The sequence below is a fragment of the Mobula birostris genome, chromosome 21, assembly GCF_030028105.1.
Source record: "Mobula birostris isolate sMobBir1 chromosome 21, sMobBir1.hap1, whole genome shotgun sequence".
Taxonomy (NCBI): domain Eukaryota; kingdom Metazoa; phylum Chordata; class Chondrichthyes; order Myliobatiformes; family Myliobatidae; genus Mobula; species Mobula birostris.
The window spans coordinates 34,556,509-34,628,597 of record NC_092390.1 but is presented as its reverse complement, the minus strand read 5'-3'; the positions used below and the strand labels follow the sequence as shown (position 1 = coordinate 34,628,597).

The following is a 72,089-nucleotide window of genomic DNA, read 5'->3' as shown; positions in this document are numbered from 1 at the left end:
ATCATCTGGATCAAGCTCCAGTACTCGTCGGAAATACGTCACTGACTGACTCTGATCACGACTCTCTGGGGTTCCAGAAAGTGACTCCAGACGAGACAGTGCAGTCGCATATCCCATTATCCACTCGGTGTTGTCAGGGTCTTGTTCCAGAGCCTTTGCAAAGCATTCCTTTGCCTCCTCATAGTATTCAGCAGCAGAACTCAGCAATGACCATCCCTTCTCCCCGTACACCTCAGGGATCATTGCTGTATAGCGAGGGCCGTCACTGAGCGGTTTACAGATCATCTCCAGCTTGTCCAGGTAGGACTGGGCCTCGGTCAGTTGTCCCATGTGGTAATGCACCCAGGCAAAGTTTCCATAGATGATGATGCTTCTTCTTTCAAATTCATCTTTGTGGTTCTCCCTCAGAATTTTTTCAGCTTCCTTTAAATTTTGAATTGCTTCCCCACAATTGCCCTGCAGACAATTTAAAAAAGCAAGTTGGTTGTAGGACTGATCTTTATACTTCATATTCATATCGATAGAATCTTGCAATCTGTACATCAGATCTTCCAAGTCAATAGTTTCCTTCTGTGGCCTCCATGTGAAGTGACACTGCAGCTGATCGAGCTTCTCTTTCAATAAATCTCCCGGTGTGTTGCTGCAAGAGAGAAAAAACATAATCATGAATTCCATCTCAGATCACTTGATGCAGATCTGACCTGCAATCCCATAAAGAGCAGATTTACTAACTGTATGAAAGCTGCCTTTTGATGAAGTTTTTCTATAATTATGGCATTGAAAACCTGGAAATGCTCAGACTGTCAGTTTGCATCTGAGGAAGGAGAATGTTTCAGATCAATAACCCAATATGAAGAATTGATTCATGTGATGAAGATGGAAATGTGTCTCCTGAACAGCCGAGGCAGCTGATCTGTTGCTTCGCTACACTGATGTTGCACTTGGTTTTATTACCAGACGTTGAGCTCTTCCACTATTATAGACTTCCATATTTTTTTTGCCAGCAGCCTGAGCAAAGCTCCAGATCTAGGGGCAGAGAAGTGCTGCCTTTCCCCAGACAGCCACCAATAGTCAGATACAATGTCTAAAATACCAAGAACATCAATAATGTAAGTGAGATAAAGCTGTTTTGTGAAGTCCACTGAAGTCTGGCAATTTATGAGTTATCAGACCAGTTCACAGTGCAATTACATGAGCAACATCCCCTGAACCTGCTGCATATTTCTGAAAGAACATAGACCAGCATAGAACATAGATCTTCACAGCACGTTACAGCCCTTCAGCCCATCATGATGTGCCGACCTTTAAACCTACTCTAAGATCAACTCTGCTTCATGCTTTCTCCCAAAGGTGATGAATTTGCTGCACCAAGGATGCAGCACCTCCATCCTGTCCTGAAAGTCACTAGGGACTGGAAATTATGACAGTTTAGAGTAGCATGATCCTCTGGTGTATTACCTAAATACTGAATACACCCCATAGGCTCCAATGTGCTCAAATCTACATATATGTAGTGTATGGCAGAACTGAATCACCTGCTACGTTGAAAAATATTTAGATTAAAGATTAGCTTCCTTTGTCACATGTACGTGAAAACATAGTGAAATGCATTGTTTGGCTTCATATCAGATCAAAAAGAATTGAGCAGGGCAGCTGACAAGTGTGTCACCATGTTTCCGGCATCAACATGCTCACTCAGCCTAACCCGTACACCATTGAAATGTAGGAGGAACAGCTCAGAAAATTGCTGCAACCACGCAATTTGCAGCTGATTTCTGTGAACCCAGAGGAAATTCTCACACATGGAGAGAATGTAAAAATTCCTTACAAATACCAGTGGAAATCGATCCGTGGTGAAGCGATTGTGCTGACTGCTCAATTTTTCTCTGACTGCCATTGTTCGCAGTCGTATTCCAACAAAGATCCCTGTTTGAGGAAGACAAGTGCAGATAATCCGACTTGATCAGACACCTTCTCTCATACTCCTCTTGTCTCCCCTGCTAAGCAAGGATTACTTTTGATCACTTGAACTTCCTGCTGGATCTGGCATTCATACAGTATAGAAGCCTCTTCAGAAGTCAAGAATCAGTTACAAATCTAGTAGTCACAGCTGTTTTTTTAAATGTTAATAACAAAAAATAATAGTAAAGCTCTGCAGTTCCCTGCACTGTTTACACCCCAGCAGAGTAACGTAGGGATCACCCTACAGTCCTGTCATTCAACTACCGTGTTAGCCAGTGTGTGTCCACTCTGGGTATTTCAAAGTTAGTGCACTATGACACACTATTTTTCATAAACCACCTGCTCTATAATAGTCTGAACATAAAGATAAACTGCAAGGAAAAGTCCTTTACCTCATGATGTTAGTTGGATGGAAAGCTCTTTGCGCTCCTTTCTCAGTTTGTGCCGTGGTTCTTCTGCTGAGTCTCGATGTTTTGTCCAATGTTACACCTGACAACCCTTTATACTATCAGTTACTTCCGTATTGTGAATAGAAACTGGAATTCAAAGTCTATTAATAACACTGAGATAAAGGAAAGTAATTTGGAAGCATTTCCTGCATGCCAATATAAGCATTGTTTTGCCATAGAAATAGTCTACATCTCACCAAAATGCCAGTGTAGTGAGTCATTCTGAGCATCCTTTTTCAATTATTTATCATTTTCTCTGTTTCTGATTGTAAGCTATCTGCAATCCTGGTCACTATCTTTTTTCACTTCTCCATATTTACTCTCAGTTTAAAGTTCCCTTCCAGTTTACTCTCACACTTCATCTTACTGCTGTTAATCAATCTTTTGGCCTTCCTTGGATGAACTCTAAACTGCTCCCAATCCTCAAACTGCTGCTTTTTTTGGTCTAAATCTGTTCTGAATTTCCCTCACAGGGTTGACCTTTCTTTCCTCCTGTCTTTTTGTGCCAATCAAGAATGAATCAATGTTGTAGTTCATTCTTTAAACATCATACAACGCCCACTCACTATCGACCCATTAAATAGTTTGCCACCAATAGTCAGACACTATGTCTAGAAGACCGAGTACATTGATAACATTAGTGAGATAAAGCTGTTTTGTGAAGTCCACTGAAGTCTGGCAATTTATAAGTTATCAGACCAGTTTACAGTGCAATTGCATGAGCAACATCCCCTGATCCTGTTGCACATTTCTGAAAGAACATAGACCAGCATAGAACATAGATCTTCACAGCACGTTACAAGCCCTTCAGCCCATCATGATGTGCCGACCTTTAAACCTACTCTAAGATCAACTCTGCCTGTTGCTTTCTCCCAAAGGTGATGAATTTGCTGCACCATGGATGCAGTTTCTCCATCCTGTCTTGAAAACCACTAGGGACTGGAAATTATGACAGTTTAGAGTACCATGTTCCTCTGGTGTATTAACTCAGTTCTGAATACACCCCATAAGCTCCAGTGTGGTCAAATCTACATGGCTATACTGTCCAGTATAGCTGTAGCTGTCATCTCGTACTTTTAAAGATATTGGAGATTAAAGATTAGTTCTCCTTGCCACATGTACATCAAAACATACAGTGAAATGCATAGTTTGGCATCATATCAGATCAAAAACGATTGTGTAGACTAACGTGCAAGTGTGTCACCAAGTTTCTGGCACCAACGTGCTCACTAACCCTAACCCATACATCTTTGGAAACCCACACAGTCCCAGAGAGAATGAACACACTGAATGTACACAGTCTTTACAAATTACTGTCGAAATCGATCCATGGTATAGCAATTGCTCTGACTGCTCAGTTTTTCTCTGACTGTCATTGTTCGCAGTCATATTCCAACAAAGATCTCTGTTTGAAGAAGACAAGTGCAGATAAGCTGACTTGATCAGACTCCTATACTCCTACTCCTCTTTCCTCTCCTGTCATGAACAAGGATTATTCATGATCCCTGGAGCTTGCAGTTGGATCTGGCGATCATACAATACAGAAGGTTCTTCAGAAGTCAGGAATCAGATGCAAATCTTGTGGTTACAGCCTTTCTATTGGATGTTAATAACAAAAAATAATAGTAAAGCACTGCAGTTCCCTGCACTGTTTACACCCCAGCAGAGTAATGTAGGGATCACCATACAGTCTTGTCATTCAACTACCGTGTTAGCCAGTGTGTGTCCACTCTGGGTATTTCAAGGTTAGTGCACTATGATCCATTATTTTCCATAAACCACCTCCACTATAATAATCTGTACATAAAGATATACTGCAAGGAAAAGTCCTTTACCTCATGATGTTAATTGGATGGAAAGCAATTTGTGTCTTTCTCAGTTTGTGTGTTTCTTCTTCTGCTGCATTTACGTTGTTGCATCTGATGTTTGACTTGATAACCCTTTATACAATCAGTTACTTCCTTATTATCCGAGAAAGTCAAATTCAAAGTCTATTGATAACACTGAGGCAATTAAAGATAACTTGGAAGCATTTCCTGCATAAGCATTGCTTAACCATAGAAATAATCTACGTGTCAGCAAAATGCTGGTGTAATGGGTTGTTCTGAGCATTCTTTTTCAACTAATTGTAATTTCCCCTGTTTCTGATTGTAAACAATCTACAACTCTGGTCACTATCTTATTTTACTTCTCCATATTTACCATCAATTTTATGTCCCCTGCCAGTTTACTCTCACACTTCATCTTACTGCTGTTAAGCAATCTTTCTGCCCTCCTTGGCTGAACTCTAAACTGCTCCCAATCCTCAAGCTGCTGCCTTTTTTGGTCTAATTCTGTGCCGAATTTCCCTCACAGGGTTGACCCTTCTTTCCTTACATCTTTTTGTGCCAATCAGGAATGAACCATTGTTGTAGTTCATTCTTCAAATATCATACAATGCACATTCACGATCAACCCATTGAAGAGTTTGCCAATCATTTGGGTCCTCGTAATTTCATTTGTTTAGATTCAGACACTTGATTTCATTCTGTGACTTCACCCAGCATATTAATCAAGAATCCTAATCTGTTATGGTCACTCTCTAAATAGCCCATGCAGGACAAAATTGTTAATTATTCTTTCTCATAGCCGCAATACCCACTCCACGATAATCTAGTCTCAATCCAGTCTAGATCCCATCTCATCTGTTATTTGCCTTAAAAATTTGCATCCATGTGTTCCTCTTCCACAGTATTACTGCTTATACGTAACTTGTGATTACAGTTGCATTGTTCTGAAACACTGTTTCCAATTTCTTCCCTTCAAATCATCATTGTTGGTAAAAATGTCATGCTCTCTGCAATTTTCAAGTGGCATTGATATCCTTACACACAATGATTGACGACTATACCAACACAACATTCAGCCAACTGAGGAAAATGTACAAGGGAGCATTCACTTTGTACATTCCTGGTACAATCGTGTTGACGCCACAGTCGAGAAAGCTCATTAATGCAAAAGAAATCTGGCATATCCCTGTGGACTCCGATGGAATTTTATTGATGCACCATTGACATCATTCTATCTGGCCAAACTACAGCCTCGTATGGCAACTGCTCTGCACGAGACCACAAGGAAATGCAGTTGTGGACACAGCTCAGCATATCATGGTAACATGCCTCCGCCCTTTAGACTCAGTCCACACTTCTCACTACCTCAGTAAAGCAGCCAGCATAATCCACTCCAGATGATTTTCCTTCTCCCCTCTGCCAGGCCGCAGACAGATACTGTACCGATTCGCGGAGAATGCAGCGGTAGCCGGGAGGCACACAACATATCTTTAAGAAAAAACCCGAAATATACATGCTAATTAATTAGGTACTGCCCGGCACGTAATTGTCGGCCCAGATCAGTGCCGATTGCCGATTGCATCGCCTTTGATCTGGGCTGACATTTACATGTGGGGCGGCACCTAATTAATTAGCATGTATATTTCGGGTTTTTTCTTAAAGATGTGCTGTGTGCCTCCCGGCTACCGCTGCATTCTCCATGAATCGGTACAGTATCTGCGGTCTGGGTGTTGGGGTGGTTGGACACGGGGGTGTCATCTCGTCATCTGTTTCCATTAGAGCAGGTAGCTCAACTTCTCCTATGACTGCCTGCCTCGATGTCAAAGGTCGAGGTTCGTCGTCTGCTGTGGCTGATGCGGAAGGCTTACTTGACTGCTGAGCCTCGTGCATTTTTCTATCACACAGTTCTTTGTAAGGACTCAAACCATCTTGCAAATATACCTTAAACCTACATACCCTTTCAAAATTAAAGTCGTACTTTATCATTGCAGCGAAAATCTCACATAGTTGTTTCATTTTCGCTACTGCATTCGGTTTCGATTGTTATCCTTTCCTCTTCCATTTTCATCAGCTCTTCATCTATCAGTTCTTGGTCATGGGATGCCAAAACCTCTTCAACATCATCTTCGTCAGCTTCCACAAGCCAAACTCACTTTGTCCTTACTTCGTTCACCACGATCGAAACGCTTAATTATGTCTAATTTTACGTTAAGTGTAACACCCTTACGAGCTCTCTTAGACTTTTCCGACACCATAGAACTCATCTTGCAAACAGCTGCTCAATGCTACGTGTTTAAGCAATGCCGTTCCGAATCTGGGGGAGAGCGTCTGCTCGGGGCACGCTGCCTTCTATCGCGCGCTGCTTTTTTTTGTAACAGTGAAAACACCTTCCGAAAGCGAAAGCAGGGTACTAATGTAGGTCTTTCGTAACAGTGAGGTTTCATAAAGCGAACGTTTGAAAAGCGGGGGGACACCTGTATGTGTTTCACATAATACAGGTCAGTGGATTCCAACCTTTATATGCAATGGACTAACACCATTGAGAAAGGGTGTTTACCTCTTTCTATGTGCCTTCACCATACACACCAGACTGATATCTAATGTAAAAATCAGGGGCACTATTGTTAGACCCCCTAAATAGCAGCATAGCAGTGATGGGTACGAGTCTACGATTACAAAGTATTCATATACTTCTTTCCTGAATCTCTTGCACTTTAAAATGTTGAATCTCTGGAGTTATTTCTTCAAGTTTTGTGAAATAGCATTCCATTAGATTAATTATATAGGAAATGAACTCCCAGTCTTTCCTAAATTTGTAACTAAAAGACTCCAGACACTGATTTGGTCTGGTCTTACTGATTGTTAGATTGATTGAGAATGTATGTATGATACAACTTCTACCAAAAAGGAATGTTAAAGTGCACCTGATGAAACAGCTCTTTCAGAAAGGAAAATGGCCTGGAACAGTGTTACTTCTCGTCGGCAATTTGAATGAGAAAGATTGTTTTCAACCTTGCAGGTTGGCACATGCTTTGTTTCTATGTCTCCATCTCTGCACAGCCGAACACTGTTATCACCATAGATTTTGTCTTTTTATAATTGATAAATTGACCCATTTTTGCACTTTCTTCAACAACTATATCAATTAAGTTTTGTAGTTCTTCCACCGTACTTGCAATTAACACAGTGTCATCTGCATATCTGAAATTATTGATGTTTTCACTGCCAACTTTGATTCCCAAGATGTCTCTTAATTTTTGTAATATTGTTTTCTGTACACATTAAATAATCAGGGGAGAAAACACACCCTTGTCTAACGCCTCTCTTGATTTTCGTAAGCTGACTCACTTCTCAATCTATTCTTACAGTGACAGTTTGCTCCCAGTACAGATTTCTGATTAGATCTATATTCAAAAGACCTCCGCCTAGAGTTTCCTGTAACACTTCAAAAACTTATTGTGCTTCATTTATCAAATGCTTTTGTTTAGTCGATAAAACAAACAAGCAAATTTTTTTCCACTTGTATAGCTCGTTCTGATAGTATCCTTAACGTCAATATTGTGTTTCTTGTACCTTTGTCTTTCACAAAACCACATTGTTCTTTACCCATTTCAGCTTGCATCTTACTTTTAGCTCTTGTCATCAAAACTCTTAGAAGTAACTTGGTGATATGACTCATTAAACTTGTGGTCCGATGTAATTTACATTCTATTGCTCCAGGTTTCTTAGGAAGAAGTAGTGATAAATACTGATTTTTTTTCATCTCTTCTGGTATTATTCCAGTCTTATAAATGTAATTGATTAAATCAGTAAGTTTTATCATTCCATAATCTTCAAGGCCGATAATTTGTTCTATTACTAATTCACCAGGACCTGCTGCCTTTCCTTTCTTCATCTTACTTATTGCATTACAAACTTCAGATTTTAAAATACTTGGACCTTGAATGTTTTTCTTAATTTCTGGTTATCACCTCGATACTCTTCAATCAATTCCTGAATATACTCAGTCTGTCTGTTCATAATCTCATTTTTTCCATGATAATGGCACCGTCCTTTGCCTTTAAACATCCAAATGAAGAACAGAGGAGCTCTTTACCAGTGATATTCTTGATTTGTTGTTATCACTTTTTTGGATCCTTTCTATTTGCTCACATTCCTGGTTTAACCATTCTTCCTTGGCTTTTTGACATAAGCGTTTAACTTTTTTATCTAAGGACTTATATTCTATAGGATTTGCTTCCTTCAGTCTCCTTTCTTCCATTAGATTTTTGATTTCATCTGTCATCCATTTATTCTTTGTGTTTTTTTCTTTTTAAGGAATCACTGACTTTGCTGATTCTACCAAGGCATCCTTTAGAGAGTTAAACTAAAATTCCAATTGATAACGCTTGAAATCAAATTGACTTTAGTACTATAAACCAAAGATACAGAAACTCAGTGACTCAATGCAAAACATATCCAGGTGCAGACAGTAATAGTGACCATAACCCAGTAGTATGCCATCATGGGGTATAGGAGACCAATTCGGCTGTTCAGCCTGTCCAGTCCGCTCTGATGTTTCATCATGGCTGATTTATTATCCCTCTCATCTCTATTCTCCTGCCTTCTTCCTGTAAGTTTTAAAATACTTACTGATCAAGAAACTATGAAACACTGCTTTAAAAGTGTCCAATGACTTGGCCTTTACAGCTGTGGCAATAAATCCCTCAGATTTACCACCTTTGTCTTAATAAATTCCTTTTCATCTCTGTTTTAAAGGGAAATTCTTCTATTCTGAGGCTGTGGTCTCTGGTCCTAGACTGTCCCACTTTTGAAATTATCTTCTCCACATTCACTCCATATAGGCCTGTCAATATTGGATAAATTTCAATGAGAAGCCCGCCACCCCCCCCCACCCACCATACCTCATAACTTCAACGTGTACAGGCCGAGCCATCAAACGCTCCTCATACTTTAACCCGTTCATTCACAGCTTCATTGTTACCCGTTCCAAATGGAAGCATCTTCCAAGTTTATGGAAAGTGGATTATATGCATAAAACACCACATTTTCTATATGTGTTTCAAATTTCCAGCCCCTGATTTTTTTTTTAAATGTTCGTTTGTTTTGAGATTTTGTACTGAGAGTGCTCAGGGTATCAAAAATTGCATTGAGGAAGAAGAGGAGAAGGAGGAGAACAAAACACCAGGCAAATGAGACTGCATCATAACGTCACTCCACAGAGACTATTATCCCTCCAACACCCCACAGGTAGAAGATGACTTGCCTGGGCTTGTCTAATAAATTCAGTGAGTCAAAACATTCAATGACCAGCCAGCTGCCAAAGCTCACCAGGCTCAGTCTTTCAACAGCAGGCCATCTCTCAGGTGCTCCTCAAGACCGTACACAACACAGGGTCTTTTAATCTGTTAGAGGGTGGCCTCGTCCCTCAATATCAGTGCTGACCAGTGAAACCCCTCAACCAGATCCTCAGTTGTGAAATTTTTCACTCAATGTGACCGGGTGTTTTGAATAATAGAAAATGAATTGAAAGACCTTTGGAAAATGAATTTGAGGAATTTGGTAACACCAGCACAACTGCATTCCAGCTTGTTTCACTGCAGAATAGCTATATTTAGATCTCTACAAGGTGTTTTACTTCAACACGGGCAAAATTGCAGCTGGTGCCACATCATTGATAAGGGTAAAATAATGTAAACAAGCTGTCTTTAATTCCTCCAGAAACTCGGTCCAAAATGATTTACCAAACTTTGCAAGAATATATTTCTATGCACCTGTTTTAAATGACTGTCTCCTCAACTTATAACTATGTCACTACTTAGCTTGTGGAAACATCTCATCATGTTCCCCTAGGATCCTGTACTTTTAAATAGGGTCACCACTCATTCTTCTAAGCACCAAAGGATATTTATTTCCAATTTCTGTTGCCTTTCATGATCAAGCAAATCTTGCATTGCATGAATTGGCTTATTGAATCTCTTCTGGGCTCACTTCAATTTTAGTCTAAATTTTCATAAATACTGTTGCCAAGTTGAGCACCACACTCCAGGTGTGACCTCACTTCACTTAAAAGGCAAATGGCATATGCTGTACATCTTTATTGCACTGGCTGGTTACCTTTATTGTTTCATACAAGAAAGGAGTAAATTCTGTCACAGCTTCTAAGGAACTTCCCTGCAGCAGGTCTTCCATCGAAAAGGGCAAACTTGAATATCCCACAGTGTGATAGTCCCCCAACTCATCATTCAAGATATTGAATAATTGAGGACCAAGGACTGATTCTTGGAGCATTGCACTAGTTAGGTCTCTTCAAGCTGATAAAGGACAAATCATTCAAACTCTCTGCCCTCTGTGCAATTACCGTCATATAATCCACATCAACAGCTCCCCAGCATTGTAAGATCTTAATTTGCATACTCGTTGATTAATTTTCAAAATTCAACATCATTTTATTTTCAAAGTACGTATATGTTGTCATGCACTACCCTGAGATTCATTTTCATGCAGGCATTCAAAGTAGCAAAAGAAATACAATAAAATCAATGAAAAACTACACAAAGACAGGGAAAACAACCAATATGCAAAAGAAGGCAATCTGTGCAAATGCTCAATGATTAAATAAATACATACATACTGAGAACGTGAGTTGTAGAGTCATTGACTTTGACTGAGTGAGTCCATAGGTTGTGGAATCAGTTCAGAGTTGAGGTGAATGAAGTTATCCACACTGGTTCAGGAGCCTGATGGTTGAAGCGCAATAACCGTTTTTGAACCTGGTAGTATGGAACCTAAGGCTCCTGTACATCCTTCCCGATGGCAGCAGTGAGGAAACTGCAAGGCCTGGATGGTGGTGGACCTTGATGGTGGATGCTACTTTTCTTTTGGCAGTGGTTTCGGTGGATGTGCTCAATGACGGGGAGGTCTTCTCCTGTGATGAACTGGGTGTTATCTACCACAGTACAGTAAACTACGCAGTATAGTGTGACACTGCATTGAAACCTTCTGGAAATCTAAATCCATTTCCTTTTAATTAACTCTGTTTGTTAATCCTCAAAGAACTTTGAGGTTCAAAGTAAACTATATTATCACAATATATGTATGTCACCACATAGAAACCTGAGATTGTTTTTCTGCTGGCATACTTATCAAATCTATAGAACAATAACTAAACTGTAAACATCAGCAACTATAAACTGTAAACAAACTGTGCAAAGGCAGGTATAAATAAATAGCAATAAATAAAGAGCACGAAACAATAATATAACAGAGTCCTTAAATGAGTGTAGTTATCGCCTTTTGTTCAAAAGCCTGATGGTTGAGGGGCAGTAACTGTTGTTGAACCTGGTGGTGTGAGTCCTGAGGCACTTGTACCTTCTACCTGATGGCAGCAGCAAAAAAAGACATGTCCTGGGTGTGAGGATCTTTGATGAAAGAGGCTGCTTTTTTCCAGCAATGTTTCATGTAGATGTGCTCAATGGGGTGGGAAGATTTTACGCAAGATGCACTGGGCCGAATCCACAACCTTTTGTAGCATTTTCCACTCAAGGGCATTGGTGTTCCCATACCAGGCCATAATGCAGCCAGTCAGCACACTTTCCACCTCACATCGCCAGAAGTTTGCCAAGGATTTCAATGACACGCCAAAGCTCCACAGACTCCTGCGGAAGTAGAGGTACCGTCGTGCTTTCTTTGCAGCAATATTTATATGAAGGGTCCAGGAAAGGTCTCCTGAGATAGTGATACCCAGGAATTTAAAGTTACTGGCTCTCTCCACCTCCGATCTTTTGATGATTTCTAGCTCATGGAGCTCTTGTTTCTCTCTCCTGAAGTCAGCAATCAGTTCCTTGGTCTTATTGACTTTGAGAACTAGAAGCGACATGAAGAGGCTACGGTATGGACTCTGAGCCAGGGACTGGGCAAGTACCTGGGTCTTGCCTCAGGCTCGGACCCCAGAACCAGGCATGGACATGACATGGGCTAGGGAGAGGAGGAACATGGAAAAACAGAGCCTCGGTCTCGGGAGAGCAGGTACATGGAACCATGAACACATGCACAGAACACTGAGTCAGGATTCCTCCTTGGGTACAGGACATAGGGCCGGGACTCACACACAGAACAGAGAGCCAGGTCCCCTCCTTAGGTACAGGACACAGAGCCGGGACTCATGAACCACCCCCCCGCCCCCCGCGGGGCAACGGCAAGACGGCCTGACTAACCCTAAGGAGGCAAGAACAAGACAAGACAAGACATGACCCCCCGCGGGGCAACGGCAAGATGGCCTGACTACCCCACAGAAGGGAGGACAAGACAAGACAAGACATGATCCCCCCATGGATGCCGCCAGGGCCAGGACTTGACTCGGAACTCGGATGCCGCCAGGGCCGGGACTTGGCTCGGTACGTGGATGCCACTAGGGACGGGATTTGACTCAGTACGTGGATGCCGCCAGGACCCGGACGTGACTCGGTACGTGGATGCCCCCGGAGCCAGGACTTGACTTGGAGCCTCCGGGTAGTGGCGAGCTCTCAATCGGCCTGGGACCAGTAGACAGCTGTTCTTGATTCCCTCCAGCAGGTTAACTGACGGACCCACCTCGGTGAGGAAACTTTGGAGGCTCGCTTTGGTAAGGTAACTTGACAGGGTTGCTCCAGTGAGGAAAGGCAAATTACCGGCACTCGCTTCGGGCGGAGACTAGGCTTGCTCCGGCCAGATGACATTGGCATGCTGTACCTTTGGTGACCTTGCAGACGCTCTCGCGCCAAACGGCTCAAAGCCGGAGACTATAAACTACCGGTTCAGCCGAGAATTAATTGCCTCCAATCACCAAGGCTGAGGGACACGGGAAAACAGGGAACCAAAGGGAAACAGGGAGTCAACGGTCCGGATCATAACATAAATAAAGTAAATTTAAAGGGACCCCGATCTGGATCATGACACTTGGGGGTGTGCAATGGTTCCCCTTCTATTGCCAGCATAGAAGGCATTGAGCTCATCTGGAAGCAAAGCTCTGCTGTCCCCCATGCTGCAATATTTAACTTTGTTGGATGTTAAGGCACTCAAACCCTGTCACAGCTGTTGAGCATCCCTCATTGATTCCAGTCTAGTCCGGAATCCCCACTTTGCCCGAGAGATGGCTTTCCAGAGGGCTACTGATTGGGGAAAACCCTGGACAATTTTGTGGGGACACACTCATCCACAGCTGATTTAATAAAGTCTGGAACAACCTTGGTGTAATCACTTAGGTCCTTAGATGAGTTCTTGAAGGCGGCCCAGTCCACTAATTCAAGATATCCTGCAACCATTCCTCAACCACCCCAGACCACCACTTAGTTGTCTTGATATCTGGAGCCTTGCCCTTTAGGCTCTGCTTGTAGGTGGGAAGCAGGAGTACAGCCAAATAGAAACATAGAAGCATTGAAAACCTACAGCACAATACAGGCCCTTCGGGACACAAAGTTGTGCCAAACAGGTCCCTACCTTAGAAATTACTAGGCTTACCTATCGTCCTCTATTTTCCTGAGCTCCATGTACCTATCCAAAAGTCTCTTAAAAGACCTTACTGTATCCACTTCTACCACCGTTGCCAGCAGCCCATTCCATGCACTCACCACTTTCTGAGTAAGAAGCTTACCCCTGACGTCTCCTCTGTACCTGCTCCCCAGCACCTTAAACCTGTGTCCTCTTGTGGCAACCATTTCAGCCCTGGGAAAAAGCCTCTGACTATCCACACGATCAATGCCTCTCATCATTTTATACACCTCTATCAGGTCAGCTCTTATCCTCCGTCATTCCAAGGAGAAAAGGCTGAGTTCACTCAACCTTTTCTCATAGGCATGCTCCCCAATCCAGGTGACATCTTTGTAAATCTCCTCTGCACCCTTTCTATGGCTTCCACATCCTTCCTGTAGTGAGGCAGCCAGAACTGAGCACAGTACTCCAAGTGGGGTCTGACCAAGGTTCTATATAGCTGCAACATTACCTCTCGGCTCCTAAATTCAATTCCATGAGTGATGAAGGCCAATACACTGTACGGCTTCTTAACCTCAGAGTCAACCTGCACAGCTGCTTTGAGTGTCCTATAGACTTGGACCCCAAGATCCCTTTGATCCTCCACACCGCCAAGAGTCTTACCATTAATACTATATTCTGCCATCATACTTGACCTACCAAAATGAACCATCTCGCACTTATCTGGGTTGAACTCCACCTACCACTTCTCAGCCCAGTTTTGCATTCTATCAATGTCCCACTGTAACCACTGACAGCCCTCCACACTATCCACAACACCTCTAACCCTTGTGTCATCAGCAAACTTACTAACCCATCCCTCTAATTCCTCATCCAGGTCATTTATAAAAATCATGAAGAGTAAGGGTCACAGAACAGATCCCTGATGCACTCCACTGGTGACCGACCTCCATGAAGAATATAACCCATCTACAACCACACTTTGCCTTCTGTGGGTAAGCCAGTTCTGGATCCACAAAGTAATGTCCCCTTGGTCCCATGCCTCCTTACTTTCTCAATAAGCCTTGCATGGGGTAATTTCTCAAATGCCTTGCTGAAATCTATATACACTACATCTACTGCTCTTCCTTCATCAATGTGTTTAGTCACGTCCTCAAAAAATTCAATCAGGCTCGTAAGGCACGACCTGACCTCGACAAGGCCATGCTGACTATTCCTAATCATATTATACATTTCCAAATGTTCATAAATCCTATCTCTCAGGATCTTCTCCATCAATTTACCAATCTCTGGGGTAAGACTCATTGGATTATAATTTCCTGGGCTATCTCTACTCCCTTTCTTGAAAAAAGGAACAAGATCCGCAACCCTCCAATCCTCTGGAACCTCTCCTGTTCTCATTGATGATGTAAAGATCTTCTCCAGAGGCTCAGCAACCTCCTCTCTCGCCTCCCACCATAGCCTGGGGTACATCTCATCTGGTCCCGGTGACTAATCCAACTTGATGCTTTCCAAAAGTTCCAGCACATCCTCTTTCATAATATCTACATGCTCAAGCTTTTCAGTCTGCTGTGAGTCATCACTACAATCACCAAGATCGTTTTCCATAGTGAATACTGAAGTAAAGTATTCATTAAGTACCTCTGCTATTTCCTCCAGTTCCATACATACTTTCCCACTGTCACATTTGATCGGTCCTCTTCTTTCATGTCTTATCCTCTTGCTCTTCACATACCTGTAGAATGCCTTGGGTTTTTCCTTAATCCATGGCCCCTTCTTGGTCTGGTAATTTCCTTCTTAAGCTCCTTCCTATTAGCCTTATAATTTTCTAGATCTCTAGCATTCTGAACCTTTTGTAAGCTTTCTTTTCTTCTTGACTAGATTTATTACAGCCTTTGTACACCACGATTCCTATACCCTACCATAACTTCCCTGTCTTATTGGAAAGTACCCATGCAGAACTCCACACAAATATCCCCTGAACATTTGCCACATTTTTTCTGTACTTTTCCCTGAGAACATCTGTTTCCAATTTAAGCTTCCAATTTCCTGCCTGATAGCCTCATAATTCCCCTTACTCTAATTAAACACTTTTCTAACTTGTCTGTTCCTATCTCTCTCCAATGCTGTGGTAAAGGAGAAAGAATTGTGATCACTATCTCCAAAATGCTCTCCCACTGAGAGATCTGACACCTGACAAGGTTAATTTCCCAATACCAAATCAAATACAGCCTCTCCTCTTATAGGCTTATCTACATATTGTGTCAAGAAACCTTCCTGAACACACCTAACAAACTCCACCCCATCTAAACCCCTTGCTCTAGGGAGATGCCAATCGTTATTTGGGAAATTAAAATCTCCCATCATGACAACTCTGTTATTATTACACCTTTCCAGGATCTGTTTCCCTATTTGCTCCTTGATATCCCTGTTGCTTTTGGGCGGCCTATAAAAAACACCCAGTAAAGTTATTGACCCCCTTCCTGTTCCTAACCTCCACTCACAGAGACTCTGTAGACGAACCTTTCACCTTTCCTGCAGCCATGACACTATCTCTGATCAACAGTGCCACGCCCCCACCTCTTTTGCCTCCCTCCTTGTACTTTCTGAAACATCTAAAATCCAGCACTTGAAGTAACCATTCTTGTCCCTGAGCCATCCAAGTCTCTGTAATGACCACCACATCATAGCTCCAAGTACTGATCCATGCTCTAAGCTCATCCGCTTTGTTCACAACACTCCTTGCATTAAAATAGATGCATCTCAAACCATCTGTCTGAGTGCATCCCTTCTCTATCACCTGCCTATCCTCCCTCTCGCACTGTCTACAAGTTTTCTCTATTTGTGAGCCAACCGCCTCTTCCCCAGTCTCTTCGGTTCGGTTCCCATCCCCCAACAATTCTAGTTTAAACTCTCCCTAGTAGCGTTAACAAACCTCCCCGCCAGGATATTGGTCCCCCTGGAATTCAAGTGCGACCCATCCTTTTTGTACAGGTCACACCTGTCCCAAAAGAGGTCCCAATTGATCCAGAAATCTGAATCCCTGCCCCCTGCTCCAATCCCTCAGCCACACATTTATCCTCCACCTCATTCTATTCCTGTTCTCACTGTCGCGTGGCTCAGGCAGTAATCCCGAGATTACTACCTTTGCGGTCCTGCTTCTCAACATCCTTCCTAACTCCCTGTACTCTTTCTTCAGAATCTCTTCCCTTTTCCCACCTATGTCATTGGTACCAATACGTACCACGACCTCTGGCTGTTCTCCCTCACACTGCAGGATATCGTGGATGCGATCTGAAACATCCCGGATCCTGGCACCTGGGTGGCAAACTACCATCCGAGTTTCTCTCCTGCATCCACAGAATCGCCTGTCTGACCCCCTAAGTATAGAGTCCCCTATCACTACTGCCTTCCTCTTCCTTTCCCTACCCTTCTGAGCCACAGGGCCAGACCCTGTGCCAGAGGTACAGCCACTGTCGCTTCCCCCAGGTAGGCTGTCCCCCCGCCCCAACAGTACTTGAACAGGAGTACTTATTGTCAAGGGGTGCAACCACTGGGGTACTCTCTATTACCTGACTCTTCCCCTTCCCCCTCCTGACTGTGAACCACTTGTCGCTCTCCCATGGCGCTGGTGTGACCATCACCTCCTCGCTCTCCCTGACCAGATGAAGGTCATCCAGCTGCATCTCCAGTTCCCTAACTTGGTCCCTTAGGAGCTGCAGCTCAACACACCTGGTGCAGATATGGCCGTCGGAGAGGCTGGGAGACTCCAGGACCTCCCACATCTGACACCGAGCACAAAAAACTGGCCTCACACACATACTTCCTCCTTTCCACAAATAACAATGGTAAACCTACCTTGCCTCGGCCTGTTACCACCTAAGCCCGTTGAGCCAAAGCCCTATTACTCTGCTGCCTCTCACTCTGCCACCCGCTGGATATGGCGGTTTTCTTTTTAAACCTTTCGCGCTCTACTGGCTGGCGTCACGCGCCTGTGCAGTCTTGCCTCTCTTTTACCCCGAGTGGTAAAAACTGCCTTCGCTCTGAAAATCAGCCCTTCACTCGCAGTATCTTGTTCTGAATCCAAATGATCCAATTTATTAAAATGCAGTCTGGGAAGGAACGATCGGCATTCCTTATTATAGTGTAGCAGTATAAATTTATCATAGTACAGCAGTGGTCTGGTGTATTGGGACATCTGGTACAACAGGTTATGCGTGCTGGTGATAATTAGGAAGGTATTTCTTCAAACAGGCCTGGTTAAAGTCGCCAACTGTAATTTGAAATGCATTGGGATGGGCCGTTTCTTGTTTACAGACAACATTGTGCAGTTTCGTGAGTGCTTGCTCATAATCGGCCACTAGTTGTATGGTGGGCAAACTTGCCAAACATACCTTCCCTTTTAACTTGCAGACATCCCACCTCTCCCCGAACTTCTGGGAGTCTCCCGCATATTAATAGTGGCTCCCTGATGCCCGCAAATTATATACAATATCACGGAAATCAATTATTTTGAGAGCGAGCGAGAGAAAAGCAAGAGAGAGCGAGAGAGAAAGTGAGAGCGCGCAAGAGAGGGAGCGTGAGCGAGAGAGAGTGAGCGAGAAAGCGAGAGCGAGCGAGCGAGCGAGAGCAAGCAAGAGAGAGAGCATGCCATTGCAGAGTGTTCCAAAAAAATATAAAACGTACGTCACCCCGGACTACACTAAAGTGTACCCCTGTCTAATAGGGGTCAAAATAATGACAGTGTTGCTCGCTGCACTGTTTGCAACAGTGACTTTTCTATTGCCCATGGTGGGTTAAGACTGTAAAAGACATGTTGAGGTGAGTTTAACAGGTGTCATTCATTCATTAGCATAACTAACGTTATTTAAACTAGCTGGCAAGCTGCTAAGCTGTCCTGACGAAGGGTTCCGGCCTGAAACGTCGACCGATCTTTTCCACGGATGCTGCCTAACCTGCTGAGTTCCTCCAGCGTGTTGTGAGTGTTGCTTTGACCCCAGCATCTGCAGATTGTTTTGTGTTTACAGCTGCTAAGGAGCTACTCTATTGCAGACATCCCACTTCGCCCGGAAGTCTCCCGCAAATTGATGATGCTACCTCCCTGAAATGAGTTTTTGTGGGGTGGGATGTCTGAACTTGGTTTATTTATATTCAAAGCTTCCCAAATGGCTGTTTCTTTGTTGATTTTGTGATTCTGGCAAATTGCCAAAAATAGGTGTTAATCTAACTAGCCTCTGCTTCCTAGTTTCTCTCTCTCACTCTCTTTCTCATTCTCATTCTCTCTCTCTTTGTCTTTCTCTCTCCCTCTCCCTGCTCCTACCCCTCCCTCTCTCTCCCCCTCCCACTCTCTCTCCCCCTCTCTCTCCCCCCTCTCTCTCTGCCTCTCTCTCCCCCCTCTGTCTCCCCCTCTCTCTCTCCCTCTCTCCCTCTCCCACTCTCTCTCCTTCCTTCTCGCTCTCTCTCTCTCCCCCCCTTCTCCCTCTCTCTCTCTCCCTGCCTCTCCCTCTCCCTGCCCCTCCCCCTCCCTCTCTCTCCCCTCCCACTCTCTCTCCCTCCTTCTCCCTCTCTCTCCCCCCCTCTCTCTCTCTCCCTGTCTCTCCCTCTCCCTGCCCCTCCCCCTCCCTTTCTCTCCCCTCCCTCTCTCTCCCCCTCCCACTTTCTCTCCCTCCTTCCTCTCTCTCTCCCCTCTCTCTCCCCCCTTCTCTCTCCCTGAGCAAGGGCTTCATATTTCCTTTTCTGATATATTGGTAGCCTTTTGGAACTCAGTGAGTTTTGAAGTTTCTGATAATGAATTACATTATTTCATCAAAATTGAATCGGAATTGTGACGTCCGTACAATGATTTCTAAAGATTTGTTGCAGGCTTCCTTCCTGGTTCCCACCACTGAGATGTGCAACAGTGCCTTTCATTTGGTCTCACAGCATAACGACAAGTCTGCGCTGCTGAGAAATACAAAAGTTGTGATGAAAACTCACAGAAGCTGGCTTGTTGAAGATGAGAAAAATTGCCAATGTGTACTTACAATTGCATGGTCTTTCATTAGACCTTACCATGTTATACCGATTGCAGGAATGGCGGGTCTTTCTCCACATAACATCAAAATAAAATGCTGTTGAGTCCAATTCACTGTCCCTTCATCAAGGGAGCAGTGGATAGTAGTTTTCCATAATCTGATGCCGTCCACAGCACCGCTGGGGATACATGTCACAAGCTAAGTTTGTGATACAGCGGAGATCAGCGCAGAGTCTGCCACATACACTGCTGGTGCAGACTCCTGTTGGGTAAAACTCAGGCACAGTATAAGAATGCTGTGCAGTACAGGTGGGAACATGTCTGTCGTTACACTGGATAACACTGGTGTGCATGGGTTTGTGTAATTATATAGCAGTAAGACTAACATCTGACACAGTACAGTGCAAATGTATGGCCCAGTCCATGAAGGGTAACGCCCGCCCCACCATTGAGCACATCTGCATGAAATGCTGTTGCAGGAAAGCAGCACCCATCATCAAAGACCCCACCATCCAGAACATGCTGTCTTCTCATTGCTGCCATCAAGAAGAAGGTGTACGAGACTCAGGACTCACACCACCAGGCTCTGGAACAGTTACTATCCCTCAAACATCAGACTCTTGATCAATGGGGAAAACTTGACTCAACTTCACTTGCCCCATTACTGAAATGTACCCACAACCATTAGATTCACTTTCAAAGAGTTTTACTTGTTTTTTTAGCTCTGGAAATAGTTACATTCGGACACATCTCATTAACCTGGCAGCAGGATGGCCGCATTGTTTATTCCAGGGAGCAGCTGATTGCGCTTATGCCCGCCAGCTTAGCGTACAGAGCAGAGACATCCCGGCTGAAATCTGGAAGAAAACACACAGAGGATGCAGAGGGGGATCAAAAAGGCAAGGGAAGAGGACCGTATCGAGACAATGGAGGCTTATGGAGAAGAGAAGTTATAAGCCGTGTCTCCCCTCTCTCATCATGGGAAATGTGAGATCGCTGGGGAATAAAATGGACGAATTGAGGGCGCTTGTCAGGAGTCAGAGAACATTTCGGGAGAGCAGTGTCATGTGTTTTACTGAAACGTGGCTGCACGAGGACATACCCGATCAAAGCGTTTCCATAGAGGGCTTCCAGACCGTGCGAGCTGACCGGAATTGCACTGAGAGCAGTAAGTGTAAAGGAGAGGAGCTTGCGGTTCTGGTAAATAACAGATGGTGCAATCCTGGGCATATTACGATCAAGGAATGTGTTTGTAGCCTGGATATTGAACTTTTTGCTGTTGGACTCCAGCCATATTATCTGCCAAGGGAAATCTCATATGCAATTGTGGTTGTTGTGTACATCCCTTCCTCTGCCAACCCGATGTCGGCATGTAACATCATTTACACCGTCATAGCCAGATTACAAACCCAGCACCCGAGTGCCCTCATTACCATCTCGGGTGACTTCAACCAGGTTACCATGGCTAGAACACCGCCCAACCTCACGCAGTATGTAAGCTGTACAACCAGAGGGAAGAGGACTCTGGATTTGATGTATGTTAACGTTAAGGATGCATACAGCTCCTCTCCGCTCCCCCCATTGGGAAGGTCAGATCACAACCTGGTGCATCTAAAACCCTGCTACATGCCTCTGGTGAAGAGTAAACCGCAACCTCGAGGAATGTGAGAAAATGGTCGGAGGAGGCTTCTGAGGCGCTCTAGGGTTGTTTTGAGGAGACAGACTGGCAGGCTCTCTGTGAGCCACATGGAGAGGATATTGATGGACTCACAGAGTGCATCACTGATTACATCAACTTCTGTGTTGGACTGTAATGTTCTGACAAGAACTGTCCTTTGTTATTCAAATAACAAGCCATGGGTAACAAAGGACATTAAGGACATCCTGAAGGCTAAAAAGAGGGCATTTAGAGATGGAAATAGGGAGGAGCTGAGGGCAATACAGAGAGACCTGAAAGCCAGGATCAGGGAGGCTAAAGACAGGTACAGGAGGAAGTTTGAGTGGAAGCTCCAGCAGAACAACATGAGAGAGGTCTGGAGGGGGATGAGGACCATCACTGGGTTCCGGCAATTCCAACCTCAGAAAGGCACTGCCAAAGTTATACCAACATGTCTCCTGCCCCACTAGAGGCCCGAATATACTTGACCACTGCTATACAGCAGTCAAGGATACCTCCCGTTCCGACCCACGACCTCACTTCAGAAAATCGGACCATCAGGCCGTACTCCTCCTCCCGGCTTACAAACAGAAACTGAAGCGGGAGGTCACGGTTTCAAAAGTAGTGTTGCGTTGGACGGAGAAAACGGATGAGGTCCTCCATGACTGCTTTGAATCGGTGGACTGGTTAGTATTCAAGGACTCAGCAGCTAACCTCGATGAGTAGGCCTCAGCTGTCACAGACTTTAATGGGAAATGCACAGGGGACTGTGTGTCTCACAAGACGATCCGGGTATTCCCTAACTGGAAACCTTGGATGAATTATGAGGTCAAGTCCCTTTTGAAGGCTAGAGCTGCGGCTTTTAGGTCTGGGGATACCAGTCGCTACACGGAATCCAGGCGTGAACTCGGAAAGCCATTAAGGGCGGCAAGCGGCAATATCAAGCCAAGTTGGAAGCCCAAGCTAACCAAAGGGATGCCGGTAGACTATGGCAGGGTCTAAATGAGATCACTGGATGCAAAGAAAATGCTGGGAATATCAATAACTGTGGTGCTTCTCTTCCTGACGAACTTAAAGTATTCTACGCAAGATTTGAACAGAAGAGGAGCGTCCTGCTCCCTTCGGATGAACTGGACTTGGTGACATCGAGATTCATTGTCACCAAGAAGGACGTTAGAAGGGCCTTCCTGAAGATAAATCCAAGGAAGGCGACGGGACCAGATGGCGTCCCGGGACGGGTTCTCCAGGCCTGTGCAAGCGAGCTAGCTGGAGTGTTTGCTGAGATCTTCATCTGCTCCTTGCTTCAGTCTAAGATCCCCTTGTGTTTTAAGAAGGCAACGATAATCCTGGTGCCGAAGAAGAGCAAGGTCGCATGCCTGAATGACTATCGACCTGTGGCTCTGACATCAATTGCTATGAAGTGCTTCAAGCGATTGGTTATGGCACACATCAACCACAGCCTACCAGTCAACCTCGATACTTTGCAATTTGCCTACCGGAGCAACAGGTCAACGGCAGATGCCATCTCTCTGGCCCTACATTCCTCCTTAGAACACGTGGAGAATAAAGACGCATACGTATTGACTACGGCTCTGCCTTTACTACCATCATGCCAAATAAACTGATTCCTAAGCTCCGGAACCTGGGCCTTAGCACTCAGATCTGCAGCTGGATCTTCAACTTCCTCACAGACAGGACCCAGGCTACAAAAACAGGGGACAAGCTCTCCTCTACAATCACTCTGAGCACCGGTGCCCAACAAGGCTTTGTACTCAGCCCCTGCTGTACTCACTGTACACCCATGATTGTGTAGCCAAGTTTCCATCGAACTCAATATACAAGTTTGCTGATGACACAACAATTGTAGGCCGTATCTCGGGTAATGATGACTTTGAGTACAGAGAGGAAATTAAGAACCTGGTGGCATGGTGCGAAGACAATAACCTATCCCTCAACGTCAGCAAGGCGAAGGAATCGGTTGTTGACCTCAGAAGGAGTAGCGGACCGCACGACCCAATTTACATCAGTGGTGCGCAAGTGGAACAGGTCAAAAGCTTTATGTTCCTCGGGGTCAATATCACAATTGACCTGACTTGGTCCAACCAAGCAGAGTCCACTGCCATAAGGCCCACCAGTGCCTTTACTTCCTGAGACAACTAAAGAAATTTGGCCTGTCCCCTAAAACCCTCACTAATTTTTATAGATGCACCGTAGAAAGCATTCTTCTAGGGTGCATCACAACCTGGTATGGAAATTGTCCTGTCCAAGACAGGAAGAAGCTGCAGAAGATCATGAACACAGCACAGCACATCACACAAACCAATCTTCCGTCCTTGGACTCACTTTGCACCGCACGCTATCAGAGCGGGTTGGAAGAATGGACAAAGAAGTAGCAGATGGAATATAGTGTAGGGAAGTTATGGTTACGTATACTATTTTGTAAGTGGGGAGAAAATTCAAAAATCTGAGTAGTAAAGGGATTTGGGAGTCCTTGTGTAGGATTCCCTAAAGGTTAACTTGCAAGTTGAGACAGTGGTGAGGAAGGCAAATGCAATGTTAATATTCATTTCAAGGGGACTAAAATGTTAAAGCAAGTACTGTACGTAATGCTGATGCTTTTATAAAGCATTGGTCTGACCACACTTGGAGAACTGTGAACAGTATTGTGCCTTTTATCTAAGAAAATATATGCTGGCATTGGACAGTCTCCAAAGGAGGTTCATGAGAATGATTCCAGGAATTAAAGGGTTAACATATGTGGAGCTTTTGATGGCCCTGGGCCTCTACCGACTGCAGTTTAGTTGATGAGGTAGGGGGATCTCACTGAAACCTATCGAATACTGAAAGGTCTGGATGGATTGGATGTAGTGCGAAAGCTTCCTATAGTAGGGGAGTCACGGACAAGAGGGCACGACTTACTTTTGACACAAGCATCCTTATCTGCCTTTAATGATGTGTCTATGAATGCACAGTACCAACATTGTGCGCCAAATACAGTTATAGCAATGCATTTCGCATCCTTCCATAATCAAGCTTATGTGCAATAGTTAAAAAATAAATTTAAATACAGGAAAATTTACAGTGTTCTGTAACTCATTATGTTCATTTGAAATAATATTCTTTGAATTTCTTTCACAGCTTCAGATGGACCTTTAATGTAGGTTCGATGGAGAAGGGTGTCCTATGTTTTGATTTCCTGCACTAACAGATGGACAACAATTTCCTGATGGTGAATAGAAACTTATCCTAGAAAACGAAACCAGTTGTTTCTAAAAAAATGATGCCACTGAAACAACAATACAGGCTGACGCAGAGCTGCCTGGATCCAATCGCAAGCCAGGCTTGGATAGCACCAGTAACAAATCACATTGCCCATCAGACCCACCCTGACTGGCTGAACTTTTATCTGCCTACTTAGGATACCTGGCAGTCATCACAGACTGCCTTTTAACTATTCGTGTTTCCCTGTTTTGCCCCTTCACAGAAGGCTGAGGCTTTGGTAACAGTGAGGTTCTCAGAACTAGCAACGCCCTTCGTTTCTTGGATACAGCTTGGCAGGTCTCCAAGTTGAAATCTAGACTGGATGAACAAGATTGTTGTACATTAAAACCCACCCACCCCATCAACAAACAGCAGTTCTGAAAAAAAATGCCCAACTTCTATCATTCATATGCCTAGAAATTCCATTGCATAGCACAATATCTTTCAAGGTATTGAAACTAAATTGATTTAACCTGGAATAAGTCATATTTGTGCTGAAATAACTCTACTCGTAACATTCCACTGCGTGCATGCTGAACACAGTGCAGCTGAATTTTGATGCCTTTGAGGACCAGGGCCTACAGCGTGTGCTGATGCAGATCTGTCTGGATCCAGAGACTTGATTGTGAGGTGAATGTTGCCATTCCCTGTGCAAAACTTCTTCTGCATGGGCAATGCTGCATTTACATGCTTTTTTAAGAGCGTTGTGGTGACCTCATAACAGGAACCTGTTCCCCTGCAGTCAACTCCTGACGGTCCGGGTTGCTTGAAGAGATGGTGATGGTAGTCGTGATGAGAACTGGATTCAAAAATGTTTTTTTTTAGGCACCCAGCACCTTTCCTTGGGTCCAAATTCCTCCCAGTCCATGAGGTATTGCCAAACACCCATTACAGTCCTTAAGTCCAAATTTTTTCTTACCATGAAGATCTGCTCTACTTTCTACTACATCTACTGCTCTACCTTCATCAACCTGTTAGTCACATCCTCAAAAAATTCAATCAGGCTCATAAGGCACGACTTGCCTTTGACAAATACATGCTGACTATTCCTACTCATATTATGCCTCTCCAAATTTTTATAAATCCTGCCTCTCAGGATTTTCTCCATCAACTTAACAACCACTGAAGAAAGACTCATTGGTCTATAATTTCCTGGGCTATCTCTACTCCCTTTTTTGAATAAGGGAACAACATCTGCAACCCTCCAATCCTCCTGAACCTCTCCCGTCCTGATTCATGATGCAAAGATCATCGCAAGAGGCTCAGCAATCTCCTCCCTGGCCTCCCAAGGTAGCCTGGGGTATATATCGTCAGGTCCTGGTGACTTAGAACCATAGAAACCATAGAACCATAGAAACTATGGCACAGAAACAGGCCTTTTGGCCCTTCTTGGCTGTGCCGAACCATTTTCTGCCTAGTCTCACTGACCTGCACACGGACCATATCCCTCCATACACCTCCTATCCATGTATCTGTCCAATTTATTCTTAAATGTTAAAAAAGAACCCACATTTACCACCTCGTCTGGCAGCTCATTCCATACTCCCACCACTCTCTGTGTGAAGAAGCCCCCCCCACAATGTTCCCTTTAAACTTTTCCCCCCTCACCCTTAACCCATGTCCTCTGCTTTTTTTCTCCCCTTGCCTCAGTGGAAAAAGCCTGCTTGCATTCATTCTATCTATACCCATCATAATTTTATATACCTCTATCAAATCTCCCCTCATTCTTTTAAGCTCCAGGGAATAAAGTCCTAACCTATTCAACCTTTCTCTGTAACTGAGTTTCTCAAGTCCCGGCAACATCCTTGTAAACCTTCTCTGCACTCTTTCAACCTTATTTATATCCTTCCTGTAATTTGGTGACCAAAACTGAACACAATACTCCAGATTCGGCTTCACCAATGCCTTATATAACCTCATCATAACATTCCAGCTCTTATACTCAATACTCTGATTAATAAAGGCCAATGTACCAAAAGCTCTCTTTACGACCCTATCTACCTGTGACGCCACTTTTAGGGAACTTTGTATCTCTATTCCCAGATCCCTCTGTTCCGCTGCACTCCTCAGTGCCTTACCATTAACCCTGTATTTTCTACTTTGGTTTGTCCTTCCAAAGTGCAATACCTCACACTTGTCTGTATTAAGCTACATCTGCCATTTTTCAGCCCATTTTTCCAGCTGGTCCAAGTCCCTCTGCAGGCTCTGAAAACCTTCCTCACTGTCTACTACACCTCCAATCTTTGTATCATCAGCAAATTTGCTGATCCAATTTACCACATTATCATCCAGATCATTGATATAGATGACAAATAACAATGGACCCAGCACTGATCCTTCTGGCACACCACTAGTCACAGGCCTCCACTCGGAGAAGCAATTCTCTACTACCACTCTTTGGCTTCTTCCATTGAGCCAATGTCTAATCCAATTTACCACCTCTCCATGTATACCTAGCGACTGAATTTTCCTAACTAACCTCCCATGCGGGACCATGTCAAGGGCCTGACTGAAGTCCATGTAGACAATATCCACTGCCTTCCCTTCATCCACTTTCCTGGTAACCTCCTCAAAAAACTCCAATAGATTGGTCAAACATGACCTACCACGCACAAAGCCCTGTTGACTCTCCCTAATAAGTCCCTGTCTATCCAAATGCTTGTAGATTCTGTCTCTTATCCAACTTGATGCTTTCCAAAAGCTCCAGCTCATCCTCTGTCTTAATGTCTATATGCTCAAGCTTTTCAGTCATCCCTGCAATCACTCACGTCCTTTTCCGTAGTGAATACTGAAGCAAAATATTCATTAAGTCCCTCTGCTACGTCTTCCCGTTCCTTACATACTTTCCCACTATCACACTTGATCTGTTCTATTCTCTCACGTCCTATCCTCTTGTTCTTCACATACCTGTAGAATGCCTTGGGCTTTTCCTTAATCCTGCTCACGAAGGCCTTCTCATGACTCCTTCTGGCTCTCCTAATTTCATTCTTAATTTCCTTCCTACTAGCCTTATAATTTTCTCGATCTCTATCATTACCTAGATTTGAACCTTTTGCAAGCTTTTCTTTTCTTCTTGACTAGATTTTCAATAGCCATCCTGCTCTCCAATGGACATTAAATTGGATTACATCCGACTCCAATGAAATAGTCGGTCGGAGTACACAAACAGACGTGATCCTGGATGCTGCCATTCAGTGTTTATTTATGCAACAGTTTTTTCCTCAAGCCATCGGTTTACCAACCTACTGCCCTCCGCTGTCTATTATCTTGTTTATTATTTATTGTAATGCCTGCACTGTTCTCTGTACTTTATGCAGTCCTGAGTAGGTCTGTAGTCTAGTGCAGTTTTTGTGTTGTTTTACGTAGTTCAGTATAGCTTTTGTATTGTTTCATGTAGCACCATGGTCCTGAAAAACGTTGTCTGGTTTTTACTGTGTACTGTACCAGCAATTATGGTCGAAATGACAATAAAAAGTGACTTGACTTGACTTGACACCACAGTTCCTATACCCTACCATCACTAGAGGCTCCTTTCTCTGTCTCATTGGAATGTACCTATGCAGAACGCCATGCAAATGTCCCCTGAACATTTGCCACATTTCTGCTGTACATTTCCCTGAGAACATTTGCTCCCAATTTATACTTCCACTTTCCTGCCTGATAGCTTCATATTTCTCCTTACTCCAGTTAAAAGCTTTCCTAACTTGTCTCTTCCAATCCCTCTCCAATGCTATAGATAGATAGACAGATAGATAGGTAGATACACTTTATTGATCCCGAGGGAAATTGGGTTTTGTTACAGCCGCACCAACCAAGAATAGAGTATAAATATAGCAATACAAAAACCACAAACAATCAAACAACAATATGCAAACCATGCCAGCTAAGTCCAGGACCAGCCTATTGGCTCAGAGTGTCTGACCCTCCACGGGAGGAGCTGCAAAGTTCGATGGCCACAGGCAGGAACAACCTCCCGTGACACCCAGTGTTGTATCTTGGTGGAATACGGCCGGAGTCCAACAGCAAAAAGTTCAATATCCGGTCTACAGACACGTTCCTCGATCGTAATATGACCCGGATTGCACCATCCGTTGTTAACCAGAACAGTAAGCACTCAACTCCTATACGCTTACCGCTCTCAGTGCACTTCCAGTCATCCTGAACGGTCTGGAAGCCATCCATGGAAAAGTTTTGATCGGGTATGTCCTCGTGCAGCCCTGTTTCAGTAAAACGCATAACACTGCTCTCCCGAAATGTTCTCTGACGCCTGGCTAGCACTATGAACTCATCCATTTTATTACCCACCGAAAACCTCTTCTCCATAAGTCTCTGTTGTCTCGACCCGCTCCTCTTTCCTCGCCTTTGTGATCCCCTTCTGCAACATCTGTGTGTTTTCCTCCAGATTTCAGCCAGGGTGTCCGCCGCTCTGCTCGCTAAACCGGCCGGCATAAGCGCAATCAGCTGGTCCCTGGAATAAACAATGCGACCATATTGCTGCCCTGTTAATAAGACGTGTCCGCATGTAACTATTTCCAGCGCTAAATACCCAAATAAAACTCTCTCCACCAGCATGTTAGAGAGGGTGCAGCTTCAACGTGTTACCGTGAAAAAAATACAACAAATAACGTAAGTTAAAGAAGTTAGAAGAAAGAAGTAAAAAACTAGTCGGAACGGCTGTAACAGGCTGCATGCATGACCGGCGCATGCGCACTGGTAATGGAGATAGAATTGTGATCACTCTCTCCAAAATACTCTTCCACTGAGACCTGGCACCTGACCAGGTTCATTTCCCAATACCAGACCAAGTATAGCCTCTCCTCTTGTAGGCTCATCTACATATTGTGTCAGGAAACTTCCTTGAACACACCTAACAAACTCCACCCCATCTAAACCCCTTGCTCTCGGGAGATGCCAATCCATATTGGGGAAATTAAAATCTCCCATCACGACAATGCTGTTGTTATTACGCCATTCCAGAATCTGTCTCCCTATCTGCTCCTCGATGTCCCTGTTACTATTGGGTGGTCTATAAAAAAACACCTGGTAGAGTTATTCACCCCTTCCTATTTCAAACTTCCACCCACAGAGACTCAGTAGACAATCAGAATGAGAATCAGGTTTATTATCACTGGCATATGACATGAAATTTGTTAATTTAGCAGCAGCAGTTCAATGCAATACATAATCTAGCAGAGAGAGAAAAATAATAATAAATAAAATAAACATAATAATAAATGAACAATTAAATCAATTACATATATTGAATAGATTTTTAAAAATATGCCAAAAAGAAATACTGTATATTAAAAAAACGGTTTCTGAATCGCTGAGTGTGTGCCTTCAGGCTTCTGTATCTCCTGCCTGATGGTAACAGTGAGAAAAGGGCATGCCCTGGGTGCTGGACATCCTTAAGAAGAAACCCTGCCTTTTTGAAGTACTGCTCCATAAAGATGTCCTGGGTACTTTGTAGGTTAGTGCCCAAGATGGAACTGACTAAATTTACACCCTTCTGCAGCTTCTTACAGTCCTGTGCAGTAGCTCCTCCATACCAGACAGTGATGCCGCCTGTCAGAATGCTCTGCACGGTAAAAATATAGAAGTTTTTGAGTGTATTTGTTGACATGCTAAATCTCTTCAAACTCCTAATAAAGTATAGCAGCTGTTTTGCCTTCTTTACGACTACATCGATATTTTGGGACCAGGTTAGATCCTCCGAGACCTTGACTCCGAGGAACTTGAAGCTGCTCACTCTCTCCACTTTGGACCCCTCTATGAGGATTGGTATGTGCTCCTTCATCTTACGCTTCCTGAAGTCCACAATCAGCTCTTTTAAATTTACTGACATTGAGTACCACATTGTTGCTGCTGCACCATTCCACTAGTTGGCATATCTCATTCCTTTATGCCCTCTCGTCACCACCCGAGATTCTACCAACAATGGTTGCATCGTCAGCAGGTTTATAGATTTTATTTGAGCTATGCCTAGCCAGACAATCATGTGCATACAGAGAGTAGAGCAGTGGGATAAGCACACACCCCTTAGGGGTGCGCCAGTCTTGATCTTCAGCGAGGAGGATATCTGCACAGACTGTGGTCCTCCCTCCATGATTTCCTTTTGCAGTTGTGACACTATCTCTGATCAGCAGTGCCATGCCCCCACCTCTTTTGCCTCTCTCCCTGTCCTTTCTGAAACATCTAAAGCCTCACACTTGAAGTAGCCATTCCTGCCCCTGAGCCATCCAAGTCTCTGTAATGGCCACACCTTCATAGATCCAAGTAGTGATCCACACTCTGAGCACATCCGCTTTTCTCATGATACTCCTTGCATTAAAATAGACACATCTCAAACCATCTGTCAGAGTGCATCTCTTCTCTATCGCCTACCTATCCTCCCTCTCACACTGCCTACAAGCTTTCCCTATTTGTTGGCCAGCCACCCCTTCCTCCGCTTCTTCAGTTCGGTTCCAACCTCCCAGCAATTCCAGTTTAAACTCTCCCCAATAGCCTTAGCAAACCTCCCTCCCAGGATATTGGTCCCCCTCGGATTCAAGTGCACCCATCCTTATTGTACAGGTCACACCTGCCAATCCCTGCCCCCTGCGCCAATCCCTCAGCCATGCATTTTTCCTCCACCTCATTCTATTTATCATTGTCACATGGCACAGGGAGTAATCCTGAGATTATTATCTTTGATGTCCTGCTTCTCAACTTGCTTCCTAACTCCCTGTAATCTGTTTTCAGGACCTCCTCCCTTTTCCTACCTATATCATTGGTACCAATGTGTACCACGACCTCTGGCTGTTCACCTTCCCACTTCAGGATATCATGGACACAATCAGAAACATCCCAGAACCTGGGATCACCTCCCCTATCACCTCCTCACTTTCCCTGACCAGACGAAGGTCATCGAACTGCATCTCCAGTTCCCTAACCTGGTCCCTAGGGAGCTGCAGCTCGACGCACCTGGCACAGATGTGGCCGTTCAGGAGGCTGGGGCTCTCCCAAGCATCTCACATCTGACACCCAGTACAGAACACTGGCCTCACAGACATACCTTCGGTTTCTATTCTACACAAGGAGCTTACCTCGCCTAGACCCATTATCGCCGAAGCCCTCCTACTCTCATTCCCTCCACTCAAGTGCCCGCTCTATAAAGCTGTTTTCTTTTTAAATTCTTCCCGTTGGTCTAACTTATGTGTCCACACGTGTGCTCAGTCGTGCATTCATCAAACTGCTGAAGAAAAAATGCTCTCCTTTTAAATTCTTCCCACTGGTCTAACTCGCTGATGTCCATGCGCCTGCACACTCGTTTCTTGATCAAACCGCTGAAGAAAAAATGCTCTCCTTTTAAATTCTTCCTGCCAGTCTAACTTGCTGACATCCACACGCCTGCTCAGTTGTGCCTTGATCAAACCGCTCCTTCAGTTTGGCTTGGTTCCTGCCTTCCTGGTGGACTTCAGCAAATCCTCTCGCACACTGGTCCATTTCTGCTTGCAGTGTTGGATGAGATCTTTGGCCCCAGGAACCCCAACCTCGTCCTCCTGTTCCAGACAGACCAGTGGAGTATAACAAACTGGCAGTCGAACAGTCCATTCGGAGCTTAGGAACATGATGGCACTTAACAGCGACTCCTTTGCTTGCTTCTTCAGAAACAGCTCTATTTCTATCTTTGATACCGCCTTTCTTCCCTTTCAAGGTTCTTTTGAAGACCTTGACCTGGAGTTACAGTCTGACTTTGGCGCTTTGAGGAAAAGTGACCGGTTCTCGGGGCCACATGTTTGGCCGCTTTTCGATATGCTGTTGATGTTTTGCTGGGGGGGGGGTGGTCATTGCTTTGCTGCTGCTTATGCATGGGAGGGGTGATTTGGGGCTCCAACATTTGACTGTCATTCTTTCTTTAGGGCATTCCTGTTTTCGTGGATGTTTGCGAAGAAAAAGAATTTCAGGATGTATATTATATACATTTCTCTGACATTAAATGCACCTAATGAACCGATTGAACAGTGATATCCCCTGCCCTGAAAGCTGTAAGCTGTTTGGGTGCCCTCTGGCCACATCAAATGATCGCACCCTGCGTCAGGTTTGCTGAGGTTTCTTAGATGGCAAGGGTGGTGCAACCGATATCCGAGTCTCTTCCCGAGGTCTACGAGGCTCTATCGCATCCTCAGGCGACGGCAACAAGGTGCTTCAAAAGGTCCTTGCGCCCCTGGGAAAAGGGTCTAAGGGTCTGCATATTGGAGTCTTTCCTCTCCCTGGGACCTGGCAACTGGATCCTTTAGGCTTAGCTACAAGATTTCCAGACTGGTTGTGCTGGAGATTCCCTCTCTCTAGTTACCGTGCGGCCTCACTAGGCCAGGCTGGGACACACATATTCACATTGGTCGGAACCGACTTGTCTATCCTTGAGGGCAGGACTAGATCTACAGAAGATTTAAGGCTACTTCGCACTGAAGATTCCCCTTGTTGATCATGAGTTCTGCTGGGACAGCCAAGGGTATCCGAGGATTAGGGTTATGAGTGGCTGTCAGTAATATAGAAGTTAATGTGCTACTCATGCCCCTACATCTCCTCCCTCACTACCATTCAGGACCCAACACAGCCCTTCCAGTTCAGGCGACAATTCCCTTGTGAGTCTGTCGGGGTCATAAGCTGTGTCTGGTATTCCCACTGTGGCTTGCTCTATATCAGTGAGACCTGATGTAGTTCGGGACACCATTGTGCCAAACACCTTTGATTTGTCCACCAGAAGAAGTGGCATCTCCCAGTGGCCACCTATTTTAATTCACTTCCCATTCCCATTCTGATATGTCAATCCATAGGGTCCTCTATTGTCACGATGAGGCCACACTGAGGTTGGAGGAACAACACCTTATATTCCATCTGTGTAGCCTCCAACCTGATGACATGAACATCGATTGCTCAAACTTCTGGTAATGGTCCTCTCTCCACCCTTTCCTTCACCAGTCTCCATCCCTTTTTCCTTCCTTCACCTTATCTCCTTGCCTGCCCATTGCCTCCCTCTGGTACTCCTTCCCCCTTTTATTTCTTCCATGGCCTTCTATCCCCACCTGTCAAACTCCCCTTCTTCAGCCCTGTATCTGTTTCACCAATCAACTTACCAGCTCTTTACTTTACCCTGTGCCTTCTGGTTTCACTTATTACCTTGTGTTTCTCTCTTCCCTCCTTCCACCTTTCAATGCACTACTCATCTGTTTTTCCCCAGTCCTGTCGAAGGGTCTCGGCCCAAAACGTCAACTGTACTCTTTTCCATAGATTCTGCCTGGCTAGCTGAGTTCCTCCAGCATTTTCTGTGTGTCACTCAAATTTTTGGCATTGTCCATTATTCCTTTCAACATATTTTCACTCACTTTGAACTTCTTTCTTTTTATTTCCCCTGACTGAGATGGCACCAGTATTTGGAAATTACACTGTCCCACAGAATTTCCTGCCTACTATGAAGAGGGACTCTGAAGGTTTGCTGAAGAGCTGCAGCGGCTGTTGTGTTATGGGTGGAGAGACTCACAGTTACAATGAGTGCTTGCAATTGCTGGTCATGTCTCTTTAAAAAATTGGTTTGGTCCAATGATGTGAGGCCCTGCCCCCTGAGCCTCTTGTGGACAAAATGCCAATGTGGACAAAATACAGAACCCTTGCCAACTTTAGTGCTGTAGGCATGATGTTGGGTGATTCTTCAGACAGGTCGACCACTTCAGCTCATTGACTGAGCCTGGTCCCCTTGGGTCTGTGTAAATCTACTACGTCCCCATACTTTCTGCCTACCTGCAAGGTGTGATAAGGGTTACTTCTATAGCGTTGTCATTGGCATAACACTATTACAGAGGCAGTGATCTAGGTTCAATTCCCACCACTGTCTGTAAGGATTGTATTTGTTCTGCCTGTGACCCACATAGGTTTCATCTAGGTACCCCAGTTTCCATCCACATGCCAAAGCTGTTTGCTTTAGCTGGTTATTTGGTCACATGGATGTAATTGTGACAACTGGGCCAGTGAGGCTATAGTAATGGCTGAATACACAAGCCTCTTCACCAATCAACAATTCAATCTCTGCCTGGAATTAAACTCAATCTTTACCATTGATTCCCAACTACAGGATAGCCCCATGGAGTGATTGTGTCCCCAGAGAACCATTCATGTTGTGAATTTTGACAAAAAATGATCAAAAATGCTGCTTCTTTATGATATTGTGTTTATTTTTTCACACCCAAGGGATGTAAGATCAAACATATTTAATATGCCGAGTTATTTGGGGGTAGTCTATGAATTCTGTGATGGAATATTTATGGCACTCAAACTGCTGTAAGGTGGGGAAATGCTGAATTCTCAAACAACTTCTGTGGTTCTATCTGATTAATTCAATTGACTCGTATGGTGTGAGAATGGCAATCATCCCTTTCACTTTAAAGTTCAAAATGTTTTATAATGTTATCAATAAGTACATATTGACCAGAGATATCATATTTTTTGTTATTCTATTTTGAAATTCCATTAATTATGCCCAAAATTCTTCCACTGCCACTCGCCAGTCATTCCCCCTTCCAAGCCATTCCTCCACCACGCTGAGCAGCGTAGAATCATGCTGTTAAGGAATTGTTGCTTGTGTTCTTTTGATTTTTGTCAAGACAAGACCAACTTCTGCTTTGAAATTTTAATTACCAGACAAATCTGAAGAGGATAATTTACAATGATTCTTAAGATACAATCGCACTCGAAAAATCATTCCAGAGTTACACTTCTACATCAAAATACAGGCGAAAAGTAAAATACATTCAATGGTTAATAGTTCAAACAAACCAATCTGGAAAAAGATTTGATTTCTCATTTAACTCCACTTGCTGCAGTTTCCCAAATCCCATCTTTCCAGAGTCCAGAGAAGCACAACTAAATTCAATTTGCTCAGAGTACATGAGGAATTAATATTTCTTAAAGAATCACAATAATTGTGTATAGTTACAGTGAGACCATTTTTGCAAATCAAACACTAATGAGTAAGAGAAGGTGCTAAGAGGATATAACTAGTAAAGCAACAACCCACCAAACCTATCTTCAGAGCAGATGGAAATGCATCTTTTAAACATCCCAGTGGTGCTCAGATACGTAATTGAGAAAGAGCACTCACATATTGCTCATTGCCAGGATCAAACTCCAAGGCCTTCTCAAAGTATTCAGTAGCTTTACCCTTGATCCCATCCAGCTGATACAGAAATGCTTTGATACCAAGAGCCTTGCTGTCATGTGCATTTACACGAAGTTTCCTATCTGCCCACTCAAGCAAATTCATGCGACATTTTTTCCGTTCTCTTGAGTTATATTCAATTTTCACTCCTTTCAGGAAGAGGCTGACAGCATTTGTTTCCGATTTTTTCTGGTGCAGTTCAAACAACCCAGCTTCCAGACATATGCTCTGCATATTTTCTGGCCGAATGTCCACTAACTCCACCAATCTACTGTAAATCTCCTCTGCTCTGGAATACTCCCCACCTATTATGCAGGTGTCTGCAAAGTCCAGTTGTGGTTTAACAGCTGATCTTGGACGGTGCTCAAAAGCCTTTTCAAAGTGATACTTGCATAGATTGATCAACTTAACCTTCTGCTGAAATTCAGGATTGCGAGGAGATCTGCTACGAGAGTATTTCAGCTTACTTCTGTAGCACAATCCAAGTTGGTGGTGTAAGAAACAAGAGTGTGGAGTTAATTCCAATGCTTGTTTCAAGAGCCTGATTGCTTTCTCCACAGATCCCCTTTGTCTATAATATTTTGCAGCATAGCGAAGCACATATGGAAGATCAGAGTTCTTCTGCAAAGCTTGTTCAACTAATTCATTTGCTTCCTCATTTTGCCTTAGCCTCTGCAGTTTTAGAGCCAACAGCACCATGGCCATAGCATCATCTGGATCAAGCTCCAGTACTCGTCGGAAATACTTCACTGACTGACTCTGATCACAACTCTCTGGGGTTCCAGAAAATGCTTCTAGACGAAACAGTACAGTCCCATATCCCATTATCCACTCGGTGTTATCAGGGTCTTGTTCCAGAGCCTTTGCAAAGCATTCCTTTGCCTCCTCATAGTATTCAGCAGCAGAACTCAGCAATGACCATCCCTTCTCCCCGTACACCTCAGGGATCATTGCTGTATAGCAAGGGCCATCACTGAGCGGTTTACAGATCATCTCCAGCTTGTCCAGGTAGGTCTGGGCCTTGGTCAGCTGTCCCATGTGGTAATGCACCCAGGCAAAGTTTCCATAGGTGATGATGATTCTTCTTTCAAATTCATCTTTGTGGTTCTCCCTCAGAATCTTTTCAGCTTCCTTTAAATGTTGAATTGCTTCCTCACATTTGCCCTGCAGACAGTTTACAAAAGCAAGTTGGTTGTAGGACTGATCTTCATACTTCATATTCATATCGATAGAATCTTGCAATCTGTACATCAGATCTTCCAAGTCAATAGTTTCCTTCTGTGGCCTCCATGTGAAGTGACACTGCAGCTGATCGAGCTTCTCTTTCAATAAATCTTCCGGTGTGTTGCTGCAAGAGAGAAACAACAATTTTTTAAAATTATGGCATTGAAAACCTGGAAATGCTCAGCCTGTCAGTCTGCATCTGAGGAAGGATGCTTTTCCCCAAACAGACACCAATAGTCAGACACAATGTCTAGAAGACCTAGAACATCAATAACATTAGTGAAATAAAGCTGTTTTGTGAACTCCACTGAAGTCTGGCAATTTATGAGTTACCAGACCAGTTCACAGTGCAATTGCATAAGCAATGTCCCCTGATCCTGCTGCACATTTCTGAAAGAACATAGATCAGCATAGAACATAGAACATGTTGTGCTGACCTTTAACCCTACTCTAAGATCAACTCAGCCTGCTGCATTCTCAGAAATGAGATGAATTTGCCGCACCATGAATACAGCTCCTCCATCCTGTCCTGAAAGCCGCTAGGGACTGGAAATTATGACAGTTTAGAGCAGCATCTTCCTCTGGTATATTACCTAAGTTCAGAATGCACCTCATTAGTTCCGATGTTTCTGGCATGTTGCCAAAAACAGGTGTTACTCTAACTAGTCTTTGTTTCCCAGTTTCTCTTTTGAGAAGAAAACAGGAATGTTGTAGGACTTAGACAGATTAGAAGAATGGGCAAGAAAATGGCAAATGAAATACAATATTGGAAAATACAGTGTTATGAACTCTGGTGAAGAAATAAAAGTGCAAACTATTTCCCAAATGCGGAGAAAATCCAAAAATTCTGGGATGCAAAGGGGCTTGGGAGCCCTTGTGCAGAATACCCTAAATTTAACATGCATTTTGAGTTGGTAGTGAGGAAGGCAAAAGCAATGTTTGCATCCATTCTATGAGATCTAGTAACTAAGATAAGATGTGCTGGCATTGGAGAGGGTTCAGAGGAGGTTTAAGAGGATAATTCTGGGAATGAAAGGGTTATCATACGAGGAACAGTTGATGGCTCAGGGCCTGTACTCGCTGGAATTGAGAAGGATGGGTGGTATCTCATTGAAACCTTTCGAATGGTGAAAGACCCAGACAGACTAGATGTTAAAAGGTTGTTTTTCATGGTGGGGGAGTCTAGGACAAGAGTGCACAGCCTCTGTTTGAGCGGACATCTCTAGAAACATGACTGGTTAGCCTCTCACTAACAAGCCAATGTATTCAGCGGTGAGAAACCCACCTTTCCCCAACTCCGTACATCTAGGACTTGGGTCCCACCAGACTGGGAGAGCCAGAAAGTTTCGACCACCCACACCCCTATCTGAGAGAATGCTGTGTAAGTACTGTCCCCATGCATTTCACCATCGGCAAGAAATAACAGATCGTACACTGTGTATAATTGTAAAGAAAGTATATTTGCAAATTTCAGCTTTATTGAAGTTAGTAGGAAAAAAAAGGAAAAAGTAAAAAGTTAGAATTATTATCACCGACATGTGACGAGAAATTTGTTAACTTAGCAGAAGCAGTTCAATGCAATACATAATCTAGCAGAGAAAAATAAATAAATAAATAAAATAATAACAATAAACAAACAAGTAAATCAATTACATATATTGAATAGATTTAAAAAGTGCAAAAACAGAAATACTGTATATTAAAAATAGTGAAGTAGTATCCAAAGATTCAATGTCCATTTACGAATCGGATGGTAGAGGGGATGATGCTGTTCCTGAATTGCTGAGTGTGTGTGTGCATTCAGGCTTCTGTACCTCCTACCTGATGATAACAGTGAGATAAAAGCATGCCCTGGGTGCTGGAGGTCCTTAATCATAGACGTTGCCTTTCTGAGACACCGCTCCCGAAAGATGTCCTGGATACTTCGTAGGCTAGTAGCCAAGATGGAGCTGACTAGATTTACGAACTTCTGCAGCTTCTTTCGGTCCTGTGCAGTAGCCCAACCATACCAAACAGTGATGCAGCCTGTCAGAATGCTCTCCATGGTACAAGTACAGAAGTTTTTGAGTGTATTTGTTGACATGTCAAATCTCTTCAAACTTCCTGGCTGAATATCATCTAATTACAGAAGATTACTGTAGATCCCCTTCATTTTGTAATACTACCCATTTCTTAAACATAGAACTGCAAAATCCCCTTGTGGTTTAATAGCTGATATTGGATGGTGCTCAGACGTCTTTCCAAAGTGATACTTGCATTTATTAAACAACTTTGCTTTCTGGCGAAATGAGGGATTGTGAGAGTTTCATTTAAATTCTGAATTGCTTCTCTATTGTTTCCCTGAAGACAATTTATGAAAGCCAGTTGGTTGTGACACGTGGCTTGATATTTCACAATGAGATTTACAGCATCTCATATATCACATCTTCCACGTCAATGGTTTCCTTCTGAGGGCCCCACGTGAAGTGACACTCAAGCTGACCGAGCTACTCTTTCCAAAAATCTCTTTGTGAGTTGCCGCAAGTGAAAAAAATTGATGAAGTTCATCACTTCATACATGATAATTTTTTTACATCATGACTTGTTACAAAGCCGAGAGTTATTGTATCCTCCAAACTTCAAACAACACATGAATAAATTTCATGTTGTACATACACCTAGCCCAAATGGAAGTTTACTTTTATTTCATATTTGCATTATTACCTATACATCCAGTTGTACACTTTATTATGTACACCTGTACACCTGCTCGTTAATGCAAATATCTGATCAGCCAATCACGAGGCAGCAACTCAATGATGGACCAAAGGCCTATTTTTGTCTGTGTGACACTGACATCCTCTGACATCTTACTCTCACCAGTCTTGGTACTGCTAAGCATCCAAAACGGTTCAGAAAGTGTTGCAGATACCAGATGTCAAAATAACAACAAAAAGTACTGGATATGTCGATCTGTCTGAAGTTGTTGAAACAAGTGACTGGGTTGTAATCAGTTTAACTGGGAGATAACTTCTTGCAATGAAAGCTCATTGGCCTGAAATAATAACCCTGCTTTACCATCGACACAAGCAGCCTGATCTGCCTTCAATGATGTGCCTATGAATGCACCATACCAACACTGTGCACCAAATACAGTAACAGCAATGCATTCGGCAAACTTCCGTAATCAAGTTCCATGCAATGGTTAAAAAATAAATTTAAATACAGAAATTAGTACAATAAACTAAAAAATAAATTTTAATTTACAGTGTTCCGTACCTCATTATGTTCATTAGAAAAAACGTTCTTTGAATTTCTTTCACAGCTTCAGATGGACTTTTAATGCTGAGTCAATGGAGAAGGGTGTCCTATGTCCCAAGTTCCTGCTCTAACAGGTTGTCTGCAACTTCCTGATGGTGAATAGAAACTTATCCGAGAAAACTAAACCAGCTTTTATGAAGAAATGATATCACTAAAACAACACTGCAGGCTGACATAGAGCTCTCAGGATCCAATAACAAAGGCAGGCCAGGATAGCAACAGTAATGAATAACTTGGCCCATCAGACCCATCCTGATTGGCTGATCATTTATCTGCAACTTATCACCTGCTGGTCATCTCAGACTCTCTTTTACCTATTTGTGTTTCCCTGCTTTTACCCTCCCCAGAGTTCTGTGGAAGGAAGACAGAGACATTGTTAGCAGTGATGTTCTCAGAGCCAGCAAGGTCCTGTGGTTTCTTGGATACAGCTTTGCAGGTCTCCAAGTTGAAATCTGAACTGGATAAACAAGATTGTTCTACATTAAACTGCACCCACTCCATCACTCCATCACCCCATCACCCCAGAGGGTAGTGTAGCGACCCCTAGAGGACAGTGTAGTGAGGTGGCAGAGGCAGTCCACAGTAACTTAACATAGTACCTTAACGCAGTCGGGCCTACAGTGGTCTCGTGAGCATAGTTAATGTGTGACAAACAGCAGTTCTGAAAAAAAAAGGCTTACCTCTATCGTTCCTATGCCTAGAAATTCCATTGCACAGCACAATATTTTTAAAGGTTATGAAACAAAATTGATTTAACCTGGAATAAATTATATTTGTTCTCAAATAACTCTACTCACCACATTCTACTGCATGCACGCATAATGGTACTGTGCAGCTGAATTTTGTTGCCTTTGAGGGCCAGGGACTACAATGTGTGCTGATGAAAAATTGTCTGGATCCAGAGCAACACACATAAAAGTTGCTGGTGAACACAGCATCTCTGGGAAGAGGTACAGTTTACGTTTCGGGCCAAGATCCTTCGTCAGGAACGCCTGCTGCGTTCACCAGCAACTTTTATTTGTGTTGCTTGAAATTCCAGCATCTGCAGATTTCCTTCTATTTGCTGGATCCAGAGACTTGTTTGTGAGGTCATGCAGCACGTCTGTTTTTACCCCACCGTCCTGCCCGGGGTCGGACTTTAGGCAGGGCTAGTCTGGGCTGCAGCCCAGGGGCCCGAGCTGCAGAGGAGCCCAAAATAGGTAGCTATCATCACGGCAGACAAAAAAAAATACGAGAATGGAGCACAACAAAGAAAAAAGAAACAAGAAAAAGAGGACCGTGAGAAAGAAGCATTAAAAAAGACATTGAAATTGACAGAATTTTTTAAACCTGTTCTCGATAATGCAGCAGTACATCGCTCTTGTCACAGTCTGAGACCGGTGGACAAACGGAGACTTATTCGACAGCTAGCGCTAGCACCAACGTTAACACAGGACCACCATCTTTGCCACAGTCAGCAGCTAACATTGAAGAGGCAGGGAGCATGACTTTGGTATTCCCAACCACAGAGGCTTCCAAACAACCAAGTCGGGCCGCCATTAATGTTAACATCACCTCTACTGAGGATCCTTACAGCACTGATCCTGCTCGCTGGGGAAAGGAAACGTTAGATGATTCAGTCCGAGCGTACTGGGCTAAGAAAGGGCCGGAGTCCTGCCAGAATAAGAATGTGGCTATCAAAGCTTTGGAACGAGTATACAAACAGCAGAGACGTTTTTTCTCCAAATTTCACTTCACACTCAAGCTGGTAAATGGTGAGTACATATCAAGGCAATGGCTCTTATATTCCCCTCCCACCGGCTGTGTGTTTTGTTTTGCATGCTGCATCTTCAGTGATGGTAACTGCCAGTCCATCTTCGAAACTGGCTTTAGCAACTGGAAACATGCCGCTGAGCGCATAGGAGAGCATGAAAAAAGCGAATGCCGCAGGAAAATGATACTGACCTACATTACGCTGGCGTCTGACAGTGGAAGAATAGATACAGAACTGCAAAAACAGTTCGAGTCAGAGTGTGTCTACTGGACCGACGTATTGAGAAGAGTGTTAGTGGTTGTGAAGTTTTTGGTCGAGAGAGGACTGGTTATCCTAGGCTCCAGTGACATATTTGGCAGGCCTGATAACGGCAACTACATAGGCTCAGATCCACAATGGGACAGGACAGGCTGAGTCATCTTATTCTGATGTCACTTGAAAGTGATTTTGTTCGGAAACTGGATTTTAGTGATCTGATCAAAGACCTTGTTGCGAAGAAATCCAGAAGAACTAGGCTTTAATTTTGAAAAACAAGCATCTGGCTTCGTAAATATCTAGGCTTACGTTGCAGTGCTGTTCCTGTTTTTGTGGCAATAAGCTAATAGTTGACTGTTTACAAACTTAGTAAGTAATAAGTGGTCTTTACTCTGCAAGCCACACAGTACAGCAATAGGTTAGTATGTGGTAGATCTCATTTTTCGAAACGATTGTTAGAGTATTGTCAAGTTTCCTAGTTTGCCATAGTGTCATCTCTCTTGGATCTTTTGTCTCTCATTTCCATTTTATTTTCTCAGAACACACGGTTGAGATAAATACTCAAATAAAAGCGCTTTGGCATTGTTTGAGAAATAAGGCCTATGGTATGTGCAGCAACAGCTAAATAAAGATTTAATATTGGGTACATCATACTTGTCACCCTCAAAACTTTACTAAGCCAACTAGGCCTAGGTCAATTTTTGAGTGCTTTAGATGCTGTCCTTTAAATTAAGAATCTGCATTACTTCCTGTCCTCCCTCTTAAGGCCTGTAAGTTTATAGCCTACGTATTGTACTAAACCAATGTCTTGGTCCACAGCTTTGATATTTAGACCAGTACGACCTTTGCTCTTGTTCTTGCCTTTTTTTGCTCAGTACAGCAGCATTTTACGGCGTCAACAGGGGCCCATCAGGGCCTCCAGCCCAGGGGCCCCAACCCCACTAAATCCGGCCCTGGTCCTGCCACCCTACCAGAGATTTACCACCTCCAACCTGATCTCACCACCAAGCACATCTTTCCCTTCCCCCCCCTTTCTGCTTTCCACAGGGATCGACTCCTTTGTCTATTCGTCCCTCCACACTGATCTCCCGCCTGGCACTTATCCTTGCAAGTGTTGTAACTGCTACACCTGCCCCTACACCACCTCCCTCACTACCATTCAGGCCCTAAACAGTCCTTCCAGGTGAGCCGACACTGCACCTGGTGAGCGTGTTGAGGTCGTTTTCTGTGTTCAGTGCTCACAGTGCGGCCTCCTGTACATCGGTGAGACTCGACATAGATTGGGAGACCGCTTTGCCGAGCACCTACATTCCGTCTACCAGAACATGCGGGATTTCTCGGTGGCCAGCCACTTCTGATCCACCTCCATTCCAATTCCCATATGTCTGTCCATGGCCTCCTTCGCTGTCGAGATAAGGCCACACTTAGGTTGGAAGAATAACACATTGTATTCCATTTGGATTGTATTTCCATTCTCCAATCTGATAACGTGAACATTCGATTTCTCAAACTCTTTTCTCTTGGCAATGCCCCCCAGCAACCCTCACCCCCACCTCCTTCTCCATTTCCCATCCCTTTTCCCCCTTGTTTTAACCTCATCTCACGAAACAACTTCCCAGCTCCTTACTTCATTGCTGCCCTTCCTGGTGGCTTTCTGTCCACTCCCCCACCTTTTAAATCTACTCCTCAGGGGCTGGTGCAGACAGGTTTCAATTTAGAGATGTGGAAAGTGGGGTTGATCTTCATGGCCTTGGGGAGCTGTACAGCACCAGGTTTACTTTCTTGAGGACTTTGAAAAGTGCAATGAACTTGGGTGCCAAATTTCTAGACTCGTCCCGGAGAGGCAAGTCCTGAGTGGACAGCCAGACCTTTTGCCAGGCTGCAAAGCGGGTCCCTGTCCTCTCTTTCAGTTAGCCTTGGTTTCCACCTTCCGGGTAGAGACCAGCCAAATCCCTCTTGCCCTGGTCCATTTCTGCTTGCAGTGTTGGATGAGATCTTTGGCCTCAGGAACCCCAACCTCAGCCTCCTGTTTTAAAAAGGGTGGCAGAGTATAACCAAATTAGCAGTCGAACAGTGACGTCCCCTGCCCTGAATACTGTAAGGAGTTTGGGTGACCTTTGCACACATCAAATGGTCGCACCACTCGTCAGGTTTTTCTGAGGACGGACATCTTGGGGTTTGTTCCAAATCTTGGTTGGCCCACTCAGTCTGGCTATTTTCTAAACGGGGAGCAACTTCAGAAATCAGATGCAAAGGGACTTGGGAATCCTAGCTGGGATATAAAAGCAATGATGTGATGCTGAGTCTTTCTAGGGCAATGGTCAGAATGCACTTGGAGTATTGTGAGCAGTTTTGGACCCCATGTCTAAGAACAGATGGCATTGGAGAGTATATGAGAAGGGTATAAGGAATGAAAGGGTTAATATGAGAAGTTGTTGATGGATCTGGTCCTGTACTTACTGGAGTTTGGATGATTGGAGAATCTCATTGAAAACAAATGAATATTGAAAGGCCCTGAAGACATGGACCTGGAGGGGATGTTTCCAAAAGTGGGAGAGTCTTGAACCAGATGCCATTGTCGTAGGAGAGAAGGACATCCCTTTAGAAAAGAGATGAGGAATTTCTTTAGCCAGAGTATAGAGAATCTGTGGAATTGATTGCCACAGATGGCCATGGAGACCAAGTCATTGTGTATATTTAAAGTGAAGATTGATAGGTTTGAAATTAGTGAGGGTGTCAAATGTTATGGGGAGAAGGCAGGAGAATGGGGTTGCGAGGGATATTGAATCAGCCATGATGGAATAGTGATTCAGTCTCAATGGGCCGAATGGCCTAATTCTACTTATATGTCTTATCCTTTGATTGCTACAGTTTTTTCTAGTTTGCTTAGGAATTGGATCATCCCGTCCACAATGTAGGGTGAAACCATCCAAATTCGAGACAGCTTATCTACTGATGCCTATTATAAATCTGATACCTCCTTCCCCTTTCTCAATCTCACCATCTCTATCTCCGGAGACAGCTGATCTACTGATGTCTATGATAAACCTACAGACTCTCACAGCTACCTGGACTATCTCTCTACCCACACTATTACTTGTAAAAATGCCATTGCTTCTCTCAATTTCTCCATCTCCACCACATCTACTCTCAGGCTGAGGCTTTTCATTCTAGAATGAAAGGAGATGTCCTCCTTTTTCAAAGAAAGGGGTTTCCCTTCCTCCACCATCAATGCTGCCCTCAACCACATCTCTTCTATTTCACACATCTCTGCTCTTATCCTATCCTCCTGCCACCCTATCAGGGATAGGTTTCCTCTTGTCCTCACCTACCATCCAACCAGCCTCCACGTCCAGCACATTATTCTGCAGAATTTCAGCCATCTCCATCGGGGTCCCACCACCAAGCAAATCTTTCCCTCAACCCCATTTTCTGCTTTCCACAGGGATTGAACCCTATGTGATTCCCTGTCCATTCATTCCTCCCCACTGATCTCCCTCCTGGCACTTATCCTTGCAAGCAGAACAAGTGCTACACCTGCCCCTACACCTCCTCCCTCACTATCATTCAGGGCCCCAAACAGTCCTTCCAGGTGAGGCGAGCCTTGACCTGTGAGCCTATTGGGGTCATGTACTGTGTCCAGTGCTCCCACTGTGCTCTCCTGTATATGATTGAGGCCTGACGTAGATTAAGAGACCTTTTCACCATGCACCTACGCTCCGTTTACCACAAGAAGTTGGATCTCCCAGTGGCCACTGATTTTAATTCCACTTCTCATTCCCATTCCGATATGTCAAACGATGGCCTCCCCTGCTGTCGTGATTAGGCAAGACTCAGGTTGGAGGACCAACACCTTGTATTTTGTCTAGGTAGCCTCCAACCTCGATTTCTTGAACTTCCAGTAGTGCCTCCCAACACCCTTCCAACACCACCCCCTCTGTCACCTGTCCCCGTCCCCTTTTTGTTCTCTCATCGTATCTCCTTCCCTGACCGTCAGCACCCTCTGGTACTCCTCACCCCTTTACATTCTTCTATGGCCTCCTATCCTCACATATCAGATTCCCTCCCATCTCCAGTCTTGTATCTCCTTCACCAATCAACTTCCCAGCTCTTTACTTCACCCCTTCGCATTCCCGTTTTGCTTCTCTCTTCCCTCCCCCCACATTTTAAATCCATTCCTCATTTTTTTATCCAATCTTCCTGAAGGGACTCGGCCCAATACGTCAACTGTACTTTTCTGCATAGATGCTGCCTGGCCTGCTGAGTTACCATTAGACCAAAAGACAAAGGAGCAGAAGTCGGCCATTCAGCCCATCGAGTCTGCTCCGCCATTTTATCATGAGCTGATCCATTATCCTATTTAGTCCCACTCCCCCGCCTTCTCACCATAACCTTTGATGCCCTGGCTACTGAGATACCTATCAATCTCTGCCTTAAATACACCCAATGACTTGGCCTCCACTGCTGCCCGTGGCAACAAATTCCATAGATTCACCACCCTCTGACTAAAAAAATTTCTTTGCATTTCTGTTCTGAATGGGCGCCCTTCAATCCTTAAGTCATGCCCTCTCGTACTAGACTCCCCCACCATGGGAAACAATTTTGCCACATCCACTCTGTCCATGCCCTTCAACATTCGAAATGTTTCTATGAGGTCTCCCCTCATTCTTCTAAACTTCAAGGAATACAGTCCAAGAGCGGATAAACGTTCCTCATATGTTAACCCTCTCATTCCCGGAATCATTCCAATGAATCTTCTCTGTACCATCTCCAACGCCAGCACATCCTTTCTTAAATAAGGAGACCTAAACTGCCCACAGTACTCCAAGTGACATCTCACCAGCGCCTTATAGAGCCTCAACATCACATCCCTGATCGTATACTCTACTCCTCTAGAAATGAATGCCAACATTGTATTCGCCTTCTTCACCACCGACTCAACCTGAAGGTTAACCTTAATGGTATCCTGCACGAGGACTCCCAAGTCCCGTTGCATCTCAGAACTTTGAATTCTTTCCCCATTTAAATAATAGTCTGCCTGTTTATTTCTTCTGCGACAGTGCATAACCATACACTTTCCAACATTGTATTTCATTGGCCACTTCTTTTCCCATTCTTCCAATCTATCCAAGTCTCTCTGCAGACTCTCTGTTTCCTCAGCACTACCGGCTCCTCCTCCTATCTTCATATCGTCAGCAAACTTAGCCACAAAGCCATCTATTCCATAATCCAAATCGTTGATGTACAATGTAAAAAGAAGCATCCCCAACACGGACCCCTGTGGAACACCACTAGTAACCGGCATCCAACCAGAATAGGATCCCTTTATTCCCACTCTCTGTTTCCTGCCAATCAGCCAATGCTCTATCCACGTATGTAACTTTCCCTTAATTCCATGGGCTCTTATCTTGTTAAGTAGCCTCATGTGTGGCACCTTGTCAAAGGCCTTCTGAAAATCCAAATATACAACATCCACTGCATCTCCCTTGTCTAGCCTACTTGTAATTTTCTCAAAAAATTGTAATAGGTTTGTCAGGCAGGATTTTCCATTAAGGAATCCATGCTGAGCTCTGCCTATCTTGTCATATGCCTCCAGATACTCTGTAACCTCATCCTTGACAATCAACTCCAACAACTTCCCAACCACTGATGTCAAGCTAACAGGTCTATAATTTCCTTTTTGCTTCCTTGCCCCCTTCTTAAATAGTGGAGTGACATTTGCAATCTTCCGGTCCTCCAGAACCATGCCAGAATCCATCGACTTTTGAAAGATCATCACTAATGCCTCTGCAATCTCTACAGCTCCTTCCTTCAGAATACGAGGGTGCATTCCATCTGGTCCGGGAGATTTATCTACCTTTAGACTATTCAGCTTCCCGAGTACTTCCTCCGTCATAATTGTGACTGTGCACACTTCTCTTCCCTGCCACCCTTGAGTGTCCGGTATACTGCTGATGTCTTCCTCAGTGAAGACTGATGCAAAATACTCGTTCAGTTCCTCCACCATCTTCTTATCTCCCATTTCAATTTCTCCAGCATCATTTTCTATTGGTCCTATATCTACTCTCACCTGTCTTTTACTCTTTATATACTTGAAAAAGCTTTTAGTATCCTCTTTGATATTACTTGCTAGCTTCCTTTCATAGTTAATCTTTTCCTTCTTAATGACCTGCTTAGTTTCCTTTTGTAAGCTTTTAAAACCTTCCCAATCCTCTATCATCCCTTTAATTTTTGCTTCCTTGTATGCCCTCTCCTTTGCTTTAACTTTGGCTTTGACTTCTCTTGTCAACCATGGTTGCATCCTTTTTCCATTCGAAAATTTCTTCTTTTTTGGAATATACCTGTCTTACATCTTCCTCACTTCTCGCATAAACTCCAGCCACTGCTGCTCTGCCGTCTTTCCCGCCAGTGTCCCTTTCCAGTCAACTTCGGCCAGTTCCTCTCTCATGCCACTGCAATTTCCTTTACTCCACTGAAATATCAACACATCAGACTTCAGCTTCTCTTTTTCAAATTTCACAGTGAACTCAATCATGTTATGATCACTGCCTCCTAAGAGTTTCTTCACCTCAATCTCTCTAATCACTTCCGGTTTATTACACAAGACCCAATCCAATACATCTGATCCCCTAGTGGGCTCAACAACAAGCTGTTCGACAAAGTCATCTCTTAGACGTTCTACAAATTCTCTCCAGTGCCGACTTGATTTTCCCAATCCACTCGCATGTTAAAATCCCCCACAATTATCATAACACTGCCCTTCTGACAAGCCTTTTCTATTTCCTTTTGTAATTTGTAGATCACATCACTGCAGCTGTTTGGAGGTCTATAAATAACTGCCATCAGGGTCCTTTTACCGCTGCGATTTCTTAGCTCAACCCGTAAAGATTCTGCAGCTTCCAATCCTATATCACCTCTTTCTAATGATTTAATATCATTTCTTACCAATAAAGCCACACCTCCCCCTTTGCCTACCTTCCTATCCTTCCGGTACACCGTGTATCCTTGGACGTTCAGCTCCCAGAGACATGCATCCTTTAGCCAGGTCTCAGTGATGGCCACAATATCATACCTGCCAATCTGTAGCTGTACGACAAGATCATCCACCTTATTCCTTATGCTGCATGCGTTTAAGTATTACACTTTCAGACCAGTATTTGGTACTTTTCGCTTTGATTTCACTGCAACCTTATTGCACTGCAACTCATCTCAATGGCTACAAATTTGTCCCATCACCTGCCTGTCTTTCCTGACATCTTTACTGCTCACTATCTTAGATTTATTTCTGTTTTCCCTTTCCTCTGCTCTATCATTCCGGTTCCCATCCCCCTGCCAAATTAGTTAAAACCCTCCCTAACAGCTCTATTAAACCTTCCCGCCAGGATATTAGTCCCCTTCGGGTTCAGGTGTAACCTGTCCTTTTTGAACAGGTCATACTTCCCCCAGAAGAGATCCCAGTTATCCAAGAATCTGAAGCCCTGCTCCCTGCACCAGTCTCTCAGCCACGCATTCATCTGCCTGATCCTACTATTCTTGGCCTCGCTAGCACGTGGCACAGGTAGCAATCCCGAGATTACTACCCTGGAGGTCCTGCTTCTCAGCTTCCTTCCTAACTCCCAGAAATCTCTCTACAGGACCTCCTCCCTTGTCCTATCTATGTCATTGGTACCAACATGTACCAAGACCACTGGCTGCTCGCACTCCCCCTTCAGAATATTCTGGACCTGATCCGAGACATCCCGTACCTGCAGCATTTTCTGTGTTACTCTAATTTTTGGCAATTGTCCATTATTGTTTTCATCATATTTTTACTCACTTTGAACTTCTTCCTTTTTATTTCCCCTGACTGAGGTGGCACCAGTATTTGGAAATTACACTGTCCCAGAAAACTTCCAGCCTTCTATGATGAGGGGTTTTGAAGGTTTGCTGAAGAGCTGCAGTGACTGGTGTGTTAGGTTGAGAGACTCACAGTTACACTGAGTGCTTTCAATTGCTGGTCATGTCTCTTTTAGAAAAAAATTGGTTTGTTCCAATGATATGTGCCCCTGCCTCCTGAGTCCCTTATGGACAAAATGCCAATCTGGACAAAATACAGAACCCTTGCCAACTTTAGTGCTGTAGGCATGATGTTGGGTGGTTCTTCAGACAGGTCAACCACTTCAGCTCATTGACTGAGTCTGGTCCCCTTGGGTCTGTGTAAATCTACCACATCCCCATACCTCCTACCTACCTGCAAAGAGTGTTAAGGGCTAGCATTGCAGCATTGTGGTTGGGTGCTCCAGTTTCCTTCAACTGATAGTTTATTTGGTTGCTGTAAACTGGCTCCAGCATAACTTTCAGAGGCTGAATCAAAATGATATGAATGAACTTGTTAGAGGGAAGGGTTAGAGGGGAATAAACTCTGGTGAGAGAGTTTGGAGTCGGCATTAATTAAATGGGGTGAATGGCCTTCTTCTTCATAAGGAGCAAAACAGAAATATGAAATATGAAACATAACATGTCTAAGTGGTGACAGGCAGAGCATGGTGTGCATTATATTGAAAATGATCAAAGTTCTGCTGAGCACTCAGCATTTTCTGATCAGTCCTTGTGTTGTTTCTAAACCAACAACAGCCCGCCCCTTTGTGGAAGTTGCGACAAGGCAAGGATCGACAAAATGTCCAGACAACGATAGGTTGTAGATAGGCGCAGACAGCTTAGGCAAGCAACGTATCTGATGAATGTAGCTTCTATTTTTACTGCTGCAAACTGGAGCCATTTTGGCTTACAGAGATGAGGTAAGAATTTAACAGAAGTATTCAAGGTGTACACACCAACTAAGGAATAATTACATTACTAAATTTAAAGTATTGTCAATTGTTAGGCAGTATTTTTATTGACTTTAAATACCTGTATTGTGAATGGTTATTAATTTTGCAAGTAAGAAATTCAAACATGCACAGCTTCAAGAAATCAACACAACAAAATGCTGGAAGAACTCAGTAGGTCAAGTTGCATCTATAGAAATGAATAAAACAGTTAACGCTTCTGGTTGAGACCCTTCTTCATGACTGGAAAGGAAAGGGGGAAGATGCCAGATTAAAAAAGTTGTTGGGGAAGGGGAAGTGGGAACAGTTAGGTGATTGGTGAACGTGACGCCAGGAAGGCAGGAAAGATAACGGGCTGTGGTGGAAGGAACCCAACAGGAGAGGAGAGTGGACCAGAGGAGAAAGGGGAGTAGGAAGGGACCCAGGGGGAAGTGATAGAGAGGCGAGAAGAGGTAAGAAGCCAGAGTGGGGAATAGAAGAAGAGGGAAGCGGGTGGGAATTTTTTTCTCCCCGGAAGGAGACATTAATATTCATGCCATCAGGTTGGAGGCTGCCCAGACGGAACGTAAGGTGTTGCTCCTCCATCCTGAGGGTGGCCTCAAGAGGAGACCATGGACTGAGATGTCACAATGGGAATGGGAATCGGAATTAAAATGTTTCGTCACTGGGAATGATCAACATCTGTACCTGCCAGTCAATTCTGTACAAAAATGACATTCCTCTGTTCAGACTTAAAAAGTGTATTGAGAGGAGACATGCTCTTCACCTTGTGCACAAGTAGATGAAGTGTAATTTTATTTTATTTAGACATATAGCATGGAACAGCCCCTACTGGCCTAATGAGACTCACCACCCAGAACCCACCTATATAACCCCAGCATAGTATCAGGACAGTTTACAATAACAAATCACCCTACTAACAGGTTTGACTTTGGAATGTCGGGGGAACTGCGGATCACCCAGAGGAAACTCAGGTATTCATGAGGAGAAACAGAAAAGCTCCTTATAGATGGCATCAGAATGAAACTCTGAACTTTGATGCCTGAGCTGTAGTAGCATTGTGGTAACTGCTATGCTACAATGGTGAATAAAGAACAAGTGTTCAGTTAATTGGTGATGACACCTTCCCTCTTTCAAATTGCAGATGATTGATCCTGAGCTGGTGGTCATATGCTCTCTTTTCTTCATCTCCCTTCTCATTCTTCCCCAGCCTTGCAAATTTTATGGGACAATAGCTCACTTAGTCTATAAGCATATCTGATTTCCATTGTCTAATTACAGGGTTAGCACCTTGTCAGCAGCCAAGCCGATGTATATCACAGGAAAGTCTTTTGGCTATCATGATATCATAGGCATGATCCTTGCACTATACCATTCCATCTTCTTATTACATTATGAGTCCATTGCCACACACAATCTTGTTTGGAGTGTTGCAGTCACATTGTCCTTGGTTGTTTATGATGAATGAAAAATCTAATCCTTTTTTTTTTGTTAAAAATATTATGTTTTTGAAATTCCATGAATTTTTCCCAAAACCCCTCCACTGCCACTCGCCAGTCATTCCCCTTCCTAACAATTCCTCCACCACATTCAGCAAGTTGGAACCATGCTGTTAAGAATTTGTTGCTTGCGTTCCTTTGATTGTGTCAAGACAGGACCAACCTCGGCTTTGAAGCTTTAATTACCAGACATATCTAAAGAGTACATTTTACAGTGATTCTTAAGATACAACCGCACTTGAAAAACCATTCCAGAGTTACGATTATACATCAAAATACACGTGAAAAGTAAAATACATTCAATGGTTAAAAGGTCAAACAAACCAATGTGAAAAAATGTTTGATTTCTCATTTTACTCCACTTGCTGCAGTATCCCAAGTCCCCACATTCCAGAGTCCAGAGATGCACAACTAAATTCAGTTTGCTCAGGGTACTTGAGGAAATAATATTTTTAAAAGAAACACAATAATAGTAAAGCAACACCCCACAAAACCTATCCTCAGATCAGAGATGGAAATACATCTTTTAAACATCCTCGTGGTGCTCAGATGTGTAATTGAGAAAGAGCATTCACAAATTCCTCATTGCCAGGATCAGACTCCAAGGCCTTCTCAAAGGATTCAGCTGCTCTACCCTAGTTCCCTTCCAGCTGATACAGAAACGCTTTGATACCAAGAGCCTTGCTATCATGTGCATTTACACGAAGTTTCCTATCTGCCCATTCCTCCAAATTCATGCGACATTCTTTCCGTTCTCTTGAGTTATATTCAATTTTCACTCCTTTCAGGAAGAGGCGAACAGCATTTGTTTCGGATTTTTTCTGGTGCAGTTCAAATAACCCACCTGCCAGACATGTGCTCTGCATACTTTCTGGTCGAATGTTCACTAACTTCACCAATCTACGGTAAACCGCCTCTGCTCTGGAATACTCCCCATTTGTTATGCAGATGTCTGCAAAGTCCAGTTGTGGTTTAATAGCTGACCTTCGACGGTGCTCAAATGACTTTTCAAAGTGATACTTGCATAGACTGATCAACTCAGCTCTCTGCTGAAATTCAGGATTGCGAGGATCTCCGCTGCGTGAGTATTGCAGCTTACTTCTGTAGCACAATCCAAGTTGGTGATGTAAGAAACAAGAGCGTGGAGTTACTTCTAATGCTTTTTTCAAGAGCTGGATTGCCCTCTCCAAGTGACCCCTTTGTCTATAATATTTTGCAGCATAGCGAAGCACATATGGAAGATCAGAGGTCTTCTGCAATGCTTTTTCAACTAATTCATTTGCTTCCTCATTTTGCCTTAGCCTCTGCAGTTTTACAGCCAACAGCACCATGGCCACAGTATCATCTGGATCAAGCTCCAGTACTCGTCGGAAATGCATCACTGACTGACTCTGATCACGACTCTCTGGGGTTCCAGAAAGTGATTCCAGGCGAGACAGTGCAGTCGCATATCCCATTATCCACTCGGTGTTATCAGAATCTTGCTCCAGAGCCTTTGCAAAGCATTCCTTTGCCTCCTCATAGAATTCAGCAGCAGAACTCAGCAATGACCATCCCTTCTCCCCGTACACCTCAGGGATCATTGCTGTATAGCGAGGGCCGTCACTGAGCGGTTTACAGATCATCTCCAGCTTGTCCAGGTAGGACTGGGCCTCGGTCAGTTGTCCCATGTGGTAATGCACCCAGGCAAAGTTTCCATAGGTGATGATGCTTCTTCTTTCAAATTCATCTTCGTGGTTCTCCCTCAGAATCTTTTCAGCTTCCTTTAAATTTTGAATTGCTTCCTCACATTTGCCCTGCAAACAATTTAAAAAAGCAAGTTGGTTGTAGGACTGATCTTTATACTTCACATTCATATCGATAGAATCTTGCAATCTGTACACCACATCTTCCAAGTCAATAGTTTCCTTCTGTGGCCTCCATGTGAAGTGACACTGCAGCTGATCGAGCTTCTCTTTCAATAAATCTCCCGGTGTGTTGCTGCAAGAGAGAAAAAACATAATCATGAATTCCATCTCAGATCACTTGATGCAGATCTGACCTGCAATCCCATAAAGAGCAGATTTACTAACTGTATGAAAGCTGCCTTTTGATGAAGTTTTTCTATAATTATGGCATTGAAAACCTGGAAATGCTCAGCATGTCAGTCTGCATCTGAGGAAGGAGAATGTTTCAGATCAGTAACCCAATATGAAGAATTGATTCATGTGATGAAGATGGAAATGTGTCTCCTGAACAGCCGAGGCAGCTGATCTGTTGCGTCGCTACACTGATGTTGCACTTGGTTTTATTACCAGACGTTGAGCTCTCCCACTATTGCAGACTTTCTTTTTTTTTTTTGCCAACAGCCTGAGCAAAGCTCCAGATCGAGGGGCAGAGAAGTGCTGCCTTTCCCCAGACAGCCACCAATAGTCAGACACAATGTCTAAAATACCGAGAACATCAATAATGTAAGTGAGATAAAGCTGTTTTGTGAAGTCCGCTGAAGTCTGGCAATTTACGAGTTATCAGACCAGTTCACAGTGCAATTGCATGAGCAACATCCCCTGATCCTGCTGCACTTTTCTGAAAGAACATAGACCAGCATAGAACATAGATCTTCACAGCGCCTTACAAGCCCTTCAGCCCATCATGATGTGCCGACCTTTAAACCTACTCTAAGATCAACTCTGCTTCCTGCTTTCTCCCAAAAGTGAGGAATTTGCCACACCATGGATGCAGCTTCTCCACCCTGTCCAACCTTACTTCAGAATGCACCCCATGGGCTCCAACGTGCTCAAATCTACATATATGTAGTGTATGGCAGAGCTGAATCACCTGCTACGTTGAAAAATTTGAAGATTAAAGATTAGCTTTCTTTGTCACATGTACATGAAAACATGAGAGAATAAACATAATCATGCATTGTTTGGCTTCATATCAGATCAAAAAGAATTGCGCCAGGCAGCTGACAAGTGTGTCACCACGTTTCCAGTATCAACATGCTCACTCAGCCTAACCCGTACACCATTGAAATGTAAAAGGAGCAGCTCAGAAAATTGCTGCAACCACGCGATTTGCAGCTGATTCCCGTGAACCCAGAGGAAATTCTCACACATGGAAAGAATGTACAAACTCCTTACAAATACCAGTAGAAATCAATCCATGGTAAAGTGATTGCTCTGACTGCTCAATTTTTCTCTGACTGTCATTGTTTTCAGTCGTATTCCAACAAAGATCCCTGTCTGAGGAAGACAAGTGCAGATAATCTGATGATCAGACTCCTACTCTCCTACTCCTCTTGTCTCTCCTGCTAAGAAGGATTATTTTTGATACCTTGAACTTCCTGCTGGATCTGGCAATCATACAGTACAGAAGGCTCCTCAGAAGTCAGGAATCAGATGCAAATCTTGTGGTTACAGTTGTTTTATTAAATGTTAATAACAAGAAATAATAGTAAAGCTCTGCAGTTCCCTGCACTGTTTACATTCCAGCAGAGTAACGTAGGGATCACCTTACAATCTTGTCATTCAACTACAGTGTTAGCCAGTGTGTGTCCACTCTGGGTATTTCAAAGTTAGTGCACTATGATCCACTATTTTTCATAAACCACCTGCTCTATAATAATCTGTACATATAGATAAACTGCAAGGAAAAGTCCTTTACCTCATGATGTTAGTTGGATGGAAAGGTCTTTGCGCTCCTTTCTCAGTTTGTGCGGTGGTTCTTCTGCTGAGTCTACGATGTTTTGTCCGATGTTACACCTGACAACCTTTTATACTATCAGTTACTTCTGTATTGTGAATAGAAACTCGAATTCAAAGTCTATTAATAACACTGAGGCAACTGAACGTAATTTGGAAGCATTTCCTGCATGCCAATATAAGCATTGTTTTGCCATAGAAATAGTCTACATCTCACCAAAATGCCAGTGTAGTGAGTCATTCTGAGCATCCTTTTTCAATTATTTATCATTTTCTCTGTTTCTAATTGTAAGCTATCTGCAATCCTGGTCACTGTCTTCTTTCACTTCTCCATATTTACTATCAGTTTAATGTTCCCTTCCAGTTTACTTTCACACTTCATCTTACCACTGTTAATCAATCTTTCTGCCCTCCTTGGATGAACTCTAAACTGCTCCCAATCCTCAAACTGCTGCTTGTTTTGGTCTGACTCTATCTCGAATTTCCATCATAGGGTTGACTCTTCTTTCCTGATGTATTTTTGTGCCATTCAGGAATGAACCATTGTTGTAGTTCATTCTTTAAACATCATACAACGCCCATTCACTATCAACCCATTGAATAGTTTGCCAATCAATTGGGTCCTCATAATTTCATTTGTTCGGATTCAGACCCTTGATTTCATTTTGTGATTTCACCCAGCATGTTATCTGTTGTGGTCACTCTCTAAACAGCCCATGCAGGACAAAATTGTTAATTATTCTTTCTCACCAACACAATACCCACTCCATGATAATCTAGTCGCAATCCAGTCTAGATCCCATCTTATCTGTTATTTGCCTTAAAAAATTTGCATCCATGTGTTCCTCTTCCACAGTATTACTCCTTATATGTAACTTGCGATTACCTTTGCATTGTTCTGAAACACGGTTTCCAATTTTGTTCCTGCAAATCATCATTGTTGGTAAAAATGTCATGCTCTCTGCAATTTTCAGGTGGCATTGATATCCTTACACGCAATGATTGACAACTATACCAACACAACATTTAGCCAACTGAGGAAAATGTACAAGGGAGCATTCACTTTGTACATCCCTGGTACAATCGTGTTGACGCCACAGTCGAGAATGCTTTCTAATGCAAAAGAAATCTGGTATATCCCTGTGGACTCTGACAGAATTTTATTGATGCAGCGTTGACATCATTCTCTCTGGCCACATCACAGCCTCTTGTGTCAACTGCTCTGCACGAGACCACAAGAGAATGCAATTGTGGACACAGCTTAGCCTATCATGGTAACATGCCTCCGCCCTGTGGACTCGTCCACACTTCTCACTACCTCAGTAAAGCAGCCAGCATAATCCACTCCAGATGATCTTCCTTCTCCCCTCTCCCACCTGGCAGAAGATGCAAACACCTGAAAGCGTGTGAAACCATGCTCAAGGGAAGCTTCTGTCCTGCTGTTATTAGGCTCTTGAATGGACCTCTCGTACAGCAAGACGGACTCTTGACCTCACAATATAAGTGATTATGTTCAGCAGTAGAAGTCAACAATGACTATACCTTCTCGCCGTACACATCAGCTATCATTGCTGTATAGTGAAGGCCATCACTGGGCACTTTACAGATCATCTCCAGATTGTAGATGTAGGATTGGGGTTGGTCAGTTGTCCCAAGTGGTAACAAATCCAGGCGTAGTTTCCATAGGATTTAACATTTATTCTTTCCCATCCATCTATGTGATTCTTTCACAGAACCCCTTCTGCTTTCTCTAAATTTTGAACTGCATCTTCATAGTTGCTTTGCAAGTAGTTTACAAAATCAAATTGGTGGCGAGGCAGATCATTTTCCCCACCAATCTTTCTTGAATATTGTAATATGTGTTTCACATGATCTAGGTCAGTGGATTCCAACCTTTTTATGCCATGGACTAATACCATTGAGAAAGGGTATTTACCTTTTTCTACGTGCCTTCACCATATGCACCAGACTGATATCTAATGTAAAAATCAGGGGCACTATTGTTAGACCCCCTAAATAGCAGCATAGCTGTGATGGGTACGAGTCTACGATTACAAAGTATTCATATACTTTTTTCCTGAATCTCTTGCACTTTAAAATGTTGAATCTCTGGAGTTATTTCCTCAAGTTTTGTGAAATAGCATTCCATTAGATTAACTAAATGGGAAATGAACTCCCAGTCTTTCCTAAATTTGTAACTAAAAGACTCCAGAGACTGATTTGGTCTGGTCTTACTGATTGTTAGATTGATTGAGAATGTGCATATGATACAACTTCTGCCAAAAAGGAATGTTAAGGTGCACCTGATGAAACAGCTCTTTCAGAAAGGAAAATGGCCTGGAACTGTATTACTTCTCATTGGCAATTTGAATGAGAAAGATTGTTTTCAACCTTACAGGTTGGCACATGCTTTGTTTCTATGTCTCCATCTCTGCACAGCAGAACACTGGACCTCCATCTCTGCACAAGACAACATTAGTACGGCACTGTTACAGTGATCGGAGTTCAACCTAGGCATCTCTGTAAGGACTTTTAATGTCATCCCTGTGTAATGTGTCCGTTTTCTCCGGCTGCTCCAATTTCCTCCAAACATCCAAAGATGTACAAGTTAGTAGGGTAATTGGTCATTGTAAATCGTGCCGTGGTTAGGCTAGTGTTAAACTGCGAGTTGCGAGACAGCGTGACTCAAAGGACTGGGAAGGCCTGTTCCATGCAGTATTTCTAAATGAAATTGTCTTGAGCCCTGCAGCTTCCCTTCTAGGGTTTTTGAGCACCTGTATTTACTAATCAATATCTTAACTTGAGTTATTAAACCCTTGTGTTTTTGATTTAATCTTGTCAAGTTAATTGTGGCTGGCACAAGTTTCTGGCAGTCTCTGATGATTTAAAGAGGCCTCTCAGTTGGTGGCTTAGTGGGGACATTGTGTTGGATAGTTTCATGAAGTTGCTTATTTGTTCCTCTGAAGCTCTGATTCAGGTCTAACCTTTTGTTTCCTTCTCCTCCTGGGGATCCAGCTGTTCCTCCACACCTGGTCCAAATGAATGATCTGTCTTGTCTAATGGAGTAATAGCAAATTTCTACTGTGCTTTCCCTGTTTTATTTGCCAGTTGACAAGATAAAATCTAGAAAACCTTGAAGTTAGCAACAGCTGATATGTGTGTCTGAGATTCAGTTAAAATTTTCTGCAAGAGTTTGGTGGAAATTAGTGCACTTGATTATGTTGATGGGTATGATTAATGTGGACATCTGGGTTCCTGTGTTCAGGCAAAGTTGGATGTCCAGCTGGATGATGTGCTTGGTGGGTAACATGGTGCTAAAGAGTGGCAAATCATGTATGTGCAGCTCTGAAAAGAAACATGAAATATTCCCAATTATGACTATTATAGCTGGAATCTACAATTTTGGTCAGTGGTATTTCAGTTAGCAGCATTGTTATCAGAAGTTTATAAAATCTGATCTTCAAAATCAGAATACTCATCAACAGACCACTCAGGTAGTGAGTGCAGGTTCTCTTTAAGAAACCACTACTGCCTGGATGACTTTCAGGTAACATGGGGTGATGAGGTTCCAAACCCTAGTATCCTCCTGCCTAATGTTCAGAATTTGAAAAATAATATTGAGAAACTCAGAGCAAGGTTGGAGTACATCAGGCTGCTGTGTACTGTGCTTCACAGAAACATGGCTCACCCCTGGCACTCTGGACATAGTGTTTCATTCGAAGGCCTTCACTTTCCACTGTATAGCCTAGACAATGGCATTGGGTAAAGGCAGAGGTGGTAGTGTTTGCTTCTGATTATAGTGTACAGCTAAGTCCTGTTCCCCTGACCTAGAGCATCTGGTGGGAGAGTGTCATCCATTCTATCTGCTGAGGGAATCTTCTGTCACCTTCCTGGTTGCAGTGCACATTCCACCCCTGGCTAATGTCAGGCCTGTGTTGGTGGAGCTGAGCACTATGATCAGTGGTCATGAGAGCACACACTGGGCAGGACCACAGCATTCAATGCTCATATGTTTGAAAGACACAAATCACTGGGTTTCATGGGTGGACTTGCAGCGAATGGAGATTGGTCAGATAGTAGTCTGAATCCTGCTCAGGTTAAAAGGGTGGGTAGGCATTGCAGGCTGTGAGTTTGAAGAATATGACCCAATGACATCTTTTCAGGTGTGCATCAGTACTGACGTATGACATTCAAATGAAAGGCTAACATTGTAAAGACTGGTAGCAATGTCTTAAGGAGAATGTACAGGGTGGGAAGAGGTACAATTATTAGAGGAGTTCAGATTATTTGGAGGTTGGTGGCCAACATCAGGGAAGGATGTTAGGCTGGGAATAGAATAGGTGTGCTGGACTCCAGACCAAAAAGGAACACCAGAGCTGGAGATTGATATTTGAGTAAAGGGGTGTCAGTAAAGGAAGTTGATGGGTGGTGTGATTCATGGCAATTCTCAAATGGGCTGGTGTCAGTGGTTTTGACTGACTGGCAGATCTATAATTGGAGAGGGAGAGTTGGTGAAGAATCAGGTGGGCAGGGCGATGATTGAATGAGGATTGTGAGGTTTTATTTCACTCATCGAGTGCAATAGTGAACCATGACATTCTGAGTGAGCAAACTGTGCATTTTTGACTATTGTCCATATTTTTTGTATTTTCCCCAATAGACTGAGCTACATGCAACAGATCCGATTTCACTACCTCACACTACTCTCCGTCTGATTGACCATCTTTTCAGTTCATTACCATAAGATCATAGGGTATCATCTTAATCATCAGGTGCCATGCCCAGTTTTAGCTTAGACTGCCATGGCCCACACACTGCTGTTTCGGGTCAAGTGGATCAATTCATTGATATTCATTTCCAGTTCTCTGGCTGCTGTCTCCATCATCATTTGTCTTTGTCCTCCTCTTGCTTTTTTCCCTTCAATCTTTCCCATAATTACAGTGCATTCTAACTCCTCTTTCCTAATCTCATGTCCAATGAAGTGGCATTGCCTTTTCATGATCTCATGCATTACTCAGAAATCCTTTGACAAGGTACTGCACATGAGGCAGCTTAACAAGAAAAGGAACCATGGTATTACAGTTAAGATTCTCGCATGGATATACATAAGTTTGGTTGACTGGAAAGAGGCAAAGATAGGGAATAATTCAGACCTTTTCTGGTTGGGTGCCAGTGAGTAGTGGTGTTCTTTTCACAATGATTTGATGACAGAATTGATGGGTTTGTGGCCATGTTTGCAGATGATCTGGAGATCGGTGGAGGGGCAAATTGAGGTATGGAAGTGGGGAGTTTATAGAAGGACTGAGTCAGATTGGAAGAATGGACAAAGAAGTAGCAGATGGAATATAGTGTAGGGAAGTTATGGTCACGTATACTATTTTCTAAGTGGGGAGAAAATTCAATAACCTGAGTGGTAAAGGGATTTGTGAGTCCTTGTGTAGGATTCCCTAAAGGTTAACTTGCAAGTTGAGACGGTGGTGAGGAAGGCAAATGCAATGTTAATATTCATTTCAAGGGGACTAAAATGTTAAAGCAAGTACTGTACATAATGCTGATGCTTTTATAAAGCATTGGTCTGACCACACTTGGAGAATTGTGAGCAGTTGTGCCTTGGAGAATTGTGCCTTTTATCTAAGAAAATATATGCTGGCATTGGACAGTCTCCAAAGGAGGTTCATGAGAATGATTCCAGGCATTAAAGGGTTAACCTATGTGGAGCTTTTGATGGCCCTGGGCCTCTACTGACTGCAGTTTAGTTGATGAGGTAGGGGGATCTCATTGAAACCTATCGAATACTGAAAGGTCTGGATGGATTGGATATAGGGCGAAAGCTTCCTATAGTAGGGGAGTCACGGACAAGAGGGCACGATTTACTTTTGACACAAGCATCCTTATCTGCCTTTAAAGATGTGTCTATGAATGCACAGTACCAACATTGTGTGCCAAATACAGTTATAGCAATGCATTTCGCATCCTTCCATAATCAAGCTTATGTGCAATAGTTAAAAAATAAATTTAAATACAGGAAAATTTACAGTGTTCTGTAACTCATTATGTTCATTTGAAATAATATTCTTTGAATTTTTCAGAGCTTCAGATGGACTTTTAATGTAGATTCGATGGAGAAGGGTGTCCTATGTTTTGATTTCCTGCACTAACAGATCGACAAAAATTTCCTGATGGTGAATAGAAACTTATCCGAGAAAACGAAACCAGTTGTTTCTTTAAAAAAAAATGATGCCACTGAAACAACAATACAGGCTGACGCAGAGCTGCCTGGATCCAATCGCAAGCCAGGCTTGGATAGCACCAGTAATAAATCACATTGCCCATCAGACCCACCCTGACTGGCTGAACTTTTATCTGCCTACTTAGGATACCTGGCAGTCATCACAGACTGCCTTTTAACTATTTGTGTTTCCCTGTTTTGCCCCTTCACAGAAGGCTGAGGATTTGGTAACACTGAGGTTCTCAGAACTAGCAATGCCCTTGGTTTCTTGGATACAGCTTGGCAGGTCTCCAAGTTGAAATCTAGACTGGATGAACAAGATTGTTGTACATTAAAACCCACCCACCCCATCAACAAACAGCAGTTCTGAAAAAAAAATGCCCAACTTCTATCATTCATATGCCTAGAAATTCCATTGCATAGCACAATATCTTTCAAGGTATTGAAACTAAATTGATTTAACCTGGAATAAGTCATATTTGTCCTGAAATATCTCTACTCGTAACATTCCACTGCGTGCATGCTGAACACAGTGCAGCTGAATTTTGATGCCTTTGAGGACCAGGGCCTACAGCGTGTGCTGGTGCAGATCTGTCTGGATCCAGAGACTTGATTGTGAGGTGAATGTTGCCATTCCCTGTGCAAAACTTCTTTTGCATGGGCAATGCTGCATTTACATGTTATTTTTAAGAGCGTTGTGGTGACCTCATAACAGGAACCTGCTAAACTGCAGCCAACTCCTGACAGTCCTGGCTGCTTGAAGAGATGCTGATGGTAGTCGTGATGAGAACTGGATTCAAAAATGTCTTTTTCAGGCACCCAGTGCCTTTCCTTCGGTCCAAATTCCTCCCAGTCCATGAGGTATTGCCAAACATCCGGTACAGTCCTTGAGTCCAAATTTTTTCTTACCATGAAGATCTGCTCTACTTTCTACTACATCTACTGCTCTACCTTCATCAACCTGTTAGTCACATCCTCAAAAAATTCAATCAGGCCCATAAGGCACGACCTGCCTTTGACAAAGCCATGCTGGCTATTCCTAATCATATTATGCCTCTCCAAATATTCATAAATCCTGCCTCTCAGGATTTTCTCCATCAACTTAACAACCACTGAAGTAAGACTCATTGGTCTATAATTTCCTGGGCTATCTCTACTCCCTTTCTTGAATAAGGGAACAATATCTGCAACCCTCCAATCCTCCTGAACCTCTCCCGTCCTGATTCATGATGCAAAGATCATCGCTAGAGGCTCAGCAAACTCCTCCCTCACCTCCCAAGGTAGCCTGGGGTATATATCGTCAGGTCCTGGTGACTTATCCAACTTGATACTTTCCAAAAGCTCCAGACACATCCTCTGTCTTAATGTCTATATGTTCAAGTTTTTCAGTCTACAGTAAGTCATCCCTGCAATCACCCACGTCCTTTTCCGTAGTGAATACTGAAGCAAAATATTCATTAAATCCCTCTGCTACCTCTTCCCGTTCCATACATACTTTCCCACTATCACACTTGATTTGTTCTATTCTCTCACGTCCTATCCTCTTGTTCTTCACGTACCTGTAGAATGCCTTGGGCTTTTCCTTAATCCTGCTCACGAAGGCCTTCTCATGACTCCTTCTGGCTCTCCTAATTTCATTCTTAATTTCCTTCCTGCTAGCCTTATAATTTTCTTGATCTCTATCATTACCTAGATTTGAACCTTTTGCAAGCTTTTCTTTTCTTCTTGACTAGATTTTCAATAGCCATCCTGCTCTCCAATGGACATTAAATTGGATTACATCCGACTCCAATGAAATACTCGGTGGGAGTACACAAACAGACGTGATCCTGGATGCTGCCATTCAGTGCTTATTTATGTAACAGTTTTTTCCTCAAGCCATCGGGCTACCAACCTACTGCCCTCTGCTGTCTATTATCTTGTTTATTATTTATTGTAATGCCGGCACTGTTCTCTGTACTTTATGCGGTCCTGAGTAGGTCTGTAGTCTAGTGTAGTTTTTGTGCTGTTTTACGTAGTTCAGTATAGCTTTTGTATTGTTTCATGTAGCACCATGGTCCTGAAAAACGTTGTCTGGTTTTTACTGTGTACTGTACCAGCAGTTATGGTCGAAATGACAATAAAAAGTGACTTGACTTGACTTGACACCACAGTTCCTATACCCTACCATCGCTAGAGGTTCCTTTCTCTGTCTCATTGGAATGTACCTATGCAGAACGCCATGCAAATATCCCCTGAACATTTGCCACATTTCTGCTGTACATTTCCCTGAGAACATTTGCTCCCAATTTATACTTCCACTTTCCTGCCTGATAGCTTCATATTTCTCCTTACTCCAATTAAACACATTCCTAACTTGTCTCTTCCAATCCCTCTCCAATGCTATAGATAGATAGACAGATAGATAGGTAGATATACTTTATTGATCCCCAGGGAAATTGGGTATCGTTACAGCCGCACCAACCAAGAATACAGTATAAATATAGCAATACAAAAACCACAAACAATCAAACAACAATATGCAAACCATGCCAGATAAGTCCAGGACCAGCCTATTGGCTCAGAGTGTCTGACCCTCCACGGGAGGAGCTGCAAAGTTCGATGGCCACAGGCAGGAACAACCTCCCGTGACGTGCAGTGCTGTATCTCAGTGGAATACGGCCGGAGTCCAACAGCAAAAAGTTCAATATCCGGTCTACAGACACATTCCTCGATCGTAATATGACCAGGATTGCACAATCCGTTGTTAACCAGAACAGCAAGCCCCCAGCTCCTTGTCGCTTACCGCTCTCAGTGCACTTCCGGTCAGCCCAAACGGTCTGGAAGCCATCCATGGAAAAGTTTTGATCGGGTATGTCCTCGTGCAGCCCCGTTTCAGTAAAACACATAACACTGCTCTCCCGAAATGTTCTCTGACGCCTGGCTAGCACTATGAACTCATCCATTTTATTACCCACCGAACTCCTCTTCTCCATAAGTCTCTGTTGTCTCGACCTGCTCCTCTTTCCTCGCCTTTGTGATCCCCTTCTGCAACATCTGTGTGTTTTCCTCCAGATTTCAGCCAGGGTGTCCGCCGCTCTGCTCGCTAAACCAGCCGGTGTAAGCGCAATCAGCTGGTCCCTGGAATAAACAATGCGACCATATTGCTGCCCTGCTAATAAGACGTGTCCGCATGTAACTATTTCCAGCGCTAAATACCCAAATAAAACTCTCTCCACCAGCATGTTAGAGAGGGTGCAGCTTCAACGTGTTACTGTGAAAAAAAAATACAGCAAATAACATAAGTTAAAAAAGTAAGAAGAAAGAAGTAAAAAACTAGTCGGAACGGCTGTAACAGGCTGCATGCACGACCGGCGCATGCGCACTGGTAATGGAGATAGAATTGTGATCACTATCTCCAAAATGCTCTTCCACTGAGACCTGGCACCTGACCAGGTTCATTTCCCAATACCAGATCAAGTACAGCCTCTCCTCTTGTAGGCTTATCTACATATTGTGTCAGGAAACTTTCTTGAACACACCTAACAAACTCCACCCCATCTAAACCCCTTGCTCTAGGGAGATGCCAATCCATATTGGGGAAATTAAAATCTCCCATCTCGACAATGTGTTGTTATTACACCATTCCAGAATCTGTCTCCCTATCTGCTCCTCGATGTCCCTGTTCCTATTGGGTGGTCTATGAAAAAACACCCGGTAGAGTTATTCACCCCTTCCTATTTCAAACTTCCACCCACAGAGACTCAGTAGACAATCAGAATGAGAATCAGGTTTATTATCACCGGCATGTGACGTGAAATTTGTTAATTTAGCAGCAGCAGTTCAATGCAATACATAATCTAGCAGAGAGAGAAATATAATTTAAATAAAATAGACATAATAATAAATGAACAATTAAATCAATTACATATATTGAATAGATTTTTAAAAATATGCCAAAAAGAAATACTGTATATTAAAAAAACGGTTTCTGAATCGCTGAGTGTGTGCCTTCAGGCTTCTGTATCTCCTACCTGATGGTAACAGTGAGAAAACGGCATGCCCTGGGTACCGATATCCTTAAGAAGAGACGCTGCCTTTTTGAAGTACTGCTCCATAAAGATGTCCTGGGTACTTTGTAGGTTAGTGCCCAAGATGGAACTGACTAAATTTACAACCTTCTGCAGCTTCTTACGGTCCTGTGCAGTAGCTCCTCCATACCAGACAGTGATGCCGCCTGTCAGAATGCTCTGCACGGTAAAAATATAGAAGTTTTTGAGTGTATTTGTTGACATGCTAAATCTCTTCAAACTCCTAATAAAGTATAGCAGCTGTCTTGCCTTCTTTACGACTACATCGATATTTTGGGTCCAGGTGATATCCTCAGAGACCTTGATGCCGAGGAACTTGAAGCTGCTCACTCTCTCCACTTTGGACCCCTCTATGAGGATTGGTATGTGCTCCTTCATCTTACGCTTCCTGAAGTCCACTATCAGCTCTTTTAAATTTACTGACATTGAGTACCACATTGTTGCTGCTGCACCATTCCACTAGTTGGCATATCTCATTCCTTTATGCCCTCTCATCACCACCTGAGATTCTACCAACAATGGTTGTATCGTCAGCAGGTTTATAGATGTTATTTGAGCTATGCCTAGCCAGACAGTCATGTGCATACAGAGAGTAGAGCAGTGGGCTAAGCACACACCCCTTAGGGGTGCGCCAGTCTTGATCTTCAGCGAGGAGGATATCTGCACAGACTGTGGTCCTCCCTCCATGATTTCCTTTTGCAGTTGTGACACTATCTCTGATCAGCAGTGCCATGCCCCCACCTCTTTTGCCTCTCTCTCTGTCCTTTCTGAAACATCTAAAGCCTCACACTTAAAGTAGCCATTCCTGCCCCTGAGCCATCCAAGTCTCTGTAATGGCCACACCTTCATAGATCCAAGTAGTGATCCACACTCTGAGCACATCCGCTTTTCTCATGATACTCCTTGCATTAAAATAGACACATCTCAAACCATCTGTCTGAGTGCATCTCTCCTCTATCGCCTACCTATCCTCCCTCTCACACTGCCTACAAGCTTTCCATATTTGTTGGCCAGCCAACCCTTCCTCCGCCTCTTCAGTTCGGTTCCAACCTCCCAGCAATTCCAGTTTAAACTCTCCCCAATAGCCTTAGCAAACCTCCCTCCCAGGATATTGGTCCCCCTCGGATTCAAGTGCACCCATCCTTATTGTACAGGTCACACCTGCCCCAAAATAGGCCCAGTGATCCAGAAATCTGAATCCCTGCCCCCTGCGCCAATCCCTCAGCCATGCATTTTTCCTCCACCTCATTCTATTTATCATTGTCACATGGCATAGGGAGTAATCCTGAGATTATTATCTTTGATGTCCTGCTTCTCAACTTGCTTCCTAACTCCCTGTAATCTGTTTTCAGGACCTCCTCCCTTTTCCTACCTATATCATTGGTACCAATGTGTACAACGACCTCTGGCTGTTCACCTTCCCACTTCAGGATATCATAGACACAATCAGAAACATCCCAGAACCTGGGATCACCTCCCCTATCACCTCCTCACTTTCCCTGACCAGACGAAGGTCATCGAACTGCATCTCCAGTTCCCTAACCTGGTCCGTAAGGAGCTGCAGCTCGACGCACCTGGCACAGATGTGGCCATTCGGGAGGCTATGAGTCTCCCAAACATCCCACATCTGACACCCAGTACAGAACACTGGCCTCACAGACATACCTTCGGTTTCTATTCTACACAAGGAGCTTACCTCGCCTAGACCCATTTATCACCGAAGTCCTCCTACTCTCGTTCCGTCCACTCAAGTGCCCGCTCTATAAAGCTGTTTTCTTTTTAAATTCTTCCCGTTGGTCTAACTTACGTGTCCACACGTGTGCTCAGTCGTGCCTTCATCAAACTGCTGAAGAAAAAATGCTCTCTTTTTAAATTCTTCCCACTGGTCTAACTCGCTGATATCCATGCGCCTGCACACTCGTTTCTTGATCAAACCGCTGAAGAAAAAATGCTCTCCTTTTAAATTCTTCCTGCCAGTCTAACTTGCTGACATCCACATGCCTGCTGAGTTGTGCCTTGATCAAACCGCTCCTTCAGTTTGGCTTGGTTCCTGCCTTCCTGGTGGACTTCAGCAAATCCTCTCTCGCCCTGGTCCATTTCTGCTTGCAGTGTTGGATGAGATCTTTGGCCCCAGGAACCCCAACCTCGTCCTCCTGTTCCAGACAGACCAGTGGAGTATAACAAACTGGCAGTCGAACAGTCCATTCGGAGCTTAGGAACATGATGGCACTTAACAGCGACTCCTTTGCTTGCTTCTTCAGAAACAGCTCTATTTCTATCTTTGATACCTCCTTTCTTCCCTTTCAAGGTTCTTTTGAAGACCCTGACCTGGAGTTACAGTCTGACTTTGGCGCTTTGAGGAAAAGTGACCAGTTCTCAGGGCCACATGTTTGGCCGCTTTTCGATATGCTGTTGATGTTTTGCTGGGGGGGGGGGTGGTCATTGCTTTGCTGCTGCTTATGCATGGGAGGGGTGATTTGGGGCTCCAACATTTGACTGTCATTCTTTCTTTAGGGCATTCCTGTTTTCGTGGATGTTTGCGAAGAAAAAGAATTTCAGGATGTATATTATATACATTTCTCTGACATTAAATGCACCTAATGAACCGATTGAACAGTGATATCCCCTGCCCTGAAAGCTGTAAGCTGTTTGGGTGCCCTCTGGCCACATCAAATGATCGCACCATGCGTCAGGTTTGCTGAGGTTTCTTAGATGGCAAGGGTGGTGCAACCGATATCCGAGTCTCTTCCCGAGGTCTACGAGGCTCTATCGCATCCTCAGGCGACGGCAACAAGGTGCTTCAAAAGGTCCTTGCGCCCCTGGGAAAAAGGTCTAAGGGTCTGCATATTGGAGTCTTTCCTCTCCCTGGGACCTGGCAACTGGATCCTTTAGGCTTAGCTGCAAGATTTCCAGACTGGTTGGGCTGGAGATTCCCTCTCTCTAGTTACCGTGCGGCCTCACTAGGCCAAACTGGGACACACATATTCACATTGGTCGGAACCGACTTGTCTATCCTTGAGGGCAGGACTAGATCTACAGAAGACTTAAGGCTACTTCACACTGAAGATTCCCCTTGTTGATCATGGGTTCTGCTGGGACAGCCAGGGGTATCTGAGGATTAGGGGTATGAGTGGTTGTCAGTAATATAGAAGTTAATGTGCTACACATGCCCCTACACCTCCTCCCTCACTACCATTCAGGACCCAACACAGCCCTTCCAGTTCAGGCGACACTTCCCTTGTGAATCTGTCGGGGTCATAAGCTGTGTCTGGTATTCCCACTGTGGCTTGCTCTATATCAGTGAGACCTGATGTAGTTCGGGACACCATTGTGCCAAGCACCTTTGATTTGTCCACCAGAAGAAGTGGCATCTCCCAGTGGCCACCTATTTTAATTCCACTTCCCATTCCCATTCTGATATGTCAATCCATAGGGTCCTCTATTATCACGATGAGGCCACACTGAGGTTGGAGGAACAACACCTTATATTCCATCTGTGTAGCCTCCAACTTGATGGCATGAACATCGATTGCTCAAACTTCTGGTAATGGTCCTCTCTCCACCCTTTCCTTCACCAGTCTCTATCCCTTTTTCCTTCCTTCACCTTATCTCCTTGCCTGCCCATTGCCTCCCTCTGGTACTCCTTCCCCCTTTTATTTCTTCCATGGCCTTCTATCCCCACCTGTCAAAATCCCCTTCTTCAGCCCTGTATCTGTTTCACCAATCAACTTACCAGCTCTTTACTTTACCCTGTGCCTCCTGGTTTCACTTATTACCTTGTGTTTCTCTCTTCCCTCCTTCCACCTTTCAATGCACTACTCATCTGTTTTTCCCCAGTCCTGTCGAAGGGTCTCGGCCCAAAACGTCAACTGTACTCTTTTCCATAGATTCTGCCTGGCTAGCTGAGTTCCTCCAGCATTTTCTGTGTGTCACTCAAATTTTTGGCATTGTCCATTATTCCTTTCAACATACTTTCACTCACTTTGAACTTCTTTCGTTTTATCTCCCCTGACTGAGATGGCACCAGTATTTGGAAATTACACTGTCCCACAGAATTTCCTGCCTACTCTGAAGAGGGACACTGAAGGTTTGCTGAAGAGCTGCAGCGGCTGTTGTGTTATGGGTGGAGAGACTCACAGTTACACTGAGTGCTTTCAATTGCTGGTCATGTCTCTTTAAAAAATTGGTTTGGTCCAATGATGTGAGGCCCTGCCCCCTGAGCCTCTTGTGGACAAAATGCCAATGTGGACAAAATGCAGAACCCTTGCCAACTTTAGTGCTGTAGGCATGATGTTGGGTGATTCTTCAGACAGGTCGACCACTTCAGCTCATTGACTGAGCCTGGTCCCCTTGGGTCTGTGTAAATCTACTATGTCCCCATACTTTCTACCTACCTGCAAGGAGTGATAAGGGTTACTTTTATAGCGTTGTCATTGGCATAACACTATTACAGAGGCAGTGATCTAGGTTCAATTCCCACCACTGTCTGTAAGAATTGTATTTGTTCTGCCTGTGACCACATAGGTTTCATCTAGGTACCCCAGTTTCCATCCACATGCCAAAGCTGTTTGCTTTAGTTGGTTATTTGGTCACATGGATGTAATTGTGACAACTGGGCCAGTGGGGCTATACTAATGGCTGAATACTCAAGCCTCTTCACCAATCAACAATTCAATCTCTGCCTGGAATTAAACTCAATCTTTACCATTGATTCCTAACTACAGGATAGCCCCATGGAGTGATTGTGTCCCCAGAGAACCATTCATGTTGTGATTTTTGACAAAAAATGATCAAAAATGCTGCCTCTTTATGATGTTGTGTTTATTTTTTCACACCCAAGGCATGTAAGATCAAACATATTTAATATGCCAAGTTATTTGGGGGTAGTCTATGAATTCTGTGATGGAATATTTATGGCACTCAAACTGCTGTAAGGTGGGGAAATGCTGAATTCTCAAACAACTTCTGTGGTTCTATCCGATTAATTCAATTGACTCGTATGGTGTGAGAATGGCAATCATCCCTTTCACTTTAAAGTTCAAAATGTTTTATAATGTTATCAATAAGTACATATTGACCAGAGATATCATATTTTTTGTTATTCTATTTTGAAATTCCATTAATTATGCCCAAAATTCTTCCACTGCCACTCGCCAGTCATACCCCCTTCCAAGCCATTCCTCCACCACGCTGAGCAGCATAGAATCATGCTGTTAAGGAATTGTTGCTTGTGTTCTTTTGATTTTTGTCAAGACAAGACCAACCTCTGCTTTGAAACTTTAATTACCAGACATATCTGAAGAGGATAATTTACAATGATTCTTAAGATACAATCGCACTCGAAAAATCATTCCAGAGTTACACTTCTACATCAAAATACAGGCGAAAAGTAAAATACATTCAATGGTTAATAATTCAAACAAACCAATCTGGAAA

At 43.7% G+C, this 72,089-nt stretch overlaps 2 protein-coding genes and 1 pseudogene across 2 annotated transcripts in view; all 3 read right to left on the bottom strand.

Moving 5' to 3' along the window:
* LOC140185941 (interferon-induced protein with tetratricopeptide repeats 1-like) overlaps positions 1 to 2,413 on the bottom strand; it is a 3,515-nt gene extending 1,102 nt beyond the window's left edge. The window contains exons 1-2 of the mRNA XM_072239739.1: positions 2,355 to 2,413; positions 1 to 640 (exon numbers count right to left, since the gene is read on the bottom strand). The exon at positions 1 to 640 is cut by the window's left edge and continues 1,102 nt beyond it. Of these exons, the coding sequence (XP_072095840.1) occupies positions 1 to 640; positions 2,355 to 2,359 (645 nt within the window). The 5' untranslated portion in view covers positions 2,360 to 2,413. The remainder of the gene's footprint in view (positions 641 to 2,354) is intronic.
* Positions 2,414 to 35,342: 32,929 nt separating this feature from the next.
* Positions 35,343 to 40,391, bottom strand: LOC140185942 (interferon-induced protein with tetratricopeptide repeats 1-like). Its single transcript, XM_072239740.1, has 2 exons — positions 40,316 to 40,391; positions 35,343 to 37,181 (listed from the first exon to the last, which is right to left on the bottom strand). The coding sequence occupies exons 1-2, from the start codon at positions 40,327 to 40,329 to the stop codon at positions 35,747 to 35,749; spliced, it is 1,449 nt and encodes a 482-aa protein (XP_072095841.1). The 5' UTR covers positions 40,330 to 40,391; the 3' UTR covers positions 35,343 to 35,746.
* A 12,915-nt stretch (positions 40,392 to 53,306) lies between these two features.
* Positions 53,307 to 54,686, bottom strand: LOC140185940 (interferon-induced protein with tetratricopeptide repeats 1 pseudogene; annotated as a pseudogene).
* Positions 54,687 to 72,089: the final 17,403 nt, after the last annotated feature.